Genomic DNA, 72,089 nt, shown 5'->3' with positions numbered 1-72,089 from the left:
GGTGTGTATGAGAGTGAGTGTGAGTGTGATCTGATGTGTGTGTATGTTTGTGTGTGTGCGTGTGGACCTTCCGGCGCAGCAGGACCTTGATGGGCTTGTAACCATGCGAGCATGGTTACCAACGTATCCACACCACTCCCACCACTGCCGTGGGAGCGGGGGCCGGGGGAGGGGGAGGGAGTACAGTACTCACCTCCGTGACAGCGCTTGTAACCATGCGAGTATCCACACCACCCCTTTGGGAGCGGGGGCCGGGGGGGGGGGGGGGGGGTTGGGGGGGGATAGGGAGTACCGTACTCACCTCCGTGACAGCCGTGTCAGTTAGAGAAATGCGCGGGGGGAGGGAGGGGGTGGGGCCAGAGCTAACGTGCATTGCGTGAGGGGGGCGGGGCGTGGCGTGGCTGAATTGCCAATGCCTGCAGGGTGCCGGGGCGAGAGGCCAATCTGTGGGGGGGGCGGAGCCTGGGCGAGCGGCTGGCCAATCCGTGTGGGGGCGCAGCCTGGGCGAGCGGCCAATCCGTGTGGGGGGGCGGGGCCATGGCGAGCCCAGCGGCCAATCAGCTTTGTGTCACCGTAAGGACACAATTTTGGAGCATGACAGACAGACAGACAGATAGACAGACAGACAGACAGACAGACAGAATAAGGCAATTATATATATAGATATGGGCTGAAAGTGCACACTTCCAGCTGCAATATGAGAGTTTTCACATCCAAATCGGAGAAAGGGTTTAGGAATCATAGCTCTGTAATGCATAGCCTCCTCTTTTTCAAGGGACCAAAAGTAATTGGACAAGGGACTCTAAGGGCTGCAATTAACTCTGAAGGCGTCTCCCTCGTTAACCTGTAATCAATGAAGTAGTTAAAAGGTCTGGGGTTGATTACAGGTGTGTGGTTTTGCATTTGGAAGCTGTTGCTGTGACCAGACAACATGCGGTCTAAGGAACTCTCAATTGAGGTGAAGCAGAACATCCTGAGGCTGAAAAAAAAAGAAAAAATCCATCAGAGAGATAGCAGACATGCTTGGAGTAGCAAAATCAACAGTCGGGTACATTCTGAGAAAAAAGGAATTGACTGGTGAGCTTGGGAACTCAAAAAGGCCTGGGTGTCCATGGATGACAACAGTGGTGGATGATCGCCGCATACTTTCTTTGGTGAGGAAGAACCCATTCATAACATCAATTGAAGTCCAGAAGGCTCTCAGTGAAGTATGTGTATCTGTCTCTAAGTCAACAGTAAAGAGAAGACTCCATGAAAGTAAATACAAAGGGTTCACATCTAGATGCAAACCATTCATCAATTCCAAAAATAGACAGGCCAGAGTTAAATTTGCTGAAAAACACCTCATGAAGCCAGCTCAGTTCTGGAAAAGTATTCTATGGACAGATGAGACCAAGATCAACCTGTACCAGAATAATGGGAAGAAAAAAGTTTGGAGAAGAAAGGGAACGGCACATGATCCAAGGCACACCACATCCTCTGTAAAACATGGTGGAGGCAACATGATGGCATGGGCATGCATGGCTTTCAATGGCACTGGGTCACTTGTGTTTATTGATGACATAACAGCAGACAAGAGTAGCCGGATGAATTCTGAAGTGTACCGGGATATACTTTCAGCCCAGATTCAGCCAAATGCCGCAAAGTTGATCGGACGGTGCTTCATAGTACAGATGGACAATGACCCCAAGCATACAGCCAAAGCTACCCAGGAGTTCATGAGTGCAAAAAAGTGGAACATTCTGCAATGGCCAAGTCAATCACCAGATCTTAACCCAATTGAGCATGCATTTCACTTGCTCAAATCCAGACTTAAGACGGAAAGACCCACAAACAAGCAAGACCTGAAGGCTGCGGCTGTAAAGGCCTGGCAAAGCATTAAGAAGGAGGAAACCCAGCGTTTGGTGATGTCCATGGGTTCCAGACTTAAGGCAGTGATTGCCTCCAAAGGATTCGCAACAAAATATTGAAAATAAAAAATTTTTTTTTGGGTTTGGTTTATTTGTCCAAATAATTTTGACCTCCTAAAATGTGGAGTGTTTGTAAAGAAATGTGTACAATTCCTACAATTTCTATCAGATATTTTTGTTCAAACCTTCAAATTAAACGTTACAATCTGCACTTGAATTCTGTTGTAGAGGTTTCATTTCAAATCCAATGTGGTGGCATGCAGAGCCCAACTCGCGAAAATTGTGTCACTGTCCAAATATTTCTGGACCTAACTGTACATACATACATACATACATACATACATACATACATACACACGCCCGGGTTAATAACTGTTGTTATTGCTATTGCCCCCCCTCCTAGGATGTGTGCGCATGCACGCGCGGGGGCTGTAATGACCCTGTGCCCGCGTTCGCGTCTGCCATGTACGGAGTCACCCTTCTCACTTTCTAGTGCCGTCTGTGGGGCGCGGACGCGCGTGCATGCAGGGCTCCCCTCACGGGGCCTTCCTGCTGGAGCTTGCGCTCCATGGGTGGCAATGTGCTCCACTCACCTGCGCCGTCTGTGGTTCGTCAGCGCGAATGCGCGGGGGGTGCCTCCTTCGGGGGGCCCTCCTACGCATGCGCGCGACTGCGTTCCATGGGCGGTGGTGCGTTTCACCAGCAAGACGTCTGGTCCCTCCACTCACTTACGCCGTCTGTGGTTCACTGGCGTGCATGCACGGGGGGGGTTCCTCCTGCGGGGGGACCCCCTGCGCATGCGCGCGGATGCGTTCCATGGGCGGCGGTGCGTTTCACCACCAGGACTTCCTGCTCACGTGCCCTCCTAGCTTTAAATGGCGACCGCCATACACAAGTCAGCACCTCCGGACACCACAGGCTCCTCTCCCACGGCACAGATTTTCTTCTCCCCCCACGGGAATCACCACTGCATATGGAGGTAATCGTTAGGGGCTTTGCTTCCTTATATCATATGCTTCTTGCATTATATGCACTCAGCACTATAAGCGTCTAGCAGTTTATTTTCATATTTTTCACAGATCCCAGCAGAGGGTTGGGTACTTGGGGTCTTTATACCCTATATGAATTCTAATTGTGAAATAAGGTTGTGTTATATCCCCTAATTTATCAGAAAAAAAATCACTGCTAGAACATAGATTATATGTCTGTGTATTCTTTTATATGCCACAGTTCCAAGGGCTTGGAGTCTTACCCTTTCATTGTAAAAAATTGATCTTCTTTGACCAACACATAATGTGGTGAGTCACAAAAACTATGTAATTTCATTAGGGTTGTCCACCTCTGGATGTTCCAGTGTGATACGTTTTGTTTTCTTCTATTCAGTGGACCATATGTAACAGCATTCAAATAAACTGTAAGGTGTTAAATACTGTTTGTATAGAGTCTAGTGCAAGGGTACAAGGGAAACACAGACACAGGTTTGCTAAACAGTTTTTGTATTACTTCATACAAGTAAGTGCACAAAACATGAAGGGTTAAACAGTTACAGGGTGCAGAGGCTGGGAACAAATTAATCAGGAATGGATCCTCAAAGTTCAGCAGAAGTGTCAAAGTATAACTCAGTCTCTCTTACTGTACTTGTAAACGTCCATGGCAGAGCAGAAAGGTTCCTGTGTGGACACGAGTTCCAGGGATCCAAAACAGAGGATGGCAGAAAAGTAGTTCTTCCAAAGACTTCAGGAGATCAGGTTACAGGCAGGCTGCTAACAGGATTCAGAAGCACTGGTCCATCAGCTGAGATGGCCTAAGCACGTAATTGGCAGGGAACAGGGCGGGAAGAATAGAAGCTGAGGAATCCATATTGACTGAGGGCAAAAGTGAGGGCAATAGAACAGGAAGAAAGATGGCCTATGAAGAAAACACAGATTAAAGCAAAATGACATAACAAGGCAAAAAGTCAGAGAACCTCACATTACTCCCCCCTTAGGGACGGCCACTGGACGACCACAGACCAGGCTTGTCTCTGATGGAACTGGCGGAGTAAGCGGGGAGCATTGATATTGTCAACTGGTTCCCATGAGTTGTCTTACGATGAGTAGCTCTGCCACTTAATCAGGTACTGTAGCTGATTTCTGTGCAACCTTGAGTCCAGGATTTTCTCCACTACAAATTCTTCCTGACCATCAATTAACACTGGATCAGGAGGGGAAGGAGAACGTCCAGGAAATGTATTAGGTACTGCTGCCTTTAGGAGAGAAACGTGAAACACAGGATGGATTCTCATAGTTCTGGGCAGTTGAAGATGACAAGCCACAGCACTTACAATCTTAGTGATCTTGTAGGGTCCAACATCCTTTTGTCCCAACTTAGATGATGGAATTCTCAACTTAAGGTTTCTGGTTGATAGCCAGACCAAATCTCCTACCTTGAAGGCTGGTGCAGGCTTACGAAACTTATCAGCTGCTTTCTTATACCTCTCTTGAGCCGATCCCAGGTTCTCCTTTAGAAGATCAAGATTCTGCTGTAGTGAAGAGATTCTGTCAGCCACAGCTGGTAAGGGCAAATCTATGGGAAGGCGAGGAAGAATATTAGGGTGATAGCCCAGATTAGCATAAAAAGGAGACTTTAGTGGAGGCGCTCTGAGAGTTGTTATATGAAAACTCAGCCAATGGGGGGGGAAGATAAACCCAGTCATCTTGTAGATGGCAGATGAAACAGCGGAGATACTGTTCCAAGGTCTGGTTGGTCCGCTCAGTTTGTCCATTTGTCTGGGGGTGAAAGGCAGAAGAAAGATTAACTTTGATGTCTAATGCCTTACAAAAATTCTGCCAGAACTTTGAAGTGAATTGCACCGCTCGATCAGAAATAACCTCATCTGGTACTCCATGCAGACAGAACACATTTTGAATAATTAGGTCAGATGTCTGTTTTGCAGTGGGTAAGCCGACACAGGGGATAAAATGAGCTGCTTTCGTTAAACGGTCCACCCCCACCAAAATAGTGTTCTTCCCTTGGGAGGTTGGCAATTCTACAATACAGTCCATTGCAATGGAACCCCATGGATGGGATGGAATAGGTAGGGGTTGTAATAGACCTGTAGGTGAAGAACGTGGAGTCTTGAATCTCGCACAGACTTCACATGAAGTAACGTAATTTTGAATGTCTCTTCTGTAAGTGGACCACCAAAAGAAACAAGAAAGGAACTCTTGAGTCTTTAGAATTCCTCTGTGTCCAGCCATTTTTGAATCATGAACGAGTTGCAGTACTCTCAATCTGACTTCCTCAGGTATGTACATACGTTGCCCTTGAAACCACACACCATTTTTGAAGACCAGACTTACTTCATCAGATGGATTTGCTAGCAAGGAATCTGAATGATATGCCTCCTTGATGTCATTGAGTAAGTCTTGATTATGAATCACTCCCAGGAATCTGGAGTCGGGAAGAATTGTCTTGGGAGGCATGAATGGAATGGTGTCAGTCGAGAAGATCCTAGACAGTGTATCAGCCTTCCCATTGAGTGACCCAGGCCCATAGGAAACTACAAAACTAAATTGATTTAAGAAAAGGCTCCAACGAGCCTGGCAAGGAGTCAAGCATTTGGCCGACCTGATAAATTCCAGATTGCGGTGATCAGTCAGGACAATTATCTGCTGTGCAGCTCCCTGAAGAAGGTGTCTCCATTCCTTGAAGGCAGCAATAATGGCCAGCAATTCTCTATTTCCCACGTCATAGTTTCTTTCCGCTGAAGACAACTACTGGGAAAAGAAAGCACAGGGATGTAAAACATTATTCTCACCTGTCCACTGTGAGAGTATGGCACCGATGGCGCAGTCCGAGTCATCCACCTCTACTATGAAGGCAAGTTCGGGGTTTGCATGCACTAAGATAGGCGCTGAGGTGAAATTATTCTTCAAAAGGGAAAACGCTTCTTGGGCTTGAGGCGTCCAGGTGAAAGTAGACTTCTTACGGGTAAGTTGTGTGATAGGTGACAGTACCTCAGAAAAGTTCCTGATGAAACGCCGATAGAAATTGGCAAACCTGATGAAGCGCTGAACCTCCTTTACATTCTTAGGAGCTGGACAGTCTTTGATGGCTTGAGTCTTGCTTTCATCCATGCTTATTCCCTGTGAAGACATTACGTACCCCAAAAATTGAATCTCGGTCCGATGGAATTCACTTTTCCAGTTTGATATAAAGATGGTTCTGTCGAAGGTGCTCCAATACCATCCTCACATGTCTATGATGTTCATCTGTGGAGTTAGAAAAGATTAAAATATCATCTAGATAAATCACCACAAATGTATCCAAGAGATCCCTGAAGATATCATTAACTAGATGTTAAAAGGTAGCTGGGGCGTTACACAGGCCAAACGGCATAACTAGATATTCAAAATGTCCATAGCGTGACCTGAATGCAGTCTTCCATTCATCCCCAGGTCTAATGCGGACCAAATTATAGGCCCCACGGAGATCCAATTTAGAAAAAATCTTTGCATGCCGAACTCTTTCTAATAATTCAGGGATCAAAGGCAGTGGGTAGCGGTTTCTGATTGTGACCTTATTGAGCTCCCGATAGTCTGTGCAGGGCCTAAGAGAGCCTTCTTTCTTTTTCACAAAAAAGATGGGTGCGCCTGTAGGAGATGAAGAGTGGCGAATGAAGCCCTTGGCTAAATTTTCATCTATATAGTCCTTCAATGCTTTTAACTCTGGTCCAGCCAGGGGGTAAATTTTGCCAAAGGGTATCTCAGCACCAGGTAAAAGTTCAATTGGATGAAGGAAAGAAAAATTCTTCAGCTCACCAGTTGCCCGGATTGCTGGACCTTGCGGGTGCCTAGGATCCGTCGGTGAGTCCCACCGATGTTAGTGGGTTAGTTAGTGGATGAAGGAAATAGGAAAAATGATCCGGCACTGATTCTCCTTTTAAGATAAAATCTCCAAAGTCTTTATTAGAAATATTAAAAACATCGTGAAGGCCGAGTATGAGTCTTTACATGGAAACTTTACGCGTTTCGGACTACACCATAAAAACAACTAGAGTCCTTAATCATAAGTATTCCATGTATAACAGAACGTTACTAAAATAGACTGGCCCCCGGAATGGGCGGAGGGGAGGGGCGGGAGGTTGTAATTGCATGAAAAAACAGGTGGACATCACCATGTATGCAGATAGAACAAGACAAAACAAAACAAATCAAATCAAACACCGCAATAAATGGTTATAATCCATGGTGAATAATAAATGGTAAGTGATAGATGGTAACCCCCAAAGCATTTATTCTCCTATCAATGATAATAATAATTATGTTTACAGCTTCACTCTAATCCTAAGCCAGCTCCTTAAACTCAAGTCCATGTGTGTAGGAATAGCATAGATAGGAAAAAAGAGAAAAAAAAAAATTTTGTATTTTTTTTTATATATTTTGAAATTGCCAGCAGTACCTGTGTGTCAAATATATGGAGGTAACTCCTCCCAAAAAATAAGGGGAAATATGCCTGGTATAATCAATATGTGCCTTTTTTCTTGATGGAAAAAAAAGACCATGAAGTGTGTATGTACACATTGATTATATGGAAATAAAAAAAAAAATAAAAAAAAAATTTTATGGTTTTTTTATATATATTCTGAAATTGCCAGCAGTACCTGTGTGTCAAATATATGGAGGTAACTCCTCCCAAAAAATATGCCTAATATAATCAATATGTGCCTTTTTTCTTAATGGCAAGAAAGACCATAAGGGTGTATGTACACATTGATTATATGGGAGAAAAAAAAATAAAAAAAATGATATATAAAAAATATAAATTGTATGTTTTTTTATATATTCTGAAATTGCCAACAGTACCTGTGTGTCAAATATATGGAGGTAACTCCTCCAAAAAATATGCCTGGTATAATCAATATGTGCCTTTTTTATTGATGGCAAAAAAGACCATAAGGGTGTATGTACACATTGATTATATGGGGAAAAAAAAAAAAAGGGGGGGGGAATTGGAGAGGCACATATAAAAATCGAATAAGGGAGCACATGCTGTATTAATCCCTGAATTATAACTTCTATTACAGGCACACATATATTATGTCAAATGATAATCAATGAATCCACACACATGGGCATGAGAGCACCCTGCTAAATATCAGAAAAATGGGATGGATGTTCTCCTATGTCTACCGATTTAAAAAATAAATCGCAAATCGGAGCGATAATTAAAGCCACCTGGATATCTTGTATTCAGCTTCAAAATCCATTTAGCCTCCATCAAAAGCAAAGCTTGGAACCAGTCCCCCCCACGAGGGGGCCTGGGAACATACTCTATACCTGTGACTACTAAGGACGAAAAATCCGCTGAATGGCATTCAATATAATGTCTAGTCAGACCAGATAAGGAGCGTTTTTTCACCAATGCAACATAGCTCAGGGAGGTTCTGTCATGAGCCGCCGAAGGTATGCGGACATGTTCAGAGATTCTGGTCCTAAGCGCTCTGGAAGTGCAACCGACATAGCCCTTGCAGCATAATGTGCATGATTCCAAATAAACCACATGTGTGGAAGCACAATTAATAAACGAACGGATTACAAAGTTCTCCACATTATCCCCTGATAGGGATTTAGTATTGTGCATAAATCTGCAAAGGCCACATCGGCTGGATCCACACTTATAAGAACCAGAAACGCTAAGCCAGGTTCTGTTAGATTTCCTGGAGGTAAACATACTGGGTGCTACGAGGTTCCCAATGGTACGGGCTCGCTTGGCTACTATGTTGACCCCCGACTGCAGGACTACATCCAATGTGGGGTCCTGGCGTAAGAGGGGAATAAAATCGCCGAATAATCTGTTTGATTTGAAAAAAATCAGTACTGAAAGGTGTTGAAAAAGTAACACGGTTCATAGTTAATGAGGAAACAGGGCGATCCTCCAACAGATTAGCTCTGGTCCTGTTCGCAACAATAGAAGAGGCCCTATTCAGGGTACGGTCGGGGTATCCTCTCCTACTAAGTCTCTCTCTAATGCGGTTAGCTTCACCACGATAAGAAGCCTCAGATGAACATAAACGTTTCGCTCGCAAGAGTTCACCCACAGGTAGATTCTGTAGGGTGTGGGGCATGTGACAGCTACTCGCATGGAGAGAGGTATTGCCACAAATGGGCTTTCTATACAAAACAGAATGAATCAAGCCAGTCAAGGGGTCTCCAGATAGCAGAATATCCAAAAAGGGGGCTGAGTTCATATATAAATTCAACGTGAACTTCAAATTAAGAGAGTTGTTATTAAAATATGCATTAACGGCTTCCATGGCCTCCTGGGGGGTGCCAAAATCTCCTCTCTGACATATCAAAACTTGATCATCAATATATCTTGCATACCATATAATGGTATGCAACAATGGATTATCACTTATGTGGATGTACTGCTCCTCCCAGTAGGCCATGTAAATATTAGCCAATGCACATGAAAAACTCGCCCCCATGGGACAACCGGCTATCTGGAGATAAAATGTACCATTGAACTGAAAAAAATTGTGGGTCAGCAAAAACCCCGTTGTCATCAAAATGAATTCCTTGAGGACGTCATCAAATAAGCTATACTTGTTCAATATAAAGCTTGCAAGGCTTCCCTGTGCGGTATGCTAGGGTATAATGAGACAACATCACTCATTATCCAGAAGGAACCGCTTGTCCAAGACATCTTTTCCAAGTCCTGTAATAGACTCTTCGTATCCCTAATGTGACCAATAGTACGCTTCATAAGGGGTTGAATATAATGATCCAGCCAGTCACTCAAATTGCTGGTCAAAGACCCTGTGCTAGCTACTATGGGCCTCAATGGGGGAGGAAAAGTGCCTTTATGGACCTTGGGAAGGCCTTGAAAAATGGGACATACAGGGAAGTCAACAAAGAGATATTCATGAACCTTTGCATTAAACACTCCCCATTGGAAACCTTGCAACAAGAGAACCCACAGTTTAGAGGAAACATCCGACGTAGGATCACCAGGTGGTTTTCTATAAGTGGAGTTATCACTCAAAATGGTATTAATTTCCCTTTCATACAATTTGCTGTCTAGCACCACCACTGACCCCCCTTTGTCAGCACCCCGGACAACAATATGATTATTGTTCTTCAGGTCCTTAAGTGCTTTTCTCTCGGAAGGTGACAAATTATCCTGAGTCCGGGGTTTCTCCAGAAGTATTTTCCTGACCTCCGATTCAATAAGGTCCTGGAACGTGTCCATCACAGGAACCCTGGAAGCAACAGGATAAAAACTCGGGTTCTTGGTGACAAAAGGGGAAGGTTCAGGTATACTTGTACAGGTGTTGCTCAATTCCTGTAAGTGCGTGACAGCAATCTGTTCTCTCAAATCCCAGGACAAAGGGACATGGGTAGAATCGATGGTCGGAGGATGAGATGGATTAGGACTGTCATTATCTGCATCAGTGTTAGAAAAATGTCTTTTTATTGTGAGATTCCTCACAAACCTATTTACATCCCCTAGAGTCTGGAAAAGGTCAGCCCTGTTATTAGGGGCAAAATTAAGGCCTTTCTGGACGATATTAATCTGGGTTGGATTTAATATGCAGGCAGACAAATTAAGTACTGGGATCTCCAAAGAACCATGATGTGTTAGTTCCTCCAGTACCGGCGTTTCCTGGAGCGGAGAAAATATCTCCTTTCTCCCCCGCCTGTGTTTTCTGCCGCCCCTACGTGATCTATATATCTTGTTGGTAAGTTTTTTGAGGGGTGTGGAGTGTGAATCCCTGTACTACCAGACTCATAAGAACTAGTGCTCCCATCAGCTGAGTCATTGTCAGTGGAAGAAAAATACACTCTCCTCCCACTCTGCGGTTGCTGGTCGCGTTTTTTGAGGATGGATTTCGCTTTGGTGGAGGCATGCCAGGTATATATTTGTTTTAGCTCATAGTCTTTAATGTCCCTGCGATATTTGTTTTGTTTAAGGTCCATAATATCTGACTCCACTTTTTCGATGGTGCTCTTGAGCCTCATATTAAGTTTGTCGAAATCAGATGGATCGTAATTCTCCACTAAATAAGTGTGTATTTTTTTGATTTCAGTATCCAATCCCTCAATGCGTTTTTGTTCCTCTGCAATAATCAGACCCATCAGCTTTAATGAGCAAGTAGAAAGCACCAAGTTCCAATCCTCCATAAACTGCTCAGAAAAAATATGGGTGGGGGATTTTTTGATCCTCAGACCCCTAGGGATAATATTTTTCTCGATATATTTATTAAGGGTCATCGAATCCCACCATGTTTTGAGTCGCTGAACAGACAGTTTTTCCAAATCCCAAAAGGTATAGGTTTGTTCACCAAGTGGGTTATTAGCCTGCGTACGGCGTGATGCGGTTTGTTCAGAAAAAACGTCCTCAAGTTTTTTCTTTCGCTCCTCATTGGTTCCAAGCTTTGCTTTTGGATGGATTTTGAAGCTGAATACAAGATATCCAGGTGGCTTTAATTATCGCTCCGATTTGCGATTTTATTTTTTAAATCGGTAGAAATAGGAGAACATCCATCCCATTTTCTGATATTTAGCAGTGTGTTCTCATGCCCATGTGTGTGGATTCACTGATTATCATTTGACATAATATATGTGTGCCTGTAATAGAAGTTATAATTCAGGGATTAATACAGCATGTGCTCCCTTATTCGATTTTTATATGTGCCTCTCCCCTCCCCCCCCTTTTTTTTTTCCCCCATATAATCAATGTGTACATACTCCCTTATGGTCTTTTTTGCCATCAATAAAAAAGGCACATATTGATTATACCAGGCATATTTTTTGGAGGAGTTACCTCCATATATTTGACACACAGGTACTGTTGGCAATTTCAGAATATATATAAAAAAAATAAAATATATAAAAAATATAAAATTGTATTTTTTTTTTTATTTTTTCTCCCATATAATCAATGTGTACATACACCCTTATGGTCTTTCTTGCCATTAAGAAAAAAGGCACATATTGATTATATTAGGCATATTTTTTGGGAGGAGTTACCTCCATATATTTGACACACAGGTACTGCTGGCAATTTCAGAATATATATAAAAAAAAACATACAAAACTTTTTTTTTTATTTTTTTTTTCTTTTCATATAATCAATGTGTACATACACACTTCATGGTCTTTTTTTTCCATCAAGAAAAAAGGCACATATTGATTATACCAGGCATATTTCCCCTTATTTTTTGGGAGGAGTTACCTCCATATATTTGACACACAGGTACTGCTGGCAATTTCAAAATATATAAAAAAACATACAAAATTTTTTTTTTCTTTCTTTTTTCCTATCTATGCTATTCCTACACACATGGACTTGTGTTTACAGCTTCACTCTAATCCTAAGCCAGCTACTTAAACTCAATTATTATTATCATTGATAGGAGAATGAATGCTTTGGGGGTTACCTTCTATCACTTACCATTTATTATTCACCATGGATTATAACCATTTATTGCGGTGTTTGATTTGATTTGTTTTGTTTTGTCTTGTTCTATCTGCATACATGGTGATGTCCACCTGTTTTCTCATGCAATTACAACCTCCCGCCCCTCCCCTCCGCCCATTTTGGGGGCCAGACTATTTTAGTAACGTTCTGTTACACATGGAATACTTATGATTAAGGACTCTACGCGTTTCGGACTACACCATAAAAACAACTAAAGTTTCCATGTAAAGATTCATACGCGGCCTTCACGATGTTTTTAATATTTCTAATAAAGACTTTGGAGATTTTATCTTAAAAGGAGAATCAGTGCCGGATCATTTTTCCTATTTCCTTTAAAAGTTCAATTGGACAGTCATAGGGACGGTGGGGAGGAGGCTGGTCAGCGTTCCGCTTATCACACGCATCTGCATACTCACAGTATATTGCTGGTAGCTCGGAGACTGGTGTGGGCATCTTATGGCTGAACAGACTGAAACCCCTGGACTTATCTGCTTTTGCTTCTCTGGAAAATGCAGCTCCTTCGTTTCCCAGTTTATTGTAGGGTTCTGAGCCTGCAGCCATGGCAATCCTAGGATGATGGGAAAATGGGGAGAAGATATTAGCATAAAAGACAGTCTCTCTTGATGATTGTTACCCAGGGGAACCTTCAGGGGCTCTGTCTTCTGATCCACTGGTCCAGAGGTTAACAGTGAACCATCCACAGTCTCCATCTGTACAGGAGTAGTCTTCTTCACAGAACGTATCCCATGTTTCTGGGCAAAGGAAATGTCCATAAAATTGCCGCTTGCTCCGGAATGAATCATAGCAGAACTAGACACCCTGACTGTGTTAACCCAGAGCTTGATGGAGAGAAATATATGAGAATTGTTCTTCTTACAACTCGGCTGAGACACTGCTGAGGAAACCTGAAAAACTGCAGCATTGATGTGGGAATCTGAGTCAGAAATAACTGAGTTCAAGTCCGAATAATCAATGTCTATAGCTGCTGATCTCTCTGGAGCCCGTGATTCAGATATTACAGATCTCCTTTCACAGCATTCAGAGTGTACGACAGCTGCGGAAGTCTTACGGGATCGGCTGGTGCAGTTTGTAAGGAAATGCCCTGACCGCAATAGAAACATAAATTTTCCTTCAGTCGATGTTCCTTGCATGCATCACTGACCCATCTCTGTAGAGAGTCCACCTGCATGGGTTCAGGTTCAGGGTCTCGAGTCCTCCTACCAAGAGACTCCTTAACTGGAGAAGAAGGAAGGAAATTGTTAATACGGTAATTTTCAGATACGCTCTCCTGTCTGCGCTCAGTAAGACAGACATCGATCCGAATGCAGAAATTGATGAAATCTCCCAAGGCAGAGGGAGGATCTGCACGAGCAAGTTCATCCTTAATCACCGAAGACAATCCTCTCCGGAAGACAGACTTCTTGGCGGACCTATCCCAAGTGGTCTCAAGGGACCATCTTCTGAACTCCAAGGCATACTCTGCTACAGAACGTTTACCTTGACACAAAGTTAACATGGCTGCTTCTGCTGTAGCGTAGCACCTCGGTTCGGGTCATCAAACACCTGACCCATGACTGAAATGAAATCATTCAGATTATTCAAACAATCATCATCAGTCTCAATCAGGGGATTAGCCCATGCAAGAGCCTTGTTGGTGATCAGCATGATTATTGTTAGCACTCTCGATCGCTCACTGAGGAACTGTGATGCATGAGCAGCAAAAAACAGTTTGCATTGGTTAATAAATCCCCTGAATTTTTCCCGTTCACCGCCAAAGTGGAATGGTGGCAACTTGGGGATTCCAGAAACCGGGGGTGAAGATGGTGCTTGGAGTCGCCCCTCTAGGGCATCAATCCGGGCCCGTAAATCATGAATGGTTTGTCCAAAAACCTGCAGATTGTGTTCATTACGATCCTGCACACTTGCACAGCTGGTCTTTAAAGCCTGTACCTCAGTAAGAATTGTGTCTATCACTTCACACAGATTGCTAATATGGGCTTCCATATTCCCAGACCCTGCAGACTCTATTCTTGGCTTCTGAATCTTGTAAGAAACAAATTTATCAGGAATGGATCCTCAAAGTTCAGCAGAAGTGTCAAAGTATAATTCAGTCTCTCTTACTGTACTTGTAAACGTCTATGGCAGAGCAGAAAGGTTCCTGTGTGGACACAAGTTCCAGGGATCCAAAACAGAGGATGGCAGAAAAGTAGTTCTTCCAAAGACTTCAGGAGATCAGGTTACAGGTAGGCTGCTAACAGGATTCAGAAGCACTGGTCCATCAGCTGAGATGGCTTAAGCAGGTAATTGGCAGGGAACAGGGCGGGAACATAGAAGCTGAGGAATCCATATTGACTGAGGGCAAAAGTGAGGGCAACAGAACAGGAAGAAAGATGGCCTATGAAAAAAAAACAGATTAAAGCAAAATGACAAAACAAGGCAAAAAGTCAGAGAACCTCACATGAACATTATGTCCATGAGAGATTTACCCTGTAGATAATAGCAAAGGTAATTTCATTTGAATACCTATATCCCCTTTATATCCCCGTTTTTATATACAACACCTCTCGGTCTCTGTTTCTCCTCATGCATATGAAATGTATGTATGTTTTTCTCATACGATTTTGTTCTTTACCTTAGGTAGATTACTAATGTTCAATGCCAACACATGTGAACGTTTTTTCACCATTCTAGTACCGCATATATTCTTTTTGGTATGTATGATTGATACAATATTGTATTTTACAAACTTTGTACTTTGGTCTGTATATGAGCAATGAGTTCTCATCCTCTATATGATTGATGAGTATCCACTTATACTTAGGTCTATCTTGATACTTCCCAAAAGCGAGTACTTGCCCCTTCTCAATTTATGTTTCATGCACTGTAAAGAGTCGATTTACATGTGTGCAATAACATTGTATGTTTTATTTGTATTTACTGGTGTTTTATATTTTTTGTTTTCTCAAAGATAATATATTTGATAAAGGCCTGACTGTATGGCCGAAATGTCATTATTATGTTTTGCGTACCTTAGCATGAATAAAAACTGAAATCAAAAGCATCAACATTTTTGTTCATATTTTTTGAGTGCCCGAGCTGATTTTCTATATATTTGCTTTTTTTCTCGGAGGCACCTATGTGACGAAATGGACACCCAATGCCTAGCATGGGTTAAAGTTTCTTAAAATTCAGTCAGACGTATTGTTCTTCTGTGTTTTAACTCATGTTTGCTAAACTATTGTTTGGGACCAGACCCTCTGAGCATTCTTTGTAATGTAGTTGTGTATTGCTAATCTAATGTAAATTACCTCAGTAGCCATTGTCTAGTCTGTGACTTGCAGACTTCATGTAGATATCCTCAGTTTTTCTATCCACATCATTTAAATGAACATTATCCATGCAGCTTGAAATTCATCCAATAAGAGAAGCAACCTTGTACAACCAATCCGATAAGGGCACAGTATATCTAAAGGGAAGGCTATGGATATAAATAGGGGACTTCCTTAAGTCACCAGTTGTTGATGGATGCTGATGGATCCAGTCTAAGCTCTTAGGAGCTGGCTAGGGGATCATAACTAGAATGCCTTGTGGACTCGGTCTAGGGACTTTGGCTCCGACTAGAGGATCACTTGGCTACATGGCTTCAATCTAGGGACTTTGATTCCGATTGGAGATCATAACCGCAGTCTAGGGATTTCGACTCCGGCTGCCAAGATTATATCATCATACCAGAGACTACTTAAGGAGGAAACCCAGGTTGGGACAATCCAGTCATCTGACTACAGACTTTGCGGACCTCAGCCAGCTTCCTAAATCTGGCATTATTCCAGTCTCGGTGGGTGCCCGCCAAAAGCGGTGTGCTGCTGGATTAGAGTAAGTAGCCCTGGAAGCTCTGAAGCACGGACATTCAAATCCCTGGTGAGACAGCGGAAGGGTGAGACTCTGTTGCCTGTTACATTTGTGTTTTGCTGGTTATGTGTTATGTGCCGTTAATTGTTTGGGGATCCAATAAAGTCTTAATATTGTAATTTCCTCACCCTGTGTTGTCTGAGTAGTGTTCCGCCCACTGTAAAGGAGGTCGTGCGTTCAGTTGGGATGAGCCCTGAGCCTCGCTGTCTTTCTAAAGGTGGGCGGGCCAGCGGACAAGAGCACCCACTGAGCCCAGTGTCTCCACAACCTAATCTAAGTGTGAGCCAGATTCTATTCTATATATGTGTCTGTCTCTTTACTTTGTCTCTCTCTTTCCCTGTCTGTCTCTTCCCTGTCAGTCTGTCTCTTTGTCTGTGTCTGTCTCTTTGTGTCTGTCTCTTACCCTGTCTATGTCTGTTTCTTACCCTGTCTGTGTCTGCCTCTTTCCCTGGCTGCATTGGGACACGCCAACATTCCATTTAAGGGCGTGGCTGCGCATTCTTCTGAAGTTCTGGCTGCACTGTGGCTCCCAGCTCTATTCGCTTTAATGGAGGCAGGTTTTTTGGTGAATAACTGTAAAGTGCGGGGTTAAAATTATCCCTCAAAACATAGCCTATGACGCTCTCGGGGTCCAGAAGTGTGAGTGTGCAAAATTTTGTGGCTGTAGCTGCGACGGTGCAGATGCCAATCCCGGAAGGACATACCGTATTTTTCGGACTATAAGACGCACCTGACCATAAGAGGCACCCTGGTTTTAGAGGAGGAAAATAGGAAAATAAAATTTTAACCAAAAAATATGGTCATGACACACTGTTATGGGGCGAGGATCTGCTGCTGACACTGTTATGGGGGTAATGTCCCCAAATTCTCTACTAAGGTACCCCATTCTGGAAAGGATCCTCCTGCCTTGTATATGGTCCTGCTCATATACCCCCATCCTGCTCATAATATACCCCCCATCCATCCTGCTCATAATATACCCCCCATCCATCCTGCTCATAATATACCCCCCATCCATCCTGCTCATGATATACCCCCCATCCATCCTGCTCATGATATACCCCCCATCCATCCTGCTCATGATATACCCCCATCCATCATGCTCATGATATATCCCCATCCATCCTGCTCATGATATACCCCCATCCATCCTGCTCATGATATACCCCCATCCATCCTGCTCATGATATACCCCCATCCATCCTGCTCATGATATACCCCCATCCATCCTCCTCATGATACACCCCCATCCATCCTGCTCATGATATACCCCCATCCATCCTGCTCATGATATACCCCCATCCATCCTGCTCATGATATACCCCCATCCATCCTGCTCATGATATACCCCCATCCATCCTGCTCATGATATACCCCCATCCATCCTGCTCATGATATACCCCCATCCATCCTGCTCATGATATACCCTCATCCATCCTGCTCATGAAATCACCTCCATCCTGGTATATGGCCTGTGGCACAGAAAAAAAAATAAACGTTTATACTCACCTTTCCTCACTCCCTGAAGCACCGATCTCTGTCTCAGCTGCAGCGCCGCTGTGTGCAGCCGTCACCGTGTGTGGAGCCGTCACCGTTGTCTGCAGCATCGCGAATCGATGTCTTCCTGTCTGAGCACGGTCAGCTGAGCTGGTGGACACTAGCGGCGCGCACAGCGATGACGTCATCGCTGTTCGCGCCGCTAGTGTCCAGATCAGCTGACCGGCACAGACAGGAAGACATCACGTGATGCTGCAGGGGGACGGCTTCACACACGGTGACGGGTGAGTGTACTGATTCACTGCTCCCCGCGCTCATAATGATGCACAGGGGGCAGTGAATACAGCCGCACATGATCACTCCAGGCTGTAGTTGCCAGGGGTGATCACTTCCGGCTGTTAATTATGCGCACACCCCCCGCCCATCATCCCGCCCACCTGTCAGCGCTGGTTTTGCTGAGAGATGATGGGCGGGAGGATGGGCGTGCATATGTAATGAGCGGGCCCACGTGGTCACGGCAGGCGCTGCTGCAGCCTGCTCGTGCCCCCGATGGCCCGCTCCACCGCAGCACCCACATTCCCGGCCGCAGCCCTATAGTAGTCAGACCATAAGATGCACCCCCCACTTTCCCCCAACATTTGGGGGGAAAAAAGTGCGTCTTATGGTCCGAAAAATACGGTACATACATACATACATACATACATACATACATATACACACACACACACACACACACATACACACATTCAGCTTTATATATTAGATAGTAAATGAAACAAACAAGTAATTAGATATTAAAATTAGTAAGACATACAGTTGCATTAAGAATTTCCATAGTATGACATTTTCAAATAATTTGTCAGGAGATGGATGTAGTCAAACTAATTGTATAAGTATCATGTTGTATTACTTTTATTACAGAATTAGAACTAGGTTAGATTTAAAATTGTATGTGTACTTGTTAATAAAGTTAGTCCATGGGTTCCATTCTTGATTAAATCTGTTCCAAGAGTTATTAATCAGAGCATGCTTCTCTTCGTAGAACCTATGAAGGGATATTTTTTTTCTATTATATTGCAAACTAGCTGTATTAACCGGGCGTTGCCAGGGATAGTAACTGTCACTCTGTCTCTCTACCAGTCTCTGTGTGTTGCTGTCTGTCTGTCTCTCTGTCTTTGTCTTTCTTTGTCTGTCTGTGTCTATGTCTCTGTCTGTGTCTATGTCTCTGTCTATCTGTTTCTATCTCTCTGTCTGTATTTGTATCAGTCAGTCTCCATCTCTGTGTCTGTCTGTCTCTCTCTATCTCTGTGTCTGTCTGTCTCTTTCCCCGTCTGTCTCTTTCCCCGTCTGTCTCTTTCCCCGTCTGGCTCTTTCCCCGTCTGGCTCTTTCCCCGTCTGGCTCTTTCGCAGTCTGGCTCTTTCGCAGTCTGGCTCTTTCCCAGTCTGGCTCTTTCCCAGTCTGGCTCTTTCCCAGTCTGGCTCTTTCCCCGTCTGGCTCTTTCCCCGTCTGGCTCTGTCTGTGCCTATGTCTGTCTGTCTCTTTCTGTCTCTCTATCCGTCTCCCCACGAAACATCATATTACCTCACACATAAGCTTCTTATACTAACAGTTTATTTTGTTCCTATAGCAACCACTGATAGTTGCTATTAATAGCTTTTAGCTCCCACCTCCATTCAGTTTACTGGAAGCAGGATTTTGGAGATTAACTGTAAAGCGTGGGGTTACATTTTCCCATCAAAACATAGTCTATGACATTTCCTGGGTCACATGAGGCGTCTGTGCAAAATTTCGTGATTGTAAATGCGACAGTGTGGATTCCATACATACATACACATACACTGAGCTTTATATATTAGATGTTTGGAATTTTGTCGGATTTCCAACGTGCCGCCAGTTCAACTTTGGTAACTAGAAGAATATGTATTATGATGGCCCTGTATTGTATATTTATCATATCCGAATCTATCGATAAAAGAGTTAATTGTGGGGTTAACCTTAGTTTTGAGTGTATTATGAAATTTATATTTTAGACACTTTCTGCCAAAAGCTTCTGATTCTAGGGCAGCTCCAAAAAATATGAAAAACGTTGCATATTGTATCGCAACCTCTCCAGCATGTTGGTTTTTGGTTTGGAAATATTTTAGCTACTTTGTCCAGTGTAAAATACCATCTGGTATAAACCTTATAATAAGCTTCATGTAACGTAGTACAAATATTAGATCGGTATGTGTATTTAAAAGCTTTATCCCGGACTTGTGACAATTCTTCTTTCAAGTCCTTTTCTCAACTAGATACAGTATGTGTGTCATTTTTCTTGTTGTGAGTTCACAATTGTAGGCATGATAAATGTTCTTATGACTCTATATTAGTTTATTATTCGGGTTGTTTCTGAATTTAAGTAGAAATTTGTTTATTTTACATTTGGGTTCTGCAAGTTTTTTAATGGTTTTCCTTATTTCTAGGAAGAACTACAGGTCTTGATCTAGTATTCTATTTTGTAGTCTAAATTGTAAGAATGGGGTAAAATTTGCACCGTCATGTACATTTTTTTATATATTTTATCCCTGACTGGATACATCTATCTACTGTCTCCGTGTTGTTTGACAAGTCTATATCTTTGTATTTTTAAACATTTCGAAAGTAATTTTGTTTTTGGAGAATTTTTAAATCTTTTCCCAGGAAGTAAATGCAGCACTAATGCATTGCTGCTATCTTATGTATTGGATTTTTTCTTACGTAGTTCAGCAGCTGTTCCAGTAAAGGAGAATGGAAAGAATTGTTTCCTGATATTAGTTCCAAATTAACTCAAGCTTGACTATATTCGTTTTTTAGTAACCAATTGATGTTTTGTGTTTTTAAATAAATTTGAGTAATAATATGCTTGTATATTAGGAAGGCCATATCCTCCATTAATTTTGTTTTTAACCCCTTAACGACCCATGACATACTGGGTACATCATGTTGACATGGTACTTAACGACCCATGATGTACCCAGTACGTCATGGCGAAATCGCGGTCCCGGAGCCCCAGTGAGTGCGATCGGTTCACATAAACCTTTAGGTTCGGGAAGGACCTCTGCCTGACCTCAGGAGGGGTGATGCCTCCTCCCCAGACCTACAGAGGCTGTGATTGGCTGACGAACGCCGCTCAGCCAATCACAGCCACTGTAATGTTTCAGCCTTTGAAAATGGCTAAAACTTTGAAATCCAGCCATGATCAGTGCAGCTATAGCACTGATCATTGGCTGGTGCTGGGTGATCGCTGCTTCACCCGCCCCCAGCTCTGATTGAAGAGACAGGCCTTGTGACCGATCTCTCCAATCACTGTGGATCTGGGGCTGGTGACCACTCCCCTCAGCTTCACTCCATCCGTGGAAGCTGAGGAGAGCGATCCATGCAAGTGCCCTGGTAAGCCCCTGCCCCCCCAATTGGCCGCCTCTGCCCCTGATCCCCTGCCACCGCCGCCGATCTCCTCTATCTGCTGCAGCCCCCTCCATCTGCCACCGCTCTCCCCCATCAGCCGCTGCCCCCCTCCGTGAGCTGCTGCCCGCTCTCTCCCATCCTCATCTTCCGTCCTCTCCACCATCTCTCACCCTCACCGATCTGCTGCCCGCTCTCTACCATCTCTCACCCTCCCCGATCTGCTGCCCGCTCTCTCCCATCTCTCACCCTCCCCGATCTGCTGCCCGCTCCTCCCATCTCACCCTCACCGATCTGCTGCCCGCTCTCTCCCATCTCTCACCCTCCCTGATCTGCTGCCCACTCTCCTTCATCAGCCGCTGCCCCCTCCCTGATCTGCTGCCCCCTCTCTCACCCTCCCTGATCTGCTGCCCCTCTCTCACTCTCCCTGATCTGCTGCCTGCTCTCTCCCATCCTCTTCATCTGCTGCCCCCTCCCCCACCTCTCACCCTCCCTGATCTGCTGCCTGCTCTCTCCCATCCTCTTCATCTGCTGCCCCCTCCCCCACCCCTCAGCCTCCCTGATCTGCAGCCCCCTCCACCCCCTCTCACCCTCCCTGATCTGCTGCCCCCTCTCACCCTCCTTAATCTGCTGCCCCCTCTCACCCTCCTTTAATCTACTGCCCCCTCTCACCCTCCTTAATCTGCTGCCCCCTCTCACCCTCCCCAATCTGCTGCCCCCTCCACCCCCTCTCACCCTCCCCGATCTGCTGCCCCCTCCACCACCTCTCACCCTGATCTGCTGCTCGCCCTCTCCCATCCTCCACCAGTCCTCCATCCATCGTGCCCTCTCCCATCCTCCACCGCGCCCTCTTCCATCCTCCACCACACACTCGCCCATCCTCCATCCATCTTTTTTTCCATCCCACCTAGTCCCCCCCCTTTTTGTAGCACATCTGTGCGTGCGTCCTGATTTTTGTTCTGTAAACTAAGAAAGAAATACAAATAAACTTAGTTTAGGGCCAGTAAAATTATACTGTAGTAATCGTCAACTACAGTATTTTTTACTGAATATTGTAAGGGTTAGCCCAGTGCCACACGAGAGAGCAATGCACGAGTCTCACATCGCATCATCCAGCACAGTCGCACTCTTCCAGACAGGAGTGTGCGGCTGTGCCGGATGATGCGATGCGAGATTTGCGCATCGCTCTCACTTGTGGCACTTGCCTTACTGTCAGTTGCAGGCGCTCATATTTTTTTTTTAGTTTTTTTTTTTAACTGACGTCCGTATTTGTTATTTCGCCAAACTAATTTTTTTATGGGTGGGGTCTAGTTTCCAAAATGTGGTCACATGTGGGGGAGCTCCATTGTTTAGGCACTTCAGGGGGTCTCCAAACGCAACATGGCGTCTGCTAATAATTCCAACCAATTTTGATGTGAAATGGTGCACCTTCTGCTCTGAGCCCTGCCGTGCACCCAAACAATTGATTTCCACCACATATGAGGTATCTGTGTACTCAGGAGAAATTGCACAATACGTTTTATTGTGCATTTTTTCCTGATACCCTTGTGAAAAAAAGCTACCTGGATGAAATAATTTCATGGTAAAAAAAGACAAAAATGTATATTTTCACGGCTGAACATTATAAACTTTTGTGAAGCCTCCAGGGGTTCAAAGTGCTCACTTAACATCTAGATAAATTCCATGAGGGGTCTAGTTTCCAAAATGGGGTCACTTGTGGGGGAGCTCCATTGTTTAGGCACCTCAGGCGGTCTCCAAACGCAACATTGCATCCGCTAATGATTCCAGACAATTTTGCTTTCAAAAAATCAAATTATGCTCCTTCTCTTCCGAGCCTTGCCGTGCGCCCAAACAACTGATTTCCAGCACATATGAGATATCGGTGTACTCAGGAGAAATTGCATAATAAATATAAATTACATTAAATTTGTATGGTGCATTTTCTGTTTTCTCCCTTGTGAAAATGCTAAATTTTATGGCTAAAGTAACATTTTTGTGTAAAAATAAAAAAAAACAAAAAACTAAAATTTTCATTTTTTTCCTTCTACATTGCTTTGGTTGCTGTGAAGCTCCTGAAGGGTTAATAAACTTCTTGGATGTGGTTTTGAGCAGAGTGACGGGTGCAGATTTTAGAATGGGGTCACTTTTAGGTATTTTCTGTCTCCTAGGTTTCTCAAATCACTCCAAATGTGATGTGGTACCTAAAATTTTTATTTTGTAAATTTGGTTGGAAAAATGAAAAAAATGCTGATTAACTTTGACACCTTCTAATTTCCTAACGAAAAAAAAAATTGTTTCGAAAATTGCGCTGGTGTAATGTGATGTAATGACAAGTGGGAAATGTTATTTAGTAACTATTTTGTGTGACATATCTCTCAGATTTATGGGCATAAAATTTCAAATTTTGAAAATTGCGAAATTTTCACAAATAAACGCAAAACATATCGGCCTAAATTTACCACTGACATGAAGTACAATATGTCACAAAAAAACAATGTCATAATCGCCAGGATCCGTTGAAGCGTTCCAGAGTTATAACCTCAAAGTGAAACTGGTCAAAATGGCCTGGTCTTTAAGGTGGAAACAGGCTGGGGGCTGAAGGGGTTAAATAATGTACTTTTGGCCAGCCTTGTTTTGCTATTATTCCAAACATATTTGCTGATCAATTTTTGCAATTTGACTGGGATGATGATAGGTAGACATCTAACTGTATATAAAATTTGGTAGAATAAACATCTTAGCTTGGTAGAATATTAGTAGCTAAGTTGTTTCTGTTTTTTTTTAATGTAGCAAAGTCTTTTTCAATCTGAGTAGTGAGTTTATTCATGTTGAGGATTAAAGTGCTTTTAATCTTTTTTGTGAAAGTAAAAGTATTCAATGGCATTTGTAACCCATTGATATTCTACATTATTTCTAAGGTTTCCTGTGCTGTTGAGATGAGGGTAAGAGCTAGAGTACACAATAAAGCACTGGTAATTAAAATATAACTTAATATTTATTATTAAAACATAACAATAGTGACACCCAAATCAATAATACCACAAGATGTTTTAGCACTATAAATAACTAAAAGGTCAGATGTGTACGGGGCAAATACAAATTGTCCACCAATCACAGACTATTCCTTCTCACCAAGGCCCTTAAATTACTATCATGTGCACACAATATTGCCATAAAAAAACAGTGTTAAAGTGGCATTGTGCAATGAACAGGCAGTCCCTCCTTCATAATTGCACTTATGCACAAAGAATATTACTCTTGTAAGGTGTCTATGTGCACTTAAGATGTAAACAGATGAATATATTAGGAATTCATTCATTATAGACATTTGCATAAAGAGAGAAAAGGAGGGGAGCAGCCAGTGTGACGCCCTGGCCGGGCCAGGTGGTCACAAATAGGCCCCTCCACAACACCTTCCCTCACAGGTAACAGCAGCCGACCTTTAACACCCTAGTCACCCCCCTCAGGGCTAGATAGACACACCAGGGGGCGGAACCAGGCGGTTGGAAGACGCCCAATGAGGAGTCTAGACATCCCAGGGCGGGAAAGTAACCAGAAAGTATGGCATTAGAGTTCAAGTTGGAGAGAAGTGTGGGCTGGAGCTGTGTCCAGCTCCAGCAGAGGCGAATATCCCAAATTGAACGGCGCCAGGGTAGGAGCCCTGGTGCCATTCGCTAGGAGGCAGATGGCGGTCTCCTTCTGCAGGAGCCGGGAAGACGGCTCGGTGGAACGGAAGTGGACCGGGACAGGGTTGTAGCCTGCCGATACCGACCCGGGGAACAGACTCGGAAACGGGAGCACACAGGGGGGTACTCGGACCCTGAAGCCGGAACCAGAAGCGACTGGAACCGGTTAATTAACCGATGGAGGCCAGGACTAGAGGTCCTGTCCCACCCAAAGTCCCTATTAGAAGGCAACAGCCCACCGAGGGGGATACAAGGGCACCGCCAGGGCTCAGAGATCCCACGAGCCAGCATCTGCGGGCAAGGGCTCCTTAGGCCACATCCAGCTGGGAGCGGACTCCTGAAGTTGCAAGCACAGGCAGTCCACCATTCTAAAAAAGTGCAGGAGAAAGACAGAGACCACCAGCCGGCTGGGGGAACCAGAACGCAGCCGGCTGCGGGCACCGACCACCATCACCTTGGTTTACTAGAGACTCATGTGTTTCCTTAATAGTGAGTAAACCAGCACCCTGCGGTCGCCCACCTCCCTGCACCAAACCCCAATGGGTCCTGGGGCCACCATCCCTGCCCACGGAGGGGTTAACAACTTGCTGCATAACATCTCCCCCGGGTGCCCCGTAACTGCAGCGGTGGTGTCCAACCTCACCACACACAGTGGGTGGTGTCACGAACTTAATATGGCTCAGCCCATACATATACGTCCTACATCCACCATCCCCCACCCCTTTTCATTCGGAGTGTCCGCGGGATCCCACGGGTCCGGAGACCCTCGAGCCACCCACCAGAAGGTCCGGATCCGAACAGAGGTGGGCTGCTGGCACGGGGGTGGCACACTTGGACAAGATAAAGTGCTATGGACATTTTATGCAAATGTCTATACTGAATGAATTCCTAATATAGTCCTCTGTTTATATCTTAAGTGCACATAGACACCTTACTCTTTGGGCATAAGTGCAATTATGAAGGAGGGACTGCCTGTTCATTGCACAATGCCACCTTAACACTCTTTTTTATGGCAATATAGTGTGCATATATGCACTGCATATAGTAGTAATTTAAGGGCCTTGGTGAGAAAGAATAGGCTGTGATTGGTGGGCAATTTGGATTTGTCCCGTACACATCTGACCTTTTTGTTATTTATAGTGCTAAAACACCTTGTGGTATTATTTATTTGGGTGTAACTTGTTATGTTTTAATAATAAATATTAAAAGTTATATTTTAATTACCAGTGCTTTATTGTGTTTACATATTAGTAAACAACAGTTCATAAGAGCTAGAGTATTTTGATTTTTTTTCTCGTTAATTTTAAAGCTGGACAAAGTGGTGAATTATTTTAAAATTTTGTTGGTCTCATTAATAGTTTAATGAGTTTAAAGGGTCGCTAAGAGTCATAATTACATTGTCCGCAAATACTTATTTTAAAGTTTTCTTTACCTTTAATTTTTTTGTTTCACCTGATCTGCCAAAGGCTCCAAAACCAGGGCAAAAAGTAGTGGTGATAGGCGGCAACCCTGGTGAGTTCCATTGGCTATCATAAAAGTTATTAAAGAATTGTGCCTGAGGGGCAGGAATATAGCGTCATGATGGAGTTAATGGATGTGTTGTCAAAGCCAAATTTTTTCAGGGTGTTTTCCAAGAATTCCCACCCCACTATATCAAAGGCTTTCTCAGCTTTAAGTAATAAAAGTTGGGTGGATGCTCCAAATTGTTTAGCATATTCAAGAATGTTTAGTAGGGTGCTTTTCCACTTGCGTGCCGCTTCCGATGCAGGAGCATCGTAAGCGATATGCAAATGACCCTCTGCTGCAGTGTCAGCCGAGGGTCATGCGACTGTGATGCGATTTTCCGATCGCATCACATGAGCGGAGAAGATGGAGAGAGCACTTTCTCCCCATCTCCTCCTCTGTCTGTCTCTGCGTGCACCCTACTGCACTCGCATAACATGCGAGTTCAAAGCGATTTTACACACGTCAGCCGAGACACGGTGCAAATCACAGCATGCTGCAATTGCACTGAGAGTCCGATTCGTGTGGAGAAAAAACAGAACAGAGGAAACTGTCCCATTGATTAACACTGGTGCGAGTGCAATCCGATTTTTTTTTTTTTGGATCACACTCACACCAGGAAATCGCAGATGAAAAGCGCCCGCAATCTTCTAGTACAGTCCGCTGCGTGTCTATTTTTAACAAATCCTAATTGGTCTTGTTTGTTTTAATGTTTTGTTTATTAAAGCAAAAAATAATAATACAGAGTCAACAGAAATCACAGTTTAACCAATAATATTGCAACTGTATCAAAAGCCTCCCAATGTATCTTTGTAACTCGGATTACTTGTATATTGTCTGATCTTATCCCAATAATATACTTAGCTTTCCAGCTTTTGGGAAGGTCCGATCTAGGTTAATTAGTCTGGTTCCTGGATTAACATGAAACAATTTTAACAGTAAACATCATAGGAATTAGGAGAAAAGGGGGGGATAGCTAGAGTCTAGAAGAGCAAGTTTATATCACAAGGAATTCAGTTAAAGAATTAAAGTTAACAGGTTCAAGAAAAGGGGAAAGAAGGGGAAAGAGATAGGATAGAAAGGAAAGGATTTTGGTCTTGGGTCCGCTCATTTCGTGGTAGGTATGATCCGGCCTCTGTCCTTCATCTCATTGAGTGGGAATGGGGTGACTCACATTTCCCTATGTAACCGGCTGCGAGGTAACTATTGAAAATTGGGGCTTAGACTTATAAACCTGACAAGCCTTCCAAACCTGGTGGAAAGAGAGCACATTCTGACTTGAAAGGGCCGAAAGTTCTTCGACACGATATAGTTGATCAATCTTCTGCAAGAGTTGCGAGAGCGTGGGAATTTTCGTTGTGCGCCACAATTGGGCAATGAGAAGTTTACAAGCTGAGCCTACAAATGACGCTAGTTTCGATGTAGCTTTATCTTTAGGCCACATTGGGAAGTTCAGAAGCATTTGTCTAGGGCCCCCTTTTTGCCTGTGAGGTCAAATATTAACTGTGATGCTGTCCGCCAGAAGGTCTGAATAATCGGACATTCCCACCACACATGTAAATATGATCCCTTGTCCCTCTCGCAACGCCAGCATTGATCCGAGGTGGAAGAGCTCCACGTACTAGACGAGGTGGGGACAATGTACCATCTCGCAATCACTTTGAAAGAATTCTCTTGAACTCTCACACAACATGACGGACCGTGTGAGGCATTGTAAATTTGGCTCGTCTGAAGATCTGTAAATGTGGTTTTCAGGTTCCTTTCCCATCTTAGTATATACGCTCTCTTTACCACCAGTTTTTTTGTAAGCAGGGTATGGTATAGGTGAGAAAGAACTTTCCTGGGAGCTCGGGTTTGCATGCAGAAAGACTCAAATGTAGTCAAAGGTCTGTCGAGCTGAGTGTGGGGTAATAATGGGTGGATCACATGTTTTAACTTCGTATGGTGGAGAAATGTAAGCCTAGCGAGGAGAGGGTTCATACCCATCTCCTGTTTAGATATCAAAGAGCCATCTACCAAAAGATCGGTCAACGGAACCTTCACATTGGTCAGGAATGTGGCCTTCGTGGACGCGGCTTGATTGACATCAGCGTCTAGTATGTCTGAAACTTGGGTTAGAGGGGAGAGGGGTGGGGCCAACAGCCCCCTATTTTCCTTCCATTTGTGCATGAGGGTTCTCGTTAGTTCATTTGTAATAGTTCTTTTATCTTTCTGGTCAGCAGGGGAGAGTAACATAGCTCGTAGAGGGGCGGGGCCTAGATATTCTTCTATAGATATCCACAATTTACTCGGTGGGCGTCTGATCCAGTCTACCGTTCTGGAGAGGACGGCGGCTTGGTAATATAACAATATATTGGGTAAGCCCATGCCCCCTTTGTCTTTTGGGAGGTTCAATGTTTGAAAATTAATTCTTGGTTTATGTTTACTCCAGACGTAGTTAGAGATTAAAGAATTACATTGAGAAAGAAAGGCTGTGGGGACTGGTATGGGTAACATTTGGAAGAGGTATATAAATTTTGGGAGTATAATGCTTTTAATTAAGTTTTTCCGGCCCATCCACGAAAGGAAGGGAGCCTTCCACGAGGCTATTTGTGCGGTAAGATTAGGAATAAGAGGTTTGTAGTTGAGGTCAAACAAAGACTTGAAGGTTTTCCCTAGTTTAATGCCTAGATATCTTATGTGGCTATTTGGCCATCGAAAGGGAAACGAGTTTTGAAGAGACATTATAACTTTACTGGCGATATTAATGCTTAATGCTTCTGATTTAGATAGGTTAATTTTGAAGTTAGACCAGTGGCCGTATTCCTCTAGTAATTTCATAAAGGCAGGGAAGCCCCTTTCCGGCCTGGACATTACCACCAACAAAAGCGGCAGACTTATGGTGAACTCCCTGCAGGTTGAACCCCTCAATTTCCTGATCCTGCTGAATGGAAGCTAACAATGGCTCCATGGCCAAGACAAAGAGTAGGGGGGATAAGGGGCATCCCTGCCTTGTGCCATTTTTAATGTCGAGGGGGTCAGTGAGGGTATTATTTATCTTAATCCTGGCCGTGGGGAATGTGTACATCTGTAGGATTGCGCGTATGGTATCTGGAGGGAAACTGAAGGCCTCCAGCGTCCCCTGCAAGAAGGTCCAGTCCACCCTATCAAACGCTTTTTCAGCGTCCGTTCCCAGCAGCACCAGAGGCAGCTTATGGGTCCTGGCGTGTTGCATTAAGTTTATTACTCTGAGCGCGTTATCCTTCCCCTCTCTACCTCTAACAAACCCCGTTTTCTCAGGGGAGATGAGATCCGGAAGGATATCCGCCACTCGGTTAGCAATTAGGCTAGCATATATCTTTAGGTCCACATTCAGGAGTGAGATGGGCCTATAGTTTCCACAACACTCCGGATCTTTCCCGTCTTTGTGTATTAATGATATATGTGCCTCAAGTGCTTGCTTGGGAATAGGATCACCGTGCAGTAAAGCGTTGCATGATGCTAAGAGATGTTCCCCCAGAATGTCAAAAAATTTTTTATAGTAGATAATGGGAAGGCCATCCGGCCCTGGAGCCTTCCCCACGGGACTCCTGGACAGGATGGACTGAACCTCCGCTCGAGAGAACGGTTTTCCCAGGGTCTCCTGCTGTATTTTAGAGAGTTTCGGGAGGTTTAACTTAGCTAGGTAGTTTTGTATACCACATTTCCTCTTGTCCTTTTCCGTAGCCGACTCCTCTGGTCGAATTTGATATAAATTTTTGTAAAAACGGAGGAATTCGTCCAAAATTTGGGAATAGTCTTGCGTACGATGCCCCTGTGAGGTTTTAATTGCATGTATAAAAGTGCGGGCCTGTCTTTTTTTTATCAGGGACATCATAAGTTTAGAGGCTTTATCCCCATGAAGGAACATACGATTCCTCCAACCGAGATAAAATTTAGCCGACTGTTTATTAAGCAAATCCCTAAGTTCCACTCGTTTCGCAGTCAACTGTTCTAAGGTCTGTTGAGATAGGGACTTCTTATGCTCAGCCTCCAACGTGTCAATCTCAGCGTACAAAGTCTCCAAGAACGACTTCCTCCGTTTGTTGAGGTATGAGGAAATGGAGATCAACTCTCCCCTAATGACCGTCTTATGCGCTTCCCACAGCATTGGGGCCGCAATATCTTGTGTTTTGTTCTCTGCAAAATAGTTACGGAGACATTCAGATATGCGTTTCTTATTTTCTTCCGAGGAGAGAATTGATTCATTCAATCTCCACGTACGGTGAAGCCAATACGGCCTCAGGAGTGAGAAACTGACTGAGACATAAGCATGGTCAGAGTAAGGGGATGATTGTATCTCTGAGTCCTTGACATTAGGCAGCAGATGCCGGGGTAGAAAAATGTAGTCTAGTCTGTGGTATGATTTATGGGGATTAGAGAAGAATGTAAAATCTTTAGTTGTGGGGTGTTGGTAGCGCCATATATCTATCAAAGAGAGGGAAAGGAGAGAGCATTTAATCCGAGATAGGTCCCTTAATGAGAGGTGACTTTTTTTTTGCAGTGGAATCTAATTTAGGTTCCAAAGCCACATTGAAATCACCGCACAATATTGGAGTACCGTCTGAAAAAATGCGGAATTTTTTGAGGGTGGACATCAACCAACGAATCTGTTTTACATTTGGGGCATACAAATTCCCTAGGGTTACCATGGAACCGGCCAAAATACCCTTAACGAAAATGAACCGGCCCTCTGGGTCAATGACGACATCTTGAGCCAGAAAGGGTATATCTTTAGCCAGGGCTATGGAGACCCCTCTAGAGCCTTTACGTGGGGAGGGAGCATGGAACCAGGTGTTGTAGTGTGCTTTGTTAAAACTTGGGATTTTGCCTTCGCGGAAATGCGTTTCTTGAAAGAATATCATGTCTGCGCGCTTTTTTTGTAGGCTATGTAAAGTCTGTGACCTTTGTATGGGGGAATTTAACCCATGTGCGTTGAGGCTTATCGCCGTAAATACCTTATGATGTAATGCCATGGTAATACAGACGGAAGGACGTTCTGTTCCTTTTATTCCAGGATGAGCGGACCAGACCTATGACCAATAGAAGAGAAGAAGAGATAGAAAGAGCAGGGGGTAGAGAGAGGTTCAAAAGAAAACAGAGTATTAGTATCAACATTTTCACCTATTTGCAATTCAATCAAGTAAAAGTGTGCATCAAGAGGGAGCAACGGGTGCAAAACCCCTATAATAACAACATGTTTTGACTAGCATAATCAATTGTGTGCGACAACAGACCCACTCAAAGGCCCCTTCAAGGGGGCTCGCCCTCAGAGTTCATCTGAAGTTTCTTCGCCGCTTTGCGTCTGGATCTGTGAGTCTTCGGGGTGAGACTATGCCATGGTGCCGGGTCCGGAAGCATTTGTAGCGTAGAAGCCGCTCGATGGATTTCCAGCTCCGGGTATTTCTCCAAAGTGATCCCCAAATCTTCACAAATCCGCCTTATCTCCGCCGAAGTTTTGGCTTGGTAGTGTTTTCCATTAGCAGATATAGCAATGCCAAATGGATATAACCAGCGGTACGGAAACTGGCGTTGGCGTAGCACTGTTGTGAAGGGCTGTAGCAATCTCCTTTTGGTCAGAGTGGTGGAAGCAAGGTCCTGGAAAATCAGAATTTTAGAGCCTTCATGACTTATAGATTCTGCCTCTCTGGCTCTTTTAAGAATACGCTCCTTAATTCGGTAATCCAGAAAGCGGCATATGACATCCCTTGGTGGTTCCCCTTGCTTGGGTCGGGGTCTCAAAGATCTATGAGCTCGTATCAGCTCTATTGTCGGAGCAGGGTCAGAGTCCATCAGGTCAGAGAAGATGCCCTGTAGGGTCGGGATCAAAGCTTCATTAGCTACCGATTCTGGAAGTCCCTTTAATCTGAGGTTGTTTCGCCTTTCTCTGTTTTCATGATCTTCCAGAATGGCATGAATTTGATTGATATTGTCCTCCTGTTGACGAAGGCAGGAGATGACAGTGTTGGAAGTGGAGGTTATTGTAGCTTGGGCCGCTTCCAGAGTTTCCACCCTGTGTCCAATTTGACCAATTTCTTGCTTGATATCTGATAGCTCCTTTGCCACCGGTTCCAGCGCATTTTTGAGGATCCGCTCTATAAAGGATCTTGAGATGGGGAGACTCTTGCTATTATCAGCACCTTCTGTGTCACTTTCATCGTCATCCATATCCTGTATATCATTTGTAGACGTGCTTTGGGGGCTGCCTGTTTTAGTGTCTGCTGCATGTAGGTGTTTTTTGAGAAACTTATCCACAACAGCCTGGGTGGTGGACTTAACTGGTCTGGGCAGAGAACTGGCACGTGCGTTGCCGATTTTGACCATGTTTAAGTCAGACATATGTGATTTATGCTTTAGTGAGTGAATGGTAGGGGTTAGGCCACTCCGCTCCCTCCAGGTAGCACAGATTTTAATACATTGCACTCCCTCAAAGAGGGGTAAGGGGGCGAAAAGAGAGTGTCTCTATGTTCGAGGTACGTCTGTGTGACCCCTCTCTATAACATCTCCACCTTTAGGTCTCCCTTGCAGCCTCAGTACTTGTAATGGTGCGCGGAGCTGGATTTCAATAAGATTTTCTTGCCCCTAGCCCAGCTGCTAGGCTGTGGAGGCCCAAGCCCGAGCCGACAGGGCACCCTGTAATGTGAAGGGGCACAGAGCAACCCCCCACGGTTCTTATTTGGCCCTGGAATTATTTTTGGAGAGGGGTGCCCTTGAACCGGGTCTGATCCCCTGTCTTCGCCCTCCTCCTGACAAAGTTCCAGTGCAGGGGGACTTTGTCCGGGGTCTTCCTCTCAGCCCTGGGCCCTCCGCTCCCTGAGGCTCCACTCACAGCAGCGTTGTCGGCCGCTGGGCCACACAGGGGGGGGCTATGTCGGGGAACGCCGAGATGTCAGGTGCGCACGACTAGGCCAGAGAGACACAGCAGGACGGACCCGGGGCTTCGGTGTGAGAGAGGAGCAGGCGCGCAGCCCGATGCCAGAGGGGATCACACTCACCGCCGGGTGCTGCAGAGTTCTCCCAAGACGCCGCTCCCAGCCGCCGCGAGATCTCCCGCCGCGTCCCAGGAGCTCCACGCGGCCTCTCCGGAAACCCTCGCGTCTCGCCGCTCCATCCCCTCAGATCCGCCGCCCGACAGGCAGGTGAGTATCCGGGCACTCTATCTCCACAGGCCTTCCGACTTGCTCCGGCGGCCCGTGCAGCCTCAGCTCCGTCCACCCTCCTCAGGCCCGGGCGGATGTAGAGTTAAGATGGCGGCGGCGGTTCTTCTCCTGCTGCAGTCCGGAGCGCCAGACCAACCCGTACCGGGATGAGGGTAGGCGGGGGTCGTCCGGCCTTCTCGGTCCGTTCCTCTTGAGTCCCCTGATGTGTTCTGTTATTCTTCAGGTGGGTGCCTCCGTTTCTCTGGGGCCGTGCCTCCCAGGCCCTGTCAGCCCCGGTGCCCCGTCAGGTCACAGCTTTAGGGGGGTCTTAAGATGCGCCCTTGTGGGTGCAATCGAAAAATGGTGGTCTCCCCTCCCTTGTGGCGTTCTGGGGATCTGAATGGGGGAGCCAGACGGGTGTATTGTCCGTCAGGAAGCAGGATGCTTATGGATCGGTCAGGAGCTCCCTCACTCACGTCTGCCCCTGACGGCGGCCATTTTGGACTCCATCCTAATTGGTCTTGATGGATCAATGATGGGATAATTTCTTTTAATCTTTCAGCTAATATTTTTAAATACATTTTTACATCTGTATTAATTAAGGAGATGGGTCTATATAGCTAGTCACTAATTCAGGGTCACTATTTGGTTTAGGCATTAGGGTTATATTTGCCTGGAGCATTTCTGCAGGGAATTATCTGGTGGAAGCTGCATTATTGAAAATTTTACGGAAGTGAGGTACTAGTAATAAGGAAAATGTCTTGTAAAATTCATTAGAAAACCCGTCTCGGCCTGGGGACTTGTTTATTTTTAGGTTTTTAATTGTTTGTAAAATTTCGGAGTCGGTGAATGGACGGTTTAAAATATTTAGTTGTTATTCGTTTAGTTTAGAAAGATGGATTTTGTCCAAAAAGGTATTCATTTTGTTGAGCTTATCATTCTGGTCTGGAGGAGAAGTTTTGAGGTTATATAGTTCTCTGAAACTACTTGCAAATGCTTCTACGATGTCTTTTGAGTGGGTATAATAATATCCGTCTGTGTGTTTTATTTTGTGCATCCTATTCCTAACTCTTTTTTTATTTAATTCTACGTGCCATATATTTAGGTGGTTTGTTGACTGATGTATAATGGTTTGTATTTAATACTCTCACATATTTATCATAATCAGTCAGAAGTAAGTCTCTCAGCTGTATATGCAATTTTATACAGTCATATGAAAAAGTTTGGGCACCCCTATTAATGTTAACCTTTTTTTCTTTATAACAATTTGGGTTTTTGCAACAGCTATTTCAGTTTCATATATCTAATAACTGATGGACTCAGTAATATTTCTAGATTGAAATGAGGTTTATTGTACTAACAGAAAATGTGCAATCCGTATTTAAACAAAATTTGACCGGTGCAAAAGTATGGGCACCCTTATCAATTTCTTGATTTGAACACTCCTAACTACTTTTTACTGACTTACTAAAGCACTAAATTGGTTTTATAACCTCATTGAGCTTTCCACTTCATAGGCAGGTGTATTCGAATCATGAGAAAAGGTATTTAAGGTGGCCACTTGCAAGTTGTTCTCCTATTTGAATCTCCTATGAAGAGTGGCAACATGGGCTCCTCAAAACAACTCTCAAATGATCTGAAAACAAAGATTATTCAACATAGTTGTTCAGTGGAAGGATACAGAAAGTTGTCTCAGAGATTTAAACTGTCAGTTTCCACTGTGAGGAACATAGTAAGGAAATGGAAGAACAGAGGTACAGTTCTTGTTAAGCCCAGAAGTGGCAGGCCAAGAAAAATATCAGAAAGGTAGAGAAGAAGAATGGTGAGAACAGTCAAGGACAATCCACAGACCACCTCCAAAGACCTGCAGCATCATCTTGCTGCAGATGGTGTCAATGTGCATCAGTCAACAATACAGCGCACGTTGCACAAGGAGAAGCTGTATGGAAGAGTGATGCAAAAGAAGCCGTTTCTGCAAGCACGCCACAAACAGAGTCGCCTGAGGTATGCAAAAGCACATTTGGACAAGTCAGTTACATTTTGGAAGAGGGTCCTGTGGACTGATGAAACAAAGATTGAGTTGTTTGGTCATACATAAAGGCGTTATGCATGGAGGCAAAAAAACACGGCATTCCAAGAAAAGCACTTGCTACCCACAGTAAAATTTGGTGGAGGTTCAATCATGCTTTGGGGCTGTGTGGCCAATGCCGGCACCGGGAATCTTTTTAAAGTTATGGGTCGCATGGATTCAACTCAGTATCAGCAGATTCTTGACAATAATGTGCAAGAAGTTACGCAGGGGATGGATATTTCAGCAAGACAATGATCCAAAACACCGCTCCAAATCTACTCAGGCATTCATGCAGAGGAACAATTACAATGTTCTGGAATGGCCATCCCAGTCCCCAGACCTGAATATCATTGAAAATCTGTGGGATGATTTGAAGCGGCTGTCCATGCTCGGCGACCATCAAACTTAACTGAACTGGAATTGTTTTATAAACAGGAATGGTCAAATATACCTTCATCCAGGAACTCATTAAAAGCTACAGGAAGCGACTAGAGGCTATTTTTGCAAAAGGAGGATCTACAAAATATTAATGTCACATTTATGTTGAGGTGCCCATACTTTTGCACCAGTCAAATTTTGTTTAAATGCGGATTGCACATTTTCTGTTAATACAATAAACCTCATTTCTATCCAGAAATATTACTCAGTCCATCAGTTATTAGATATATGAAACTGAAATAGCTGTTGCAAAAACCCAAATTGTTGTAAAGAAAAAAGGTTAACATTAATAGGAGTGCCCAAACTTTTTCATATGACTGTAATATCGACATGTATTTGTTGGCTGGGCTGGGGTAGTCTTTGCTGTTAAGCCCCCGTCACATTTAACGACTTACCAGCGATCCTGAAAACGATGCGACCTGATAAGTAGAGATGAGACACCCCCCTAGCGTTTGAATTCGGTTCGTCGAATGGCGGCTCCGTTCGGCGAACGTTCGACGAACAACTTCGAACCCCATTGAAGACAATGGCAGGCAAACACAAACACATAAAAACACATTGCCATTATACTTACAGGTCCCCACGATGCGTCATGCACTCTGTCTCCAGCTGCTTTTCCTTACGATCATCGCTGTGCCCTCCCGGTAACCAGCACTGATCATAGGACCTTCCGTGACGTCGTCATAGCATGTGACCAGTTACGTATGTATTATCTTATTGGCTACAGACTGGTCACATGGCTATGTTGCTAATAATAGGAGGTGCACGCCCGGTCCAAGGGATCCACTTGGAACTTGCAGCAACAACAGAAAAAAGAAAGGACAGCTCCTCCAGTATGATAAGCAAAATTCTGGGGGGGTTTCCTTTATTCCATTTGCAACGTTTCAACCTTCCGGTCTTTTTCAAGCATACAAAATAGCAATACAGGCTATGCACCTCCTGTTATTAGCAACATATCCACAACTTATAGGTGCTGTGAGTAACCTTTGTTTATATCTGTATTTCATTAGGGCTGTAACCTTTTTACCCTGGTGACGGGTGGCTCGCTGGGTATTAATGGGGTTAGGGCTAGCTGTATATTATCAACTGACCCTAAGCCCGAAATTCATGGTGTTATGCCAATATTAGACATGGCCACCATGAATTTCTAGTACAGATAAGAAAAAACCACAACACACAAAAAAATATTTTTACACAACACAATTAGTGACTCCATCTTTATTGAAATAAAGAACCCCCCTCTGAAGTAATCCTGGGTCAAGGGTCCCGCGCCGTCCAATCCGGATCCAATATCATCTGATCGGTTTGCTGGAAGGCAAAGCGATCAGATGATGTGTCAGGTTCAAGGGCCTGAATCACATGACACAGCAGCTATAAACGGCTTTTATACAATCAGCTGATGCATCAGTGAAAAAAAAAAAAACTACACACTTCTGTGCAGACTCCTGTCCGAAAGCAGCAGTTGATAGTTTAGCCGGCCGGGCGATAAAAAGCCGGCCTCACCGCTCGACTTATAGTGTCAGCTGATTCCGTCAGGTGACTATATCAGCTGATCATCGCCAGGTCTGAGAGAGAGAAAAGAGAGAGAGAAAAGAGAGACAGAAAAGAGAGGGAGGGAGAGAGAAGAGCGAGAGAGAGGAGAGAGAGGAGAGAGCAATGCAGCCTCATTCTGTGAACTGCTCCGATTTCAGAGGTGTGTCCCACGGCTCACAGCTGATGTCCGGCTCCTCCCCTCAGTGCCTAATTAAATTAAATTAGAATTCTAAATAAATAATAATTATAAATTAAAATTAAAAATAAATTATATTCTTTACCGGGACGGCCGGGACTCAAACTCGTCAATTAATTCTCCTTAGGCAGTAGCTTTATCCATTGAGCCACTGCCTCTAATGAAAAGCATAGGAAGATTTAGTAATCTTGACCTCTGTATTGCACTTGAAAATCAAGAAGTAGATTATTCAGCTACAAGGATGGATGGAGGGATGGATGGAGGGAAGGATGGAAGAATGGATGGAGGGAAGGATGGATGGAGAGAAGGATGGAGGGAAGGATGGAGGGAGGGAAGGATGGAGGGAGGGAAGGATGGAGGGATGGAAGGATGGAGGGAGGGAAGGATGGAGGGATGGATGGTGGGATGGATGGAGGGAGGGAGGAATGGAGGGAGGAATGGAGGGAGGAATGGAGGGAGGAATGGAGGGAGGAATGGAGGGAGGAATGGAGGGAGGGATGGAGGGATGGAGGGAGGGAGGGAGGGATGGAGGGAGGGATGGAGGGATAGAGGGAGGGATGGAGGGAGGGATGGAGGGAGGGAGGGATGGAGGGAGGTATGGATGGATAGAGGGATGGATAAAGGGAGGGATGGAGAGAGAGAGGGATGGATGGAGGGAGGGATGAAAGGAGGGATGGATGGAGGGAGGGATGCATGGATGAATGGATGGGAGGCAAACACCGGCACTACCGCACTCATCACCGCACACACGCAGGCACTATGGCACTCATCATTCTCGCACACATGCAGGCACTACCGCCCCATCATCATCCTCGCACACACGCAGGCATTACCTCAGTGACTTCCTCACTGACAGCATGGCTCACTTCAGCAGCGGCGTGGATCTGACACAGAGCGCTTGTGTTCTACAGCTCTCCTGTCAGCTTCATGTAGCAGAGCTGGATGCGTCGTGGGACCTCTGTGGATTACGTCGGACCTGGAGGGGTATTTAGGGATTTTAATAAAATGGTGAAATAGGGTGTTTTTTTGTCTTTTATTCCAAATAAAGGATTTTTCGTTGTGTGTGTTTATTTACTTTCACTTACATGTTAATCATGGAAGGTATCTCGGGGACATGCCTGCCATGATTAACCCCTTATTACCCCAATTGCCACCGCACCAGGGCAATTCGGGATGAGCTGGGTAGAGTCCCGGGACTGTCGCATCTAATGGATGCGGCAATTCCGGGCGGCTGCCTGCTGATATTGTTAGGGTGGTGGACTCCCCATAATGTGGCGCTCCCCATCCTGACAATACCAGTCTCCAGCTGTGTGGCTTTATCCTGGCTGGTATCAAAATTGAAGGGAACCGCAGTTTTTTTTTTTATTATCTATTTATTTTACTGCACGATATAGACCCACCCACCGGCGGCTGTGATTGGTTGCAGTGAGACAGCTGTCACTCATCGTACGGGTGTGTCTGAGTGTAACCAATCATGGGCGCCGGTGGGCGGGGAAAGCAGGGAATACAAAATTGAATAATGAAGCGGCAGCCATTTTCAAAAGAGGAAAAGCCGCCGGAGCTTTGTGACAGCCGTGCAGCGCCACGCCCGTGATCGGTGAGTAGGAAAGAGAGAGGGATTGAGCTGGGGACGCAGGACGCACATAGCCTTACTGTGAAAAGCCACGCTTTGGTCATCGAACCGCTATTGAACGGTAACTCAAACTGCCGAACTTGGGGAACACCGCCCAAAATCACTTGAATTGAAATTGCCGAACTGTTCGACTCGAACATTATCTTTCGTTTCTTGCTGGTAAATAAGTGCTTTTCCTGTACCATTTTTGGAGAGTGATTTATTCCCAGCAAGGAAGGGAGTGGTTACTCCCTGTCTGATCAGGATTTGTATTTTTGTAGCTCATGTGTTTTTTGTAGTTATGATCTTTTCTATTACATTTGCATTTTTCATTTAAATGTATGTGCACAAGAGTTCCTGATAGTGGGAGGAAGATCGTGTGATCTTTAAGAGAATTTGTTTATGATCAGGTGTTAGCATTTTTTCAGGGGTTTTTGCTGGCTGCAACCAGTAATCCTATCCTTTTGTATCTAGCTATCCGGGCCTCACTTTGCTTACTTTTCATCTGTGTGTTGTTTTTTCTTACATCACCGTCGTTATATGTTGGGGGCTTTTACTTTCCTTTGGGGCTCTTCCGAGGCAAGTCAGGATTCCTCGTTTCATCTTTGAGGTTAGCTAGTTCTCCGGTGGTGAGAAGGCATCTAGGTTTGTTAGGAATGCTCAACCGTTACTTTTAGTTGTGTTGTTGTAGTCAGGGGATTGCAGCCAGCTAAGTTTCCAACTACTATATGTGCATTATCATCAACCTTTTAATGGCATTTTTGTAGATCTTTTTGCGGTCTCCTGACCACAACAGGAAGGCATGCCGAGAGGACCTGGGCACATCCTATGGGCTGAAATAAGTTTTCCCAGCAGCAGTGATCTGGAAAGGGGGTGGCGCTTGAAGGACACAGGAAAAAAAACACAAACCACAGCAATGGACAAAATGGAAGTGGTGAGAGCGGTACCCCTTTGCTCCCAGGACAGGAGTCTCTGGTGGGGAGTGGAGGGGTGAAGAGGAGGAAGAGGGAGGCTCCGGCTGGAGATCAGGAATTTGGAGTTCCCTGTCAACCGGAACTCATTCTCGTTCGGGTCTGATGAGTGCTTGGACGGGGGGGAGGGGGGGGGGGGGGTGCGGGAGGGAAAAAAGGAAAAAGAAACCCAAGACACAGGAGGTGGTAAGTTACAATATGGTGGCCTCCACCTCCTGTGTAAACCCCGGGGGGCGGGTGCACCGGGCCTCTGCTGTGAGGGAGAGGCATTGGTGCCAATGCCCCTGTGGTAAACGTTAAGGGTAGTGGAGCTGTGGTACCATCAGTAGCACCTAACATAGGTTCCCTGAAAGATTTCTCCTGTCTCCCTTCTCCACCTAAGCTGGTCATCACTGGGGGTGGGGGAGGGGGGCACGAGGCTGTGATAGGGAGGCCTTGTATGGGAAGTGTGTCCAGGTGGGGGGAAGCTATGTGCCCCCCCAGGAAAGATGGGGGGCAGGAAACGGCACGGTCAACCCCTGGAACTAAGGTAAAGGGGAGCAATGCTGCATCAGGGCAGGGATTCCCACTAAGCGGTGGACTGCTGGACCCAGTGGAGAAAGAAGAGACTGGAAGAACTGTTAATAATGTAAAAGTTATAAATACTGTAAATGTCAAAAATCCACCTGTGCCTGTCCCAGCTGGTGTGGGAGAGGATGGCATGGAAGTGGTCATGGCTGCTGGTGAGATTGGAAGTGTGTGAGTAGATTTTTTGTGGGTTGGCTGGCGGAGTGCCTGGTGCGGGTTCCACTGCCCCCTGGTGGCAGCGTCTGGCCCCAAGTGGGCCGGTACCTATTCCCAGGTAGCGGCTGTCAGGGAGGGTATGAGGAGGGTGGTTGAGGTTTTATCCAACGACTTTGGGGCTGGTGACTTGCAATGCCAGCTCTTGAGCACCTTGAAGAGAGGAGAGGAGACCATGAAAGTAGGGGAGGGGATGGTGGACCTGTCTTTTTGGATAAAAAGACATGGACTCGCTGCTTTCCAAGCTCAAAGGGCAGGTCCCCCAGTGTGGTCCTTTGCAGTGACAACTTGGCCAAGCTCCTATGGGAAATGGGCTACAGGTCCCACGATGTGGCAGCTTTTATACAACTGGTTGGCACTACCTATTTCCAGGCCAGTTTCGTGAAACCAGAAGGAATGGAACTCTGGTTTCAATATGAGCTGACCAAGAATGGCCCTGAATGGAACATCGTGGTGAAGGCTGTGTCCCGGCAAAATTCAGTTAAGAAAGTGACCGTGATAACAGCTAATGAGACACTTTCTTGCATTGACATCATGATCTGAATCAGCCGCTGTGGGGATAAGGAACAGGTTTGGCTACTGAACAGGGTCCTGGACCTTCATGCTGAAATTGAAGGTTTTAGGTAATATTGTTGCCAACATCCCTCCTTTGACGTTCCTGGGAGGGATAGGATCCTGATCCACTACCGGGGGCAGCCAAAGGTCTGTCACAAGTGCGATAGCCCCAACCACTGCAGCAGTGGCTGTAAGGTCCTGAAGTGTGCACTGTGTGGGGCACATGATCACCTTGCCGCAGCTTGTAAGGCCATTCAGTGTAACCTGTGTGGGGATCTCGGTTACCCGTTTAGCTGCTGTCCACGTTCTTTTGCCAATCCAGTCCTCCTCCCAGCTAGAGTCTTTCAGGATCAGGAGGACTTGGCCGGTCAAGGTACTAGCAGAGTTGATAAGGACAAAGGACCAGTGGAAAGCAAGAAAATGCCCACCCTCATGCGTGAGGTGGCAGGAACAAGGCCAGAGGGAAAGGGATCAAGGAGTTATGTCTCTGTCCCTGCCCCTGGGGCACTTGCAGCTAAGGTGCTGGGTAGCAAGCTAGATGAGGAAGAGAAAGAGAAAGGTTGCAGAAAGAGGAGGAGGCCGATGCCTCACAATTCTCATCCAGTGAAACTCTGGATGAGGGTGTGCAGGAGTGGCAAGAAAAAAAAGAAAAAACAGAAAGGCAACAAGGTAAAGAAAGTCGGGAGGAAGGCCAGGAGGAGGGAGTCTGGAACTACTTCGCTGGAGTCGGACCCCTCAGGGACATCGATCCTGGTGGTCCCTCCTGTTATGCCTTCTGCCCAGTCCAGTAAGCCAAGGGAGGGTCACCTCACCCCTGGTTAACCTTTTCAACTGGCACCCAGCCCTGGATGACATATTTTCTCCCCATCTCGGTGGGGGGAGGGAGGGGGAGGTGCCATAGGCAGCAGACAAGGATGTTGGGGCCTCTAAGGGCGCCGTATCTCCTCCGCCGTGGGACCCCCCTTGGGAGAGGAGATCACTCTAGAGCCGCCAGACAAAGGTATGACAGGGAAAAGTATGGATGTGTCAGTGTGTGTGAAGCGGGGGAAGGGGGCTTCTTCATCTAAGGAGGACCATACTGCTGGGGGTGGGAAAAAGTTGGCTGTAAAACTTTATCACCTGTGATGGCGGCACTTACCCTGTTCACGCTAGCGACCATTAATGTCGCCAGCATTAAGTCAGAGGCGGCTAGATTTACGGCCTTTAATTTTTCAGCTGTTTTGATGCTGATCTGTTATTTTCGTAGGAGACCAGGTTGACTTTGATTTGGATTTTACACTCTGACCCTGGATGGGGTGAAATTCAAACTGAATTTTGCACCCTGGATGGGGTGATGTGTAAATCAGTCCACTATAAATAATCCATTATAGGTTTTCCTTATTACTAAATTAAAATGGGGTTTGGTGAACTCTCAGAGTGTTCTGATGTAGAGGCTATATTATTGCTATATTTCTTGCATTATTGCACATTATTTATTAATTTTCTTATTATTGTTATCTACTTCGCATATTGCTATGATATTACATGTTTTATCAGCAAGGACCTTGCCTTCTAGTGATTTGTTGGTCGCGAACGATCCCACACAAAGATCCGGCTCCCTGTTGTGACTGACAGGAGCCGGATCCCGAGTGAGAGTCACTAAATTTTCGCCACTGAAACCCCGCCCACCCACGGTGAAACTCCGCCCACTTAATCTAATTGGTCCCTTGTAAGTGGACGAAGTTTAGCTGCGGATGGGCGGGGTTTCCTCGGCGTTACTATAATCTTAAATATGTGTTCACCTGGGGTGAACACATTTAATAGGGAGCCAAGAACGATCCGAATGAGTCGACTTTTTTTGGTGAGCGGAGCCATTGGAACCGGATCACCAAAAAGAGCTGGACTGCCCATCACTATTGCTTTCCTCTTTCTGGCCAATGAGGCTGGAATGTTTTAGCATGCTCAGTAGCGTCTGTTGGACTTTTTTTCTCTCTATAAGAATCTGGATTCTGCCCCCAACCATCCAATGGAATCAAGCTGTTGGAGCATGAGCAGTAGCACTTTCATGCCTGTTCTATCTTCAAGTACCTAGTGCCTGCATGCAATTGGACTATTGGATGATGTGCTCCTTTGTAGGCATATTATTGGCTGGCAGTTGCCATGGATACAGGAACGCTGCTGATCGAGATTCTGCATATGGTGTGGATTCTATGCTTATTATCCATGTTTCTACTATGTTTGTGATAATGTATATGCGGCTATTGTTTATGTATTCTGGTATGACCACTGCAATTTTATGCTGATGATGTGTTATAACTTGTATTTTGTAACAATGCTGTGATTGGTTAAATACTGTGAGGGTGGGAGACCTTTTGATTGGTGATTTGCTATGAACAGGACGTATTTATTCCTGGGTGTGGGAGCATTTCAGACATGCTTGATAAAGAGAAGAGTTGATCCAGCTGAGTGCTAATGGTGATTCATTTGTGCATAATCATACAGTGCACAGAAGACGTTAACTCGTTTCTGGCTTGACGCCCTTAATCATAACCATGATTAAGGTCGTGAAGCCAGAAACCCATTAACATCTTCTGTGCACTGCCTGATTATGCACAAATAAATCACCGTTTGCACTCAGCTGGATCAACTTTTCTGTTTATTGCTGTGTGGCCAGGGCATGGCCGGTGTCCGAGACTGAGGAATGGTGAGGTCAGGTGGCGGTGAGTTGGATCATCTCATGCTTGATAAAGCCCTAATGTAGGGTGAAACATTGCTACTGTCTGTTGTTGGGATGAAATAAAGAAGTTTTTTTGAAGATTTCCCCTGAGATGCTGTCTATTATTAAGGTTTGGTTAACAATGCCACTTGTAAAGCGCCATGGAATAAATGGTGCTATAATAATGAATAATAATAATAACAATGCCAAGAGGATCCTGTGTTTTTGGACCTGCGTCTTTTTCTTTTGAAAAGAGTCCGATTGAAGTGCTGCAAACAACATATTTTTTGCACGTTGACAGATCAGTTATCCTTGCGTAAAGCAAGGCAGGAGTGGACCCATGGTCCCTCCTACTGGTCTCTTGCGGCCAAACTGTATAGCGGGGTCGTGGTTCTTTTTAAAACTACAGAGAGGCTTCTTACACTAGCAATGTCCTTTGTTGCCTATAATAACCAATCACAGCTCCTATTAATGACCTGTACCTCCTAGCTCCATTGACTTTAATGTAAGGAATTTTTTTGGAGAGTAACTGTAAGGCTTAAGCCACACGGCATGAAAATCGGAGCAAGTGGGATGCGATAAAACATCGCATGCCACTCGGACTAATATTAGCCTATGTGCCAGCACACATAAGCTATTATTTTCTTGGCCCCAATCGGACCGACAAAACAATCGCAGCATGCTGCGATAGTTATGCGAGACTCTTTCTCTCGCACCCATTCAAGTGTATGGGGCGAGAGAAAGATCGCACTGCACTCACATTACACCGCTGTACTGCGAGTGCAGTGCGATAATGGCAATAGCCGGCTACGGAGGAGAGAGGGAGATAAATCCCTCCCTCCCCTCCGCAGCATCGGCCCTCCCCTTCTGAGTGCCGTCCCGTCCCCCGCAGCTGAGGTCCGATCGCATGATCGGAGCTCAGTCGCAGTGACACTCGTATGACACTCGGCTCCTGCTGTGCTCCCAGCGTCAGCCGAGTGTCATGCGAGGATCGCACTAGTGCCCTGTGTGGCCACAGCCTAAAGCGCGGGGTTAAATTTTCCCCTCAAAACATAGTCCATGACGTTCACTGAGTCACATGAGGTGTCTGTGCAAAATATCGTGATTGTAAATGAGACTGTGTGGGTTCCTATAGTGGACACACATACAGTGTATGTATAATATATACCGTATTTTTCGGACTATAAGACGCACCGGACCATAAGACGCACCCAGGTTTTAGAGGAGGAAAATAAAATTTTCAGCAAAAAATGTGGTGATGACACACTTATTGGGCGAGGATCTGCTGCTGACACTGTTATGGGGTAATGTTTTGCTCATATACTCCCCAGCCTGCTCATATACTCCCCATGCTGCTCATATACTCCCCATGCTGCTCATATACTCTCCAGCCTGCTCATATACTCTCCAGCCTGCTCATATACTCCCCAGCCTGCTCATATACTCCCCAGCCTGCTCATATACTCCCCATGCTGCTCATATACTCTTCAGCCTGCTCATATACTCCCCAGCCTGCTCATATACTCCCCAGCCTGCTCATATACTCCCCAGCCTGCTCATATACTCCCCATGCTGCTCATATACTCCCCATGCTGCTCATATACTCCCCATGCTGCTCATATACTCCCCATGCTGCTCATATACTCCCCATGCTGCTCATATACTCCCCAGCCTGCTCATATACTCCCCATGCTGCTCATATACTCCCCAGCCTGCTCATATACTCCCCAGCCTGCTCATATACTCCCCATCATAATGGTGTATGGCCGCATCCTGTGGCACATAAAAAAAACCAATCTCCTCCTGTCCGTGCCGGTGGCTGCGTGTGGACACGTGCGCACAGCGATGACGTCATCGCTGTGCGCGCCGCAAGTCAGCTGACCGGAGGACACAGGAGGAGATCGCGGTGCTGCAGGGGAACGGTGAGTAATGTGTACTGATTCACTGCCCCCCGCACTGATGATGATGTGCAGGGGGCAGTGAATACAGCCGCACATGATCACTCCAGGCTGTAGTTGCCAGGGGTGATCATGCAGGCTGGCTGTTTACTATGCACGCGTCCCCGCCCATTACCCCGCCCACCTGTAGCGCCGGCTTCAGCACTGAGAGATGGGCGGGAGGATGGGCGTGCATATGTAATGAGCGGGCCCACGTGGTCACGGCAGGCTGCTACAGCCTGCTCGTGCCCCCGATGACCTGCTCCACCGCAGCACCCCCATTCCCCGCAGCCATGCCCTACATTCAGACCATTAGACGCATCCCCCACTTTCTCCCAACATTTGGGGGAAAAAAAGCGTGTCTTCTGGTCCGAAAAATACGGTGTATATATATATATATATATATATATATATATAATATACACACACACACACAAAAACACACACACACACACACACACACACCGTTTTTATATTTGATAGATACATATATGGCTGATGATCCTGTCTGGGGTTCGTCATTTTAATGACCCAAAAAACGGTGCATGCAGCTTTTTTCGGGATGTCAAAATGATGACTAGCGGTTAATGTATGGTTGATGAGGACTGTTTGCAGAATTGGAGATTTTCCAAGAGTGATGGTGGGATTGTGGAAGGTTGGAGATCAGTATGCAAAGGAGGATCTCAGCTCCCCCAGTAAAGGCATTACCTGGGTCCTTTCTCTGTGAGACAGTGCAGGGAGGGCAGCTCCATGTTCAAAGAGGCAAAGTCCGGGAATAGAAAAAGGTTGTTTCCAGCATCATGTCCAAGAAACTAAGTTAAAAAACAATTTTATTCCATAACTTACTTGTGCAGATCTAGCAGGATATATCTAAGGGGCACTTTGCACACAACGACATCGCAAGCCGATGCTTGCGATGCCGAGCACGATAATCCCCGCCCCCGTTGCAGCGATATCTTGTGATAGCAGCCGTAGCGAACATTATCGCTACGGCAGCTTCACATGGACTCACCTGCCTTGCGACGTTGATCTGGCCGGCGACCCGCCTCCTTATTAAGGGGGCGGGTCGTGCGGCGTCATAGCGACGTCACATGACAGGCAGCCAATAGGAGCGGAGGGGCGGAGATGAGCGGGACGTAAACATCCCGCCCACCTCTGTCCTTCTGCATAGCCGGCGTGAGCTGTAGGACGCAGGTAGGAGATGTTCCTCGCTCCTGCGGCTTCACACACAGCGATGTGTGCTGCCGCAGGAACGAGGAACAACAGCGTACCTGTCGCAGTCGCGTAATTATGGAATTCCCAGACACTACACCGATGATACGATTACGACAATTTTGCGCTCGTTAATCGTATCATCTAGGATTTACACACTACGATGTCGAGTGCGACGCCGGAAGTGCGTCACTTTCGACATGACCCCTCCGACATCGCACCTGCGATGTCGTAGTGTGCAAAGTGCCCCTAAGATTAAGAACCTCTGTTAGGTGTGAAACGTGTCAGACATTGTTTTATACTTTGTGGTTGTCCATCCAACCTAGTGTTGGTTTTAACCTTATGGAATAAAATTGGTTTTTAACCTTTTCTTGGACATGATGCTGGAAACAACTTTTTTCTATTGCCAAAGGTTCGAGGGGTAGAGACGGAGCTGTGGTGGAGTCTGAAGGGGGCCCGAAAATGTTGTCAGTATCTGGCCCGGAAATTCCTGGTGGCAGCCCTGGCTGGAGGGGCCTGGTGTGGCTGCCCGCAGTGTGTGCATTTTCACTTTCATGCATCATGACCCCGGGGCCGTCACCAAGCAGCTGATTAACGCCGCTGGAAGCAGGCACAGTTTCTATAACTGCATACTAGCCAACGCAGAGATGCAGACTCGCCCACACTGCACACTGTGCTGAAGATGAGGGAGTGGCCAGTGTCTTGCTAAATTCTACTAAAAAGGGGGCTGAAAGCCCATACTTACGAAGCGCTCACTGATATCCTAATCAGGCACGAATACTAATATTCTTTATAGCAAGATACTATTTATTTTAATAGCACATGAATAGTCAATGGTACATATAGGCATTAGCATAGAATCTTATACAATAACAGAAATATGCATCAACATTACCGTTTGTTGTAGCAATCCTTTCACATCGGAGGGACTCGATTTAATGATAAGGAAACAACATGGCATCTTGCATCACAGGAGCAGTGCGTACACTTCAATGTCCTGGAAGGTTTCCCTAATCTCATTAAAAGAGTCCGATCCTTTTATAAGAAACTTTGTATATTGTGTTCTCTGAATGGTTAATTGGTAACCAGCATGTGACAGTCATGTTCATGTAACTTGACCACAAGCTGCTGTGGGCACCAGCAGCTTCCTGCACATTTAGCCAGTTGTCAACTGGTCGACCACAGTTTCCTGGAGATACTGCAAGGAGACGTTAATTTTACAGGCCAGCTTCCTTGCAACTGTAGTCAAATAACCACAAATTTCCTGACTGTGGAACTGTAAATGTTACTTCCTCATTATCGTGAAACTGCTTCAAGACCTGTTTGACATGTATTCTTTGGTCATAGTGAAATTGGTTATCCAGAGGAGATCTCTCTTTGATACTGAATTATTGATAGGTCAAATAATATCTGGGATCACTCCTATCTTTTGATTATGATCCCTATCTACATCACACTCATTCTTTCAGTCATATCACATTGGTATCACAGCCAGGCAGTAGCTTCTTCTAGTGAGAGATGCCAGGAGGAGAACAGCCAATCAGGAAAGGGGGCGGAGCTTGTTCAGTACAGCCGCGGGAGAATGAAATGATGAAAAGGAAAACAGTGCAGGAGTGAAAAAGGAGTAGAGACAACAGAAAAGAGAGAAAAGCAAACAGAGAGCAGAAAAAAACAGTGAGAAACGGAGAACAGAAGGAATAGAAAGAAAAAGCAGAGGACAGAAGGAGCAGCCAGGAAGACTCACAGGAAGTGCAGCAGGGAGGCCTGAGCCATTATCATCATCTCTCACAGCACAGGAGCTGGTATTAGAATGTATAAACGTCTGCCTGTAACACTACAGAAAAACTGCCCTGTTCTGTGCCATCACTCTGTGTGTGTGTGTGTGTTGCCCCTGTGCAAATACTGTGTGTTGCCCCTGTGCTGTGCCATCAGTGTGTGTGTGTGTTGCCCCTGTGCAATCAGTGTGTGTGTATTATCCCTGTACTTTGCAGAGTTTTACTATAGATCCTAAGGCTATAGAGAGGGTCATAATCGTTACCATTAAATGGGGGAGACAGATGTGAAAAATTATATTGTGTGTAGTGAGGGTCACGAAGAAGGACATCCCTACTTTAGGCCAAGTTCACATATTGCAGATTTTTTAGGGATTTGCGGTGTGAATCCACTGGTCTTGGTGCAGTGGCCTTTGCTCAGTAACAGGATGGTGGTTATATTCAGACTATGTGGTGATATTTGGTCATGGTATGGCAGCATTATTTTGCAATGTAATAATACATTGCAAACTTTTATATGGTGGGTGTTGTTCAGTAACACTATGTAGTAGTATGTGTTATTTCTGACTATAAGCCGCCCCCAGTAACGCATGCCGGCCCCCAGTAACATGTATAATGATTATTCTGATATTTTGTTTTTTTGTTTGTTTTTTTTTATTGGTGGGGCGGCCCAATTTAGACTTTTTGCTATGGGGCCCCATGATTTATATGTACGCCCCTGCTTCCGGCTTATGTTACCCTGGTTCTGAAGGTGATCTGCTGGTGGGGTTTGGGGGTGAGGGAGATAAGGGCTCTGTCAAGGAAGATAGTCGATGAGAGGATCTGGTCTACGCATTTCCAGAAAATGCTGGTCCTCAGGGACTGCCCAAGCCGGGATCTGGAGGTGGGGTTATGGTTATTAAATTCTACTCGGATCCCCGAGAGGTTTTGGGACTTGGCGCTGCATTCAGGGTATGTGAAGGGCAATTTGAAGTACAGGAATTCCGAGGATAGGAATTGTACTCGTGAGAGTTGTGCTGACATACTGGAAAGTATGGAGCACTTCCTACTCTATTGTCCTTTCAATGTAGAGGTCCACAGGAGGGTGGGTGCTTCTACGGGCTGGCCTCGGCTGGTTAGTCTCCCCTACGCTGGGTTGGCCTATGGTGCATTTGGAGAGTTGGGTGTATGGGACCACTTTATTCATAGTTAGCATAGTGGTGAAGTACTTCACGTGGAATGCAGGGTTTAGTTTCGACGGGAAGCAAAACCCTCCCCGTAGACAATGTGTATAGTAACATCTTTGGTGACCTGGCAAAGGTACGCTCCTTGGACTTTGAGTAGTTGGGAGCATCCAGAGAGCCTGCCGCCTCTCAAGGGGTTTTTCTTTTGCGGTGCACTAGCTGCTTGTACCCAAAGTCTTTCTGGTGGTGGGCTAATTTTTCGCACCCTAGTGTTTTGTTTCAGAACTGCATTTCTGAAAGGAAAGGATTGCAAGCACCAAACTTGAGCATGGTTTGGTGTTTGTTTTTTTCGGTTATGCTGCGGGTGTAGTGCTGGGGAACTAGTTAGGTTGGGTGGGGAAAGGAGTTTCTCTTTGTGGGGTGCATTTAAAGACTGGCCTGTTCTGACCCGGGGCCCTACCTGGGGATAAACTTTGGGGTTCTGAGGCAAGCTTGGGAGAGTTGTCCTTTGAACTTGGTGGCTGGTTAGGGCAGGGGTGGTGGGTTAGTTTTGAATATGTTAAGTAGGTGGCTGTGGGAAAAAAAAATTGCGTGGCGTTTGTAGTTGTTGCATTATGGTTGATGTTTGTTTTTTCTTTGTATATAGGTGTGTATTGTTTTATTTTTGTTTTATATACAGGACAAAAGAATGATGAAAATATTGTACATATTGTAAATAGAAATGGTAAGTATGTAGAGTTTTTGTGGCAGTGGAACCAGGAATGGTTTGAATGTTGAGGGTTTTATAGGCCGGGCAGGTAGGGCATAGTTTTTGTTTCGGTTTCAGATTTTATTTGGCTGGATTTTATATTGTTTCTTTATCTTGTAATGTAATTTTCTAATAAATAAAGATTTTCAGCTCCAGTAGCGTACACTAAAGCTGCTGCAATTAAATAGATCGTAGTTTGATCTTAGGATCAAGCTGGCAGTTTTCCGCAAGGCGTGCTACCACCAGTCCCAGCCCACTTGCCATAGGGTGCCTCTCCGATGCTCTTGACTGATTGTTTCTCGGGCCCTGAAGCGTTCACTTCGAAAAAATTAGTATTCAAAGCAGACAGCCACGCCGGAATACTCCAGCTAGAAATAATGGAATAGAACTCCGATTCTATTTTGTTGGTTGTCGGAACTGGGGCTATGATAAAGAGGGACGGCCAGGGGGATCCGTATTGCGCCGCTAGAGGTGAAATTCTTGGACCGGCACAAGATGACCCAAAGCGAAAGCATTTGCCAAGAATGTTTTCATTAATGAAGAACGAAAGTCGGAGGTTCGAAGACGATCAGATACCGTCGTAGTTGTGAATGATGCCAACTGGCAATCCGGTGGCATTGTTCTCATGACCCACTGAGGAGCATCCAGGAAACCAAAGTCTTTGGGTTCCAGGGGGAGTATGGTTGCAAAGCTGAAACTTAAAAGGAATTGATGGAAGGGCACCACCAGGAGTGGAGCCTGCAGCTTAATTTGATTCAACATGGAAAACCTCACCCACCCCGGACATGGAAAGGATTGACAGATTGAAAGCGCTTTCTCGATTCTATGGGTGATGGTGCATGGCCGTTTTTACTTGGTGGAGCGATTTGTCTGGCTAATTCTGATAACGAACGAGACTCCAACATGTTAAACAGCTACACGACCCCCCCACCCCCACAGTCCACGTCCAGCTTCTTAGAGGGACAATCAGAGCAAAATTGAACTTTTTGGCCACAACCATAAATGTTTCATTTGGAGAGATGTCAACATAAGGCCTATGATGAAAGGAATAAAGAGATAACGTTTGGAACACCATTCTAAGGGCGGCTTTGCACGTTGCGACATCGCAAGCCGATGCTGCGATGTCGCACGCGATAGTCCCCGCCCCCGTCGCAGGTACAATATCTTGTGAAAGCTGGCGTAGCGAAAATTATCGCTACGCCGGCTTCACATGCACTCACCTGCCCTGCGACCGTCGCTCTGGCCGGCGACCCGCCTCCTTATTAAGGGGGCGGGTCGTGCGTCATCACTGCGACGTCACACGGCAGGCGGCCAATCGGAGCGGAGGGGAGGAGATGAGTGGGATGTAAACATCCCGCCCACCTCCTTCCTTCCGCATATTTTACGGAAGCCGCGGTGACGCCGGTAGGAGATGTTCCTCGCTCCTGCGGCTTCACACACAGCGATGCGTGCTGCCGCAGGAGCGAGGAACAACATCAGACCGTCGCGTCAGTGTAATTATGGATTACGCCGACGCTGCACCGATGATACGATTACAACGCTTTTGCGCTCGTTAATCGTATCATCTAGGCTTTACACACTGCGATGTCGCATGCGATGCTGGATGTGCGTCACTTTCAATTTGACCGCACCTGCGATGTCGTAGTGTGCAAAGCCCGCCTAAGTCTGAACTGGGTGCAAAAACCTAAAAAAATTTAACTATATGGAGAGAAGGTATGCACACCAATGACTATTCAAGGGGAATACATGTAATAGCAGTAACTGCTGTGTGAATACTGGCCTGAAAAATACAATAGCTACATGGAAAAATGAAAAAATGACAATGGAATCTGCATTACTGCCATGAAATATGAAAAAACAGAAATTTAGCTATTGAATTGATCAATGCAACAGAGACCCGAAACCTCTTCACGGTATTCTCTTGTATTTGGGGTCCCTAGCTAATGTGTCCTCTCATGCAGTTAAAAAACTTACCATGTATGGGAAGCTGAGACCCAGGCTATATATGTATAATGTATATGTCAATTCAATAGCTAAATTTCTCTTTATTCATATTTCATGGCAGTAATGCAGATTCCATTGTCATTTTTTCATATAGCTATTGTATTTTTCAGGCCAGTATTCACACAGCAGTTACTGCTATTACATGTATTCCCCTTGCATAGTCACTGGTGTGCATACCTTCCTTTCATCCTATATGGAGAGAACACGAACACTATTCCTACTGTAAAACACTGAGGTGGATCGCTGATGATGTGGGGATGTGTGAGCTACAAAGGCACAGCAAACTTGGTCAGAGTTGAAGGAAAGATGAATGCAGCACGTCGGGACCTGATGGGTTACCCACTGAAATTTTTTTCCAATAAGGGACAGAAATTCTTCCCACATTGCTCAAGGTTTTTAACACCTCGTTCATGGATGGGAGTCTGTCTGATTCCTTTTAAGCATCCATAGTTCTAATATTAAAACCTGATCAAGACCCCCTGGACTGCGAATCGTACCGCCTTATGTTATTGTTAAACTCATATTATAAGTTGTTCACCAAAATTCTAGCTAATTGGTTGAACAAAGTAATAAATTCCGTAATACATAGGGATCAGGCTGGCTTTATCCCGGGCAGAAGCATCTCGGATAATTTGAGGAGGATGGAGGTGGTCATGCAGTTAGGTGGCAGGGGGAGGACTGGGCCTTAGTTTCACTTGAAGCGGCTAAGGCCTTTGATTTTATAGTGTGGCCATATCTCTAAGAGGTCTTATGGGAATTCGGTTTTAATAACAACTTTATCCATTGGATTGAGTTGTTACAAAAATGTCCTAGTACTAATATCCAGCTGAATGGGGCTTTGTCACAAAGCTTCTTGTTAAGTAGGGGTACTCGGCAGGGGTGCCCGCTTTCCCCTCTCTTGTTTGCCCTGGCAAAAGAGCACTTGGCGTTGCGCCTTAGGACTCCTTATACACCAGGATATGTGGTTTGGGGGAGGAGCGATTGGTATTGCATGCAGATGACGTACTCCTATTCGCATCACGCCCGGATGCCACTATTGCAAGAGCTATGGAACTGATTGACCAGTTCGGCAGCTTTTCAGGACTGGTGATAAATTGGCCTAAGTTTTATTTGCGGTTTCTTTCTCATAAAAGATTTCATTTGCATGGCACTAAACTCCATGATGATCTCTTTCATTTGGGGACCATCCAGACCCAAGTTGCAGTTTGCTAAACTGCAGAGGCCGAAAACCCTGGGGGGTATGGTGCCTCCGGACCTACACCTATACTACAAAGCGGGCCAACTGTCACAAGCTGGCACTGTCAGATCCTTGGAATCCTGTCTGTCGGAAGCTCTAAACCTGAGGTTGCTGTGGCCTGTGCTAGAGGATCCGAAATTTGCTCTCAATAGTAAGCTGCTTACAGTACATAAACTAGCTGTTAAGATTTGGAAACAAGCTAAACAAATTTTTAGTCATGAGGACATCCCGCTAGAGACACTGATCTGGCATAATTCGAGCTTACTTCAGTTTGCGGAACTCTGTGGGTTTCAGGACTGGGAAAGTAGTAGAATACTTACTATGGGTGATTTGCTGCAAAATAATGTGTTCCAATCCTTTGCTCAGTTGCAGATATTTGAACTGCCACACTGCCATTTTTTTTTTTTAAATATCTCCAGATGAGACAAGCATTTAGTTCCCAGTTTCCACATGAAGACACTAAGTTTTCTTCCTTTACAGTCATTGGTATCGTTAGTGTATATATATTCTATATATACAATACAACCTAGATCAGGGGTGGGGAACAGTTTTAATGCCGGGGGCTATTTGGAATTTCCTACTAACTTTTGGGGGCCGCACAACATTATCAACTTGAAAAATAACCCTGCTATATTTTGTCAAACGATTAATTAACTCACTCCTACTGTGGAGGCAGGAGCTGTTTCTCTTTGGTGAGACTGTGATGTTTGGTGATATTGATCTTCTTGTTTCTCACAGCTGCTTTTCCAGGTTTGTCTCGGTCTAGAGATGCCGTGGGGGCATACACATCACAGGAGGGGCTGGGGCGCATAAATTACAGGAGACACTGGGAGTACACATCACAGGAGGGGCTGGGGCATATACATCACAGGAGGAGCTGGGGCGCATAAATTACAGGAGACACTGGGAGTACACATTACAGGAGGGGCTGGGGCATATACATCAGTAGGGGGGCATGGACAGCCCTGGCGGGGGCACAGACATGACTGGGGCAAGGACAGCACTAGATGACAGCATGGACTGTACTAGGAGGCAGCATGAACTGCACTAGGTGGCATCACTAGGGAGACACAGACAGGTCTGGGGGAGCATAGACAAACAGGAGGGCACGGACTGGGGGGCATAGACAGCAGTGGGAGGGTACAGACAGCAGTAGCGAGTTCAGAGCACTGGGGGTACCGCGTGGGGGCGGCCGCTCGCGTCACTCATCTTATTCCGGATGACGTCTCTGGTCAGGTGGCGCTCCCCCTGACATCACCTCGCGCATGCGCCCTATAATATATCCCGGTGGGAACTTTCACGCAGTTTGATTGGCTAAGGCCTGTTTAAATAGTGTTCGTACCAGCTGTCCCATCACACATCCCCTAACGAAGGTACGCCGAAACATGTGTAGGGTCGGAGGCTGCCTACACACAGTTTTGCTGATGGCCTCAGGTATATCCATCTCTATTTAACCCCTGCTGTACTTTGGGTGCTTGTTATTTGCAACATTATGCTGTTTATCTAATCTATTAATGATGGACATTACTCCCAGTGGTATTTTGGTGTCTCTATGTGGGTGGGCGCTTGCTGACACTCATCACCATGATTGACTACTTTAGTGCACTGTATTATTGACCATTCTTACAGCACTCTTTGTGCTTTATTATTATATTGGTCCATTATATATATATATATATATATATATATATATATATATATATTGTGAGGTATCAACCGGCTGTATTACAAAGGGCCGGTAAGTTTCGCAGAAGCGTTGGTGCTCTGCAATGTGAAGTTGGCTGGGACCTGTGGTTCCACAGGATTGCATTACATGCAGAGCCATGGAAGGGTGTGTGATGCTGATTACACACTCCTTACCACCTGTGGGTGTGGCTCCAGGGGTTAAAGCAATTCTGTCTCTGAACCTGGGTAGAGTGTGTCTAGGGCAGTCTAGGGAGAGGCTGGGTCTAGACTTCCAGTGTGTGTGCTGGAGACGGGGAGAGCAGAAGCAGGGTGTTTTGCTCTGCTCAGGAGACCTTCTCCTGAAGGAAGGGACTTCTAGGTCCATGTGCAAAGCCTATATGAAGTGAAAGCTGCACACCAAATTCAGAATAATATGAACAAGCATAACTGCTTGAGGATACATAAAGAATGAAAAATACAACTAGCCATATGAAAAATGGAAAAAAAAAATTTTGGTGATTATTGCATAACTGCTGAGGATTATTTTGAAACAAAGAGATATTTAGCTAATGTATTGATCAATTCATTACTGCCCCATAACCACTTCACGGTAATCTCTTATTTATGGGTTCCCTAACAAAATGTTACCTCTATATGCGGTTAAAACCTGCATGTGTGCATTGGTACCTAACCAAATGTTACCTCTATGTGCAGCTGAAACCTGCTGTGTATGGGAAGCAAGGGACCTGGCTATATAGGAAGTTGAATAATCATGGCTAAAGGGCGGGACTGGGTTCTCAGACAGAAAAAAACCCCGCATAACAATCAAAATGACTGCTGGAACTCCATTGTAAATGTGAACAGGGTGCTAGCCAAAAAATACATAATCTATATGAAGTGAAAGCTGCACACCAAATTCAGAGTAATATGAACAAGCATAACTGCTTGAGGATACATAAAGAATGAAAAATACAACTAGCCATATGAAAAATGGCAAAAAAAAATGTTTGTTTAAATTTTTTTTCCTTTTTTTTCCTTTTTAATTTTTTTCAATTTTTTTTTCCATTTTTCACATGGGTAGTTGTATTTTTCATTCTTTATGTATCCTCAAGCAGTTATGCTTGTTCATATTACTCTGAATTTGGTGTGCAGCTTTCACTTCATATAGATTATGTATTTTTTGGCTAGCACCCTGTTCACATTTACAATGGAGTTCCAGCAGTCATTTTGATTGTTATGCAGTTTTTTTTCTGTCTGAGAACCCAGTCCCGCCCTTTAGCCATGATTATTCAACTTCCTATATAGTCAGGTCCCTTGCTTCCCATACACAGCAGGTTTCAGCCGCACATAGAGGTAACATTTGGTTAGGTACCCATGCACACAAGCAGGTTTTAACTGCATATAGAAGTAACATTTTGTTAGGGACCCCATAAATAAGAGATTACCGTGAAGTGGTTATGGGGCAGTAATGAATTGATCAATACATTAGCTAAATATCTCTTTTTTTCAAAATAATCCTCAGCAGTTATGCAATATCACGTGGAAGGCTAACAGTAGTTCCATAAGCCTTCCACTTCCGGATAATGCTCCCAACAGTGGAGACAGGTAGGCCCAACTCCTTGGAAAGGGTTTTGTACCCCTTGCCAGCCTTGTGACCCTCCACGATCTTGTCTCTGATGGCCTTGGAATGCTCCTTTTGTCTTTCCCATGTTGACCAAGTATGAGTGCTGTTCACAAGTTTGGGGAGGGTCTTAATTAGTCAGAAAAGGCTGGAAAAAGAGATAATTAATCCAAACATGTGAAGCTCATTGTTCTTTGTGCCTGAAATACTTCTTAATACTTTACGGGAACCAAACAGAATTCTTGTGGTTTGAGGGGTTGAATAATAAATGACCCTCTGAATAAACTTTTCACAATTTAAAAAAAAAAATAAAAAAAGAAATAACATTCTTTTTTGCTGCAGTGCATTTCACACTTCCAGGCTGATCTACAGTCCAAATGTCACAATGCCAAGTTAATTCCGAATGTGTAAACCAGCTAAATCTGCAGGGGGTTGAATACTACTTGTAGGCACTGTATATGCACTTTATTATTTGCAAGTTTTGCACAGATATTCATGGTGATCTGGGCCTTGCTTGTGCCCATTCATATATTTTCCCCATTCTGCCATCTGGTGGTTTTATACATGTAATTGCACCTTATGCACTTTATGGAAACTGTACTGGGGGGTACACAGCATTAGGGGGTACACAGTTCTAGGGGTACACACAGCATTAGGGGGTACACACTGTACTAGGGGGTACACAGCATCAGGGGGTACACACTGTACTAGGGGATACACAGCATTAGGGGGTACACACTGTACTAGGCGGTACACAGCACTGGGGGTACACACTGTACTAGGGGTGTACACAGCACTGAGCGTGGGGGGCAGCGATGGGTTGAGTACTCACAGTGAGGGGGAGAGGGAGTCACACAGCACAGCACAGGTCCGGGAGGATGGTAAATCTGCTGCAGCTCTTCTGTTACTTATCGCAGTCTGCTGCTTACCCCGCCCACCAGAGCATGCTAGCACAGGCCGGGGTTAAGCCTAGAATGTATGGGCTGCAGTCAGGTCCTTGAAGTCAGGATCTGGATAGAACCCGTACATTCTAGCATCTACCCTCAGGGCATCAGGCAGTGGGATTTAAAGGCCGGCAGCCGGGAAAAGCGCGACTGCCGCCAGAGCACAGTGGTCCCTGGGAATGTGCCTGGGGGCCGCATAAAAAGTCGTCACGGCCCACGGGACGGAGGTTCCCCACCCCTGACCTAGATAGTGGCATTTAAGTTAGGTTCCTGGATTACAGAGATATACGTTGCCGTTGGTTTCCGGGCTTAAATGCATTGGCCAATACATAAACTAAATATCTCTCTTTTGCAGTAATGCAGTGCCATATTTTCCCTTGTACATTTTTTGGTGTGCAGCTGTATGCATTTTAAACTTACTATATGTTTTTTCAGTTAGCACCTGTTCACATTTGTTGGATGTGCGGGTCAGTTTTTTGGATATTGATATCGTTAGATCTCAGTGGCCGGGGGGGACAGATATAAAATTTGTGCTCCTCCCTCATTCAAGCTAAGGCCCATAGTAACCCCCTTCCGGTCTTGGACAAGTGGAAATTAAAAATCCCTGCAATAGATTACATCAGCCGCAATATTGTTGAATCTCACACTCGTCTCATTAGCAATTAATAATCAGCTGATTCAAGTATATATTATTCAGGAGACTTATATTACTCCTGTCAGATTGAGCAAAATGGGAAATTCTCGTAATGACTGCTGCCCGAGAAGTGGCGGAGGACTTCTTGCACGATATTGGCCTGTCAGGATATCCAGTCATACTAGAAAGAGGTAGTGGTTTTCCTGTCTGAAATTCTGGAAGTGGAGGTCACCCTGTATTCATTGCTATGTAAATGTCAGTATTTTGGATGTGAAGGAGTGGTTATGTATACCAATGTATTCTTTAAAAAGACTATTTTTGGCCTGGAAAGGGATAGTACTTGAATGGATAGTAGGCCTCCTAGTAGATCAAAATGGATAGAGAAAAAAGGATTTTTCAGCTCACCTGCTGCCCGGACTGCTGGATATCCTGGGTGCTTGGCATTCGCTGGTAAGTTCCAACCAGCTGCAGATAAGTAACATAGAAGGGAATAGGATCCGGCACAAATTTCTTGTTTAAGATAAAATCATCATATTCTTTATTCCAAACTTATAAAATCGCATGAAGACCAAAAAACAGTATTATAACATGGAGATGCTTAACGAGTTTCAGACTACAGGTATAAAAACAAAAGAGTCCTTAATCATAAGTATTCCATGTTAATCTAAGCGCTGCTAATATATAGACTAATAACAGAGAAAGGTAGAGACGGGTTTTCATATGTCGCGCCAATGACCATTCACCATTGCACCATTCAGAAGATCAGATTAATGTACCTTTATTTTTGCACAGGTCTACGCGTTTCAGAAGCTCAGCTCCCTTCCTCAAGACAGTCAGGCACAAGACGACATCAAATTACTGTAGTAGACACAGACATACAATAAATACCCATGATGACGTCAAAGAAACACCCCTTCTTAAAAAAAACGGGCGGGAAAGGGTGCATTGTGATACAGATATGACGCAATACATGTAACTTCATAATAAATGAGCAAAACCCAAATATTTAACACCGATCTAATAGCAATGCTATCTGAATATAATAAATTTTGTGAAAATTGAATAAACCATCAACACACGAGTCTTCATGAATGTGTAACAAAAAAAAATAATTATATATATATATATATATATATATATATATATATATATATATATATATATATTATACATATATGTATGTGGCCGAGATATGAGACAAGCCTAGAACTCACCTAAATGTGTCAGCGGTGGAGATCAATCAAGCCAGAATCAAGTAGGTGGAAGCATGAAGCCACACTACCACCAAAGCGTTTGGTACTTTGGGACGTGAAAAGGAGAGAAAAGACAAAAAAAATCACAGACCTCCAGTGAAGAAAGAAGTGGCCAAACATCTGAAAATATGCTGGAAGAAAAACCCATAGTGAGAACAAGGAGACGTTCAGGAATCGCTCATGGCTCTCATACAGAGAAAGAGTTCACAGGAGTGCATGAGCGTGGGAAAAAAAACGATCCGCGCCTGTGCCGGGAGCAGGTATCAGAACAAGGTAAGGTAATGTGAGTTCAGGACCGTGGGAAAATAGGCACAGCGCATGCGCCCGCCGGGGAAACAAAGCAAGTGTCAGGATTAACACAGAGTAAAAAGGAGACATAATAAAACCAAAGTCCTGGCCAGTGCGCACAAAGATATTATGCGCGTGGCCCTATGTTATGGTCACAAGAAAAACAAATGTTAAAACAAAAACCCATCGAAAAAGAAAAACTATATGAGATGATCAGAAACCCCAAAAAATAAAAGTAGATTGTATTGTGCTAGCAAATGCAGGTGGGGGAAGATCGCTGAGGGGAAATAACACAAGTGATAGGCTCACACCAAGGACAGGAGAGAAAGTAACCGCTACTCCAAGGTAGTGGATTAAAAGGTAGGGAAAAATACAGGGATGAGACACAAAAAGGATGGTGAAAGAGACGACGGAAAACATGTCCTCTAAAGGAAAGGGATCTAAAAGTGGTAAAACCAGACTATAAAAGCAAAGTGCAAACAAAAAAACGGGCTAAGGCAATTAAAAATACTGACGGAGAAAAAAATCCCGGGGGGAACTCCATAAAATTATAAGAATATATAAAAAAACATCAATAGTAATCTAAAAGGACCTGGCATAAAAAAAACAATAAGAAACTCTATAAATGTATATATAAATACCAATGGAAGATAATATGTATAAAAAAAAAAAAAAAAAAAATATATATATATATATATATATATATATATATATATACACACACACAATGTAATAAATACATATTAAAGGAAATACATATAAATAGATTCTAAAATGATACAGAATAATACGAAGATAAAAGACACAACTAGGACGGTATCTAATAAAATAAATCCGTGACCTCGTTGAGGCCCCGAGGTTTTAGGTTATTACGTTTGTATATCCAATAGGTTTCCTTCCTATTAAGGACCTCAATCCGATTAGGTGTATGTGGGGGTATATGTTCAATTGGAGTGACCCTTAATTTAATTTTCCTTTCATGATATAGGGTTACATGTTGGGATAGACCATGGAGCATAAAACCCACATTGATATTATGTCTGTGGGAGTTCATTAACATAGCGTTTATCACAGTCACACTCTATTAGGTATATTACGAAGTCAGATTGACAAGTAAGGTGTCCTTTTATCAAAAAATCCACTCCCCCGGGGCCAAACCAAAATTGACCCTTCCATGCTGGATAGTTTTACAACATAAACAATTTTTAGCATAGCACTTATAAGACCCCATAGGTTTATTGATAGTAATGGGACTGGAATTACCCCTAAGCCTACTCTGGGCCAATTGGTTTTTTAGGCTGGAGGCCCTACGGTATGTAATTCCTGGGTAAGCAGGTAGCACCTCTTTAAGGTATGGGTCATTATGGAGTATAGTCCAATGTTTCCTTAGGATGCTTTTGATTATATTTCCATCACAGCTGAAGGTAGAGAGGAAATGGGAAGAAAACTTATTATCAGGGTCACCTCGTTCCTCAGGAGTACCAACCTTTTTGTTTGTTTTCAATTAGATCCATCTGTTTTAGACCTCTGTTGGCTTGATAAGCTTTTTTAATAATGGTGAGGGGATATTTTTTTATCAAGAAACCTTTCTCTCAGTACCAAGGCCTGATCCTTGAAATCCTTATCCAATGTGCAATTTTTCCTAATCCTTTGAAACTGGTTTCTAGATACATTTAACAACCACTTGTAGTAATGGTTACTAGTGAAGTCTATATAACCATTACTGTCCACTCTCTTAAAAAAGGTTTTAGTAAGGATGGAATCATTCGTATGCGTGATGATTAGGTCCAGGAAATCAACTGAAACCTCACCAACCGTAGGTGAAAATTTTCAGCCCCAATTGTTATTTTCTATGCCCTCTAACAACAATCAATAGTTATTATCAGTATTGTCCCAGACAAAGAATAAGTCGTCTATGTATCTTTTGTACACAACCACATGTTTAAACAGTTCGGAGGAATAAATGTACTGAAGTTCATACAGCCCCATCACCAAGTTAGCGAAAGTAGGTGCTGCCTTAGAGCCCATAGCCACCCCACAGCACTGATGGTATATAGTCTCCTGGAAGGTAAAGAAATTATTCTTTAAAATGAAACTCATACCTTCAAGAATGAAGTCCTTTTGTTTTACCGGTAATCGGTCATCTATCTCCAGATATTGTCTGAAACATTCAAGACCTAGAATGTGTGGTATGTTGGTGTATAGGGAAGCAATATCCAGGGTTAAAAAGAGGAAAGAATCTTTCCATTTAATGTCCTTTACAATATTAATAAGGTGAGTAGAGTCCCTGAGATAGCTTTTGAGGTTGGTGACATGTGTCCTCATGATATAATCCACATAAGCTGGTAGATTCTCAGTAAGGGACCTGATCCCATAAATGATGGGTCTCCCAGGAGGATTGGAAAGACACTTGTGGATCTTAGGTAGGTGGTAATAAAAGGCCAATTTTGGATTTTTAGTCTCTAGGAATTTCTTCTCTTCCTTATTGAGGATGCCTGCCTCTGCGGCCCCCTGGATTAGAGTGTGATATTCCACGATGGCATTGTGATATGCTGCTGTATCTACAACCTCATAGTGTAAAGTATTAGAGAGCATCCTTAAGGCTTCCTGAATATAGGTGCTTTTGTCCTGTATGACAATACCCCCACCTTTGTCAGCAATTCTGATAACCAAGTTAGAATTGTTTTTTTAGGGCTGAAAGGGCCAAATTCTCTTCCCTGGTCATATTGGTCCTATAGAGATTTCTGTTGGTCAGAAGTTTCTTAAAATCTTCTAGCACCAAATCATTGAAGGTTTTTATATGATGTCCCATGCTATGTAGGGGATACAAATTGGACTTCTATTTGAGATCTGTATGAAGGAAGACATCAGGTCTCTCAACCTCATTAGTGGGAACAGATCTATTGATTTGAAAACGTCGAGTAAGGGTTAATTTTCTGATGAACTTTTGAAAGTCTAGATATAGCTCAAAGTCATTGATGCTTTTTATATATTTTTATAATTTTATGGCGTTCCCCCCGGGATTTTTTTTCTCTGTCAGTATTTTTAATTGCCTTAGCCCGTTTTTTGTTTGCACTTTGTTTTTATACTCTGGTTTTACCACTTTTAGATCCCTTTCCTTTAGAGGACATGTTCTCCGTCGTCACTTTCACCATCCTTTTTGTGTGTCTCATCCCTGTATTTTTCCTTACCTTTTAATCCACTACCTTGGAGTAGCGGTTACTTTCTCTCCTGTCCTTGGTGTGAGCCTATCACTCGTGTTATTTCCCCTCCGCGATCTTCCCCCACCTGCATTTGCTAGCACAATACAATCTACTTTTATTTTTTGGGGTTTCTGATCATCTCATATAGTTTTTCTTTTTCGATGGGTTTTTGTTTTAACATTTGTTTTTCTTGTGACCATAACATAGGGCCACGCGCATAATATCTTTGTGCGCACTGGCCAGGACTTTGGTTTTATTATGTCTCCTTTTTACTCTGTGTTAATCCTGACACTTGCTTTGTTTCCCCGGCGGGCGCATGCGCTGTGCCTATTTTCCCACGGTCCTGAACTCACATTACCTTACCTTGTTCTGATACTGCTCTCGGCGCAGGCGCGGATCGTTTTTTCCCCACGCTCATGTACTCCTGTGAACTCTTTCTCTGTATGAGAGTCATGAGCGATTCCTGAACTTCTCTTTGTTCTCACTATGGGTTTTTCTTCCAGCATATTTTCAGATGTTTGGCCACTTCTTAATTCACTGGAGGTCTGTGATTTTTTGTCTTTTCTCTCCTTTTCACATCCCGAAGTACCACACACTTTGGTGGTAGTGTGGCTTCATGCTTCCACCTACTTGATTCTGGCTTGATTGATCTCCACCGCTGACACATTTAGGTGAGTTCTAGGCTCGTCTCATATCTCGGCCACATACATATATGTATTATATATATATATTTTTTTTTGTTACACATTCATGAAGACTCGTGTGTTGTTGGTTTATTCAATTTTCACAAATTTTATTATATTCAGATAGCATTGCTATTAGATCGGTGTTAAATATTTGGGTTTTGCTCGTTTATTATGAAGTTACATGTATTGCGTCATATCTGTATCACAATGCACCCTTTCCCGCCTGTTTTTTTTTTTTTAAGAAGGGGTGTTTCTTTGACGTCATCATGGGTATTTATTGTATGTCTGTGTCTAGTACGATAGATTTGATGTTGTCTTGTGCCTGACGGTCCTGAGGAAGGGAGCTGAGCTCCTGAAACGTGTAGACCTGTGCAAAAATAAAGATACATTAATCTGATCTTCTGTATGGGGATCATTGGCGCGGCATATGAAAACCCATCTCTACCTTTCTCTGTTATCTGCCGTTTGGGTTGCTGCTATTGTGGGCTATTTCTACATGCGATTACAGTAGTTGTGACTTTCACAACTCCATCTGGTGAGTAGTATTGCTCCCCCCCCTACACCCCACACATATTGGGGTAAGACCCTATTTGCGCTTTTTCTCCACAGCTTCTTTACTTATTTTCCTTCGCTGGACATGGCAAGACCAGATCTCCATCTGTGGACACAGCAGCAGAGGGTCTTTTTCTTGGAAAATGGACTACTTCAATAACCGTTTATCATCTAGAGAGAAACTAATACTACAAACAGTAGGTGCTCCTGAGATACATAATATTGATTGGGATCTTGACCTGCCCAGTATTTACTCAGAGGAAGATACTGGTAATATGAAAAAATTGTTCCTACGTTTAGAGGATTTGCTTAAAGAGGAGCTACGTTTTGGGCTGGATGCCCGTTTTTTGACTATCTATATGGAAGAAAGACTTTGCCCCAGGGGCCTCAGAATCAAGCTTGGCTCACCTTTCCCATCTGATCCGGTTTTCACCAGTGAATGGGACAGTGTACTAAACAACTGCATGCAAGGGATGTTGCAATGTTTATATAAGAAACGTAATATTATTGCTAATGATGCATCTACTAATATTACTGAGCTCTACAAAGAGCTCAATAAGTATGACTTACACCCTGTATATAAAATATTGAATTCAGACATTAATACCAAACTGATACAACTAGAACAGGAGACTATTTCAAATCTAAAAAACTTCAAACGGGACAGATCTGATATGGTCCCTGGTAAAACCAAACTTTCTGAGCCAAATGAGAGATCTAATAACTTCTCTAATCGTAGACCTAGATCTAATAGCAATCATAGAAACTTCTTTAATAGTAGATTCCACAAAAGGAGTTCCAGCTCTCTGACAAGGAGGAATACGGCTGCTTCTAATAATGACCATCCCAGTAAGGCTCATATCTCCCATGTACATGTGATCTCCCAGCCTCGTGATTCCCCGGTTATCACCACTATGGATGAGTTTTTTTCTGTAACACCTGAGACTAAATCGCTCGTTGAAATTACCCCTATGGAGGTGATTCCTACCGAACAGACCTCTGCACCTCGCAAACCTACTAGGACACCCTCAGATTTTGATGAAACCAGGAGACAATTAGAGTCTCTGAGGTTACAAATTGAAAGAATTTGCAAGAATAGAGACCTTACTACAGGACCTGAGGTGAATGACACTATTCCTATAAGTATTACTTATCCTGATAACGATTTTATTGACTTACTGGAGTTGTCAGTACATGAAGAAGACATACCCCTGCCCAGATCGTCGGATTCCGATGAACGTAATACCTCCCCACCACCCCCGGTCACACCTACTGTCATCCCAAATAAGGGGACCATTACCATCGACAATACTCTTAAAGGAAACTCATGTGTTCCTTTTTTACCGGTTGCCAGGAACACACAGGTCCATATCATCAACTTTCTTACCCCCAGGGGAGGAAAGAGAAAAAATGTTATAGAGGAACTAGAGCAGGATACAGGATCAAACAAAAAAGAGAAAAGAAGTGCACACTAAGTGATGATACCTCAGGCATTTTCAATTTATCCAGTTATAATTTATCCAGGAGTGAGATTAGTGTCCTGGAAAAAGGCCTTTCCCTTTGCCCTGCTAAGTCTTCCGATGATTTTGAGCTATATCTAGACTTTCAAAAGTTCATCAGAAAATTAACCCTTACTCGACATTTCAAATCAATAAATACAACCTCATTAGTGGGAACGGGAGACCTGATGTCTTCCTTCATACAGATCTCAAATTGAAGTCCAATTTTTATCCCCTACATAGCATAGGACATCATATAAAACCGTCAATGATTTGGTGCTAGAAGATTTTAAGAAACTTCTGACCAACAGAAATCTCCCTAGGACCAATATGACCAGGGAAGAGAATTTGGCCCTTTCAGCCCTAAAAAACAATTCTAACTTGGTCATCAGAAATGCTGACAAAGGTGGGGGTATTGTCATACAAGACAAAAGCACCTATATTCAAGAAGCCTTAAGGATGCTCTCTAATACTTTCACTATGAGGCAGGGCTGTGGAGTCGGAGTCGGAGCTCATTTTGGTGGAGTCGGAGTCGGTATAAAATGCACCGACTCAGACTCCTAAAATATATAATAACTTGGGGACAGTAGTGCAATGCAGAATGTGCTGAATATTTTACTAAATAATAATATTTAGTATAATGCTTATACTTAAGTGAAAAATTTATTGTAGTACAATGTGAACATCAGACATTTAATTAGTTTTATGATACAATAATCAAGATATTTGGATAGAAAATAAAATATTTATTGGAATACAAACTTTAGAACACAAAAAACTAATAAATTGTAAATATGTAATACAATATGTAAAATATATATATATATTTATTATAGTGCTGGCCAAAAGTATTGGCACCCCTGCAATTCTGTCAGATAATACTCTGTTTCTTCCTGAAAATGATTGCAATCATACATCTTTTGGTATTATCTTCATTTATTTTGCTTGCAATAAAAAACCACAAAAAAGAATGAACCAAAAATCAAATCATTGATCATTTCACATAAAACTCCAAAAATGGCCCGGACAAAAGTATTGGCACCCTCAGCCTAATACTTGGCTGCACAACCTTTAGCCAAAATAACTACGAACAACCGCTTCTGGTAACGATCAATGAGTTTCTTACAATGCTCTGCAGGAATTTTAGACCATTCTTCTTTGTCAAAATGCTCCAGGTCCCTGAGATTTGAAGGGTGCCTTCTCCAAACTGCCATTTTGAGATCTCTCCACAGGTGTGCTATGGGATTCAGGTCTGGACTCATTGCAGGCCACTTTAGTAGTCTCCAGTGCTTTCTCTCAAACCATTTTCTAGTGCTTTTTGTAGTGTGTTTTGGGTCATTGTCCTGCTGGAAGACCCATGACCTCTGAGGGAGACCCAGCTTTCTCACACTGGGCCCTACATTATGCTGCAAAATTTGTTGTTAGTCTTCAGACTTCATAATGCCATGCACACGGTCAAGCAGTCCAGTGCCGGAGGCAGTAAAGCATCCCCAAAACATCAGGGAACCTCCGCCATGTTTGACTTTAGGGACCGTGTTCTTTTCTTTGAATGCCTCTTTTTTTCCTGTAAACTCTATGTTGATGCCTTTTCCCAAAAAAGCCAGGCTGGAGTTTGCCAAAACTTACCTGAGAAAGCCTAAAACGTTTTGGAAGAATGTTCTCTGGTCAGATGAGACAAAAGTAGAGCTTTTTGGGAAAAGGCATCAACATAAGAGTTTACAGGAAAAAAAAGAGGCATTCAAAGAAAAGAACATGGTCCCTACAGTCAAACATAGCGGAGGTTCCCTGATGTTTTGGGGTTGCTTTGCTGCCTCTGGCACTGGACTGCTTGACCGTGTGCATGGCATTATGAATCTGAAGACTACCAACAAATTTTGCAGCATAATGTAGGGCCCAGTGTGAGAAAGCTGGGTCTCCCTCAGAGGTCATGGGTCTTCCAGCAGGACAATGACCCAAAACACACTTCAAAAAGCACTAGAAAATGGTTTGAGAGAAAGCACTAGAGACTTCTAAAGTGGCCAGCAATGAGTCCAGACCTGAACCCCATAGAACACCTGTGGAGAGATCTCAAAATGGCAGTTTGGAGAAGGCCCCCTTCAAATCTCAGGGACCTGGAGCAATTTGCCAAAGAAGAATGGTCTAAAATTCCTGCAGAGCATTGTAAGAAGCTCATTGATGGTTACCGGAAGCGGTTGTTCGCAGTTATTTTGGCTAAAGGTTGTGCATCCAAGTATTAGGCTGAGGGTGCCAATACTTTTTTCCGGGCCATTTTTGGAGTTTTATGTGAAATGATCAATGATTTGATTTTTGATTCATTCTTTTTTGTGGTTTTTCATTGCAAACAAAATAAATGAGGATAATACCAACAAATTTGTGATTGCAATCATTTTCAGGAAGAAACAGAGTATTATCCGACAGAATTGCAGGGGTGCCAATACTTTTGGCCAGCACTGTATATACACACACAAGATATTTATGTAATCTACTGTATATTACATAGTGTATTACATATTTACAATTTATTACAGTTTTTTGTGTTCTAAAGTTGTATCCAATAAATATATTTTATGTTCTATCCAAATAACTTGATTATTGTATCATAAAAATTATTAAATGTCTGATGTTCACATACACATGTTCATGTACTACAATAAATTTTTCACCTAACTATAAGCAATATATGTAGGAGTCTGAGTCGGAGCCGGAGTCGGTGCAAGAGAAATTGAGGAGTCTGAGTCGAAGGTTTGGCTTACCGACTCCACAGCCCTGCTATGAGGTTGTAGATACAGCAGCATATCAAAATGCCAGCCTGGAATATCACACTCTAATCCAGGAGGCCGCAGAGGCAGGCATCCTCAATAAGGAAGAGAAGAAATTCCTAGAGTCTAAAAATCCAAAATTGGCCTTTTATTACCACCTACCTAAGATCCACAAGTGTCTTTCCAATCCTCCAGGGAGACCCATCATTTATGGGATTGGGTCCCTTACTGAGAATCTACCAGCTTATGTGGATTATATCATGAGGACACATGTCACCAACCTCAAAAGCTATCTCAGGGACTCTACTCACCTTATTAGTATTGTAAAGGACATTAAATGGAAAGATTCCTTCCTCTTTTTAACCCTGGATATTGCTTCCCTATACACCAACATACCACACATTCTAGGTCTTGAATGTTTCAGACAATATTTGGAGATAGATGACCGATTACCGGAAAAACAAAAGGACTTCATTCTTGAAAGTATGAGTTTCATTTTAAAGAATAATTTCTTTACCTTCCAGGAGACTATATACCATCAGTGCTGTGGGGTGGCTATGGGCTCTAAGGCAGCACCTACTTTCGCTAACTTGGTGATGGGGCTGTATGAACTTCAGTACATTTATTCCTCCGAACTGTTTAAACATGTGGTTGTGTACAAAAGATACATAGACGACTTATTCTTTGTCTGGGACAATACTGATAATAACTATTGATTGTTCTTAGAGGGCATAGAAAATAACAATTTGGGCCTAAAATTTTCACCAACGGTTGGTGAGGTTTCAATTGATTTCCTGGACCTAATCATCACGCATACGAATGATTCCATCCTTACTAAAGCTGGTGTCACACATAACGACGACGACAACGACGTCGCTGCAACGTCACCATATTCTGTGACGTTGCAGCGACCTCAACAGCGACGTCGCTAAGTGTGACACATAACAATGATCAGACCCCTGCTGCGAAATCGCTGCTCGCTCCTGAATGTTCCAGGTCATTTTTTGATCGCTGTTATCCCGCTGCGCATGCTGATAAGCGCTGCATTCTTGTATTTGACACCACAGCAGCGACCATCGCTACGACGCTGAAAACAGTGACGTAGGGCTGAAGGCAGGATAAGGGCGTGTTTTTGCGCTCTATTTTGCAACGCCCCTACGTCTCCGATTGGTGGTTACAACAGCGTTCCGATTGGGTACCTTGCCGAAGGCGTCACTGTGATTTCATTCTTTAAGTTCTATTTTTTGTTCTACGAAGTACATTCTCTGTTTGGCGTCGCTAGTGTGTCGTGTTTTCTGGATCTTTCATCAGACCTCTTATCAGACCTTGTGATTGAAAAGGTAGGTATGATTTGAAATTGTTTTATATAGGATAGTACTTTTGTATACGGGAACAGTATTGTACTACTTGAATTCTTGTACTTAGGGAACCAATATTATAATATTTATATTCTTATACACAGGGAGCAGTAGTTATATTCTTGGATATAGTGGGCAATATTATAGTTGTATTCTGGGTCAGTATTATAGTAGTTATATTCTTGTATATAGTGGGCAGTTTTATAGTTGTTATATTGTTGCATATAGGGGGAAGTATTATAGTACTTTTATTCTTGTATATAGGGGTGAGTATTATAGTACTTACATTCTTGTATATAGTGGGCAGTTTTATAGTTGTTATATTGTTGCATATAGGGGGCAGTATTATAGTACTTTTATTCTTGTATATAGGGGGGAGTATTATAGTACTTACATTCTTGTATATAGTGGGCAGTTTTATAGTTGTTATATTGTTGCATATAGGGGGCAGTATTATAGTACTTTTATTCTTGTATATAGGGGGCAGTATTATAGTACTTACATTCTTGTATATAGTGGGCAGTTTTATAGTTGTTATATTGTTGCATATAGGGGGCAGTATTATAGTAGTTATAATTTTGTACATAGGAGCAGTATTATAGTAGTTATATTCTTGTATATAGGGGGCAGTATTATAGTAGTTATATTCTTGTATATAGAGGGCAGTATTATAGTACTTATATTCTTGTATATAGGGGGCAGTATTATAGTTGTTATATTAATTTATTTACATAGCTGGAAGTATTATATTTTTTATATTCCGGTATATAGGAATATACATACATATTGTTGAAAATTCTCTTATTTCGTTTTATTTTTGCAGTTTCACATCATGGATGATATGCAGTGTGCTGTTGTAGTTGCTGCAATGCTGGTGGAGGAAGCTCGGCGACAAGATGAGGCACGGATGCTAGAGAGGCGTTCAAAGCGAAAGCGGCGCATGTGGACCAGAGAGTGGCTGCAGAGGAGGTCCGAATTCTCACACATGCAACTTATCAGAGAGCTGCAGGAGAAGGATCCTCATGATTTCCGCAACTATCTGCGGATGTCAGAGGAATCCTTCAAAATGTTACTGGAAAGAGTTACGCCACTCATTCAACGAAAGGATACAAAGATGCGTGCTGCCGTCCCCACAGATGAAAGATTGGCAGTC

This window comes from Anomaloglossus baeobatrachus, chromosome 8 (genome assembly GCF_048569485.1).
Source record: "Anomaloglossus baeobatrachus isolate aAnoBae1 chromosome 8, aAnoBae1.hap1, whole genome shotgun sequence".
NCBI classification, from domain to species: Eukaryota; Metazoa; Chordata; class Amphibia; order Anura; family Aromobatidae; genus Anomaloglossus; species Anomaloglossus baeobatrachus.
Note: the sequence above shows the minus strand (reverse complement) of the source record.